We start from the raw sequence: 71124 nt of genomic DNA on the forward strand, positions 1-71124 counted from the left end.
ATTAAACAGAGGGCCTTGCACATGCTAAGCACACAGTGTGCCATTGAGCTATACCCCACAGTGTTTTAAAGTACAGAATGACTACTCTTATTTTGGGGAGGACTAGGGATTAAACCCAGAGGTTATGACTGAGTCACATCCCCAGCTTTTTTTTTTTTTTTTTTTGAGACAGAGTCTCACCAACTTGCTGAGCATCTCACCAAGTTGCTGAGGCTGGCCTTGAGCTTGGGATCCTCCTGCCTCAGCCTCCCAGGCATGCACTGTCGTGTCCAGCCCAGAATGATTACTCTTGTGTATTGGAGTCAGCTTTGGAATTGAGTTCCCTCTTCTCTCCCTTTTCCAACCCAGAGCCAGCCGAGCTCCGTCCAGCCACACTACCCTGAAGTTAACTAACCCCTTACTTCACCAGGTAGGCTGTGACCGTGGATGTCCAAGGGCCAGCTTTGCCTCTGAAGTAGAGGGGTGGGTACCCATGACAAGCAAGAAAGGAGTTATTTCCTGAGGATCTGCTCTGTGCTGGGTGTATTATCAATTCTACCTTGTATAATCTGCCCTCAAGTTTTTGGGGATTGACATTATTATGATCATTTTTCTAGAGAAAGATACTAAAGTTCAAAGAGATTTTTCCACATGGCTGCTAGGGAAAAAAGTCCAATGATTAGGATTTGAACCTGTAGCTCAAACACTATGCAAAGACTGAGACAGACATTCAGGCTGCAGTGTCCAGACAAAAAGGGACAGTTCCCTCACCTTAGCACTTCTGGGTTGAAGACAGACAAGGACAGCCATTGCCTCATTTCTCTATTAGGAAGAAGTTTGGAACTTCAAGATTTTGGAGAACACTGGTAGGTTATGAAGGATTTAAACTCTGATTTAATAAATAGCAAAAGAAAAAAAAAAGAATATATTGCAAAAGTTTTACTGTTTCCAAATTGCTTTCATTTGAGATTTCATTGAACATCTCAGGACCTCCCAAAGCTCACCTGCTTTGTGATCAAGTTATACTTGTCCCTCTGGTCTCCGTGTCTCTCACAGTACGTGCTACAGACTGGCCATTTAGTAAAGATGGACTGATTTAAGTTCCATTGCAGTAATCACTTCTGGGATGTCACCACTTAGGGGATTTAAAATACAGATGTAGGGCTGGGGTTGAGTGCTTGCCTCTCAGGGGCAAGGCCCTGGGTTTGGGCCCCAGTATTGAAAAAGTAAATAAAAATTAAAATAGGCGTGGTGGTGCATGCCTCTAATATCAGCTACTCTGAAGGCTGAGGCAGAAGGAACGAAAGTTTGGGGCCAGCCTGGGCAACTTAGCAAGACCTTGTTTCCAAATAAAAAATAAAAAGGGCTAGGGATGTAGCTCAGTGGTTCTTTGCCCTGGGTTCAATCCATAGTGCTGGGGGGAGAGGGGGCACTGAATAAAAGTAAAAAATCCAAATGCAGGTCGTGCTGAAAACTCTGTGACCCTGGGTACCATGTGCTTTCTTACAGACAGATGCCCACAGCTGGATCAGTGCCCCCTCAGATGGGAGTTCAGGAAAGGCCTTGGAGAGATGATGGGGTTCAAGGGCAGAAACGATGGAAGGCCAAAAAAGGCCTTGAAGAGTCGTGTCCACTCTGCCCAAATATTGTCTTGTCTTGGCCTGGATCCCAGCAGCAGTTCACATGCTGCCAAGGGAGTAAGGCTGGGAGGGGAGAGGGGTGATTGGCCTGGGGAGTGAGCTGGAGTTGCCAGAGAGGAGAGCTCTCCTAACCCCAAAAAGGCCAGAGCTCTGCAGCAAGCTGGAAATGCAGGGGTGCCAGAAGGCAGAGGCAGGGACACAGCGCCCTGGGAGCCTCCTGCTGGATAGAATTGTCCCTGAGCTTGATCACTACAGAGGCCCGAGTGTCAGCAGGCCCATGCAGGATAACTTTACTGAGTGCTAACCATGAACGGGGCATTTTACATGTAATTATTTCTCTCAATCCTCATATTGACTGATACTCAGAGAGGTTGAGGTAACTTGCCCAAGGTCACACAGCTGTTTGGAGGCAGGACAGGGGTGTCAACTAGAGGGAGGAAAGGTCTTCACACATCGCGGGTGGAGGAGACAGGAAACTCATTTGGAATTCATCGTGCTTCACAGAACCTTGCGGTGTCAGGCAGCGTGTGTGCGTTTTCTTCAGCTCTGTGGCGTGGGACCCTCCTTGAGAGCAGTGTGCCTCGCTCCCGGGGGGCTGCAGCCCGCTTCACTGTGCGCTGTCTCGGGTGCGGTGAGCGCCACCGCGTCACAGGGCCGCTCCTGGGCGTGCGGCCTTCTCGCTCCGCGCCCACCTCGTTATAAGCCCGTCTTCCCGCAGCCTCCGGGCCAGGTGCAGGACAGGGCCGAGAACAATGGTCTGGAGCGCCGGGTGGCCTTTCCGCCTCACCCGCGACCCTCCCCGCCGGCACCCCGCGCCCCGGCTGCCCCCACTCTGGCCGCCCGACCTCCCGCCCTCGCGCCACCGACCTTTGCGGTGGCGGGCGGCGCCCCGGCGGCCCCACCTCGGCCGGCCCGAGCCCCCGCCCGCCCGCCGGCCACCCCCGCCCGGCGGTCCCCGCGGTCCCCGGCGGTCCCCGGCGCGCAGCTGCGGGACACAATCGCCGGCCCCGCCCCGCCCCCCGCGCAGCCCCTCGCTCCACAAAAGCCGCTTTCTTTCCCCGCCGCAGATTAAAGACCCAGAGGGGGTGAAAAATAGCTTCTCCAGCCGCCGGCGGGGGAGGGGCGGGAAAGCCGGGGCTTTGGGGACGCTTTGATGGCGACTGTGTGGGAAACCCGGAGGAATGTGGCCGCGCCGACGGCCCCGGCGGCCGGGCGCCGGGAGGAGGGTCGGTCCCCGGGGAGCCCCGGACCGCGCGCCCCCTGCGGTCCCCGCGGGCCGAGGGTCTCCGCCCCTGGCCTCGGCCCCTCCTGCTCCTCGGCCGGTTTCCCGAATCCCCGTTTCTCCGTCTGCCTCCGGCTCTCCCTCGGGATCCTCGGCGGCTGCGCGAGCCCCCTCTTCTCCTCCATCTCCCTTTCCCACGTCGGCGCCCGTCCTTGCTCTCCTTGGGTCTCGATCTGGCTGTCTACGTCCCTTTCTCTTTGTCGGACGGTCTCTGTGGCTCTTTGTTTCCTGCCTCTTTCTTGGTGGCCCCTTCTCAGTCTCCTCCTGTGGCTTCCTGGGTCGCTTCAGAGGGATAATGGATTTAGCACCGACTCTCCTGCCTCCTTGGAGAGGGCTGGGAAGAGGGGACCCCGGGTCAGGGCAGTTTGCTCACACCCCCCCACACACACCCCACGTGTGAGCACAGATGTGAGCCCAGCACGAAGTTCTAGCACCCAGGACCACGGCGGGGAGACTTGGGGAGACCTGGTCAGCTAGGTCGAAATAGCATGGGATAGGGACTCTTGAAGGCCTCCAAGGGTTGAGAATTACTTTCAGATCAGTTTAAGTCTCTGAAAGGAATTCCTGGCCCAGGACCGGATGGTGGCCTTGGGACCCTGATGGGAAATGGGTAGGCCCCCTCCCCTCTAGTCCTTGGAACCGGCGTGGGGGAGGAAGGGGTTGTCAAGACAAAGGGCTTCCAGGTGGCCAAGGGCGGAGATCTTCCACGTAAAGACCGGGAGGTACTGGGGGAAGGCTGAACCTGGAATCCCGGAAACCCAGCTTTTTGCACTTGGCTCTGCCACTTGGTGACACACCAGTGCAAATTCCCTCTCCTTGCCGAGCATCATTTTCCCCACCTGTAAAATGAGATGTTTGTTTACATCAGTGGTCCTCCGCCTTTAATTCCACCCACAGATCCCAAGGTCCGGTTTATTCCAAATGTAGTGCTTATATTAATCAATCTGCTTTCTCATTTTGTTATTCATGAAAGACAAGCATTCAGTCGGGGTTTCTGATTAGCATGGTTCCTTACCCTGCAAAGCTGGTCTGATTCAAAGAGCTAAGACACCCCAGACAGACCAGAGATATCCCAACCCTGGCTGATGACACCCCCAAAGCTTTTGAGGTTTTCCTAGTCTGGGCAGCAAGATCCCATGGGAAAACACAGGTTTTTGGGAGTTAGACAAGTTGGGTTTAGGTCCTGAGTCGACCAATGTCCAGCTCTGACCTTGGGGAGGTGACAACCTCCTTCCTTTTCCTTATCTGTAAAGAGGAGATATTCATAATGTCCATCCCCCAGGATTATGGTGAGCACTGAATCAGATAACAGAAATGTAAGCATACGAGCAACAACAGGTGTTGGCGAGGATGTGGGGAGAAAGGTACACTCTTACATTGCTGGTGGGGCTGCAAATTAGTGCAGCCACTCTGGAAAGCAGTGTGGAGATTCCTTAGAAAACTCGGAATGGACCCTCCATTTGACCCAACTATCCCACTCCTTGGCCTATACCCAAAGGACTTAAAATCAGCATACTACAGAGACACAGCCACATCAATGTTCATAGCTGCTCAATTCACAATAGCCAGACTGTGGAACCAACCTAGATGCCCTTCAATTGATGAGTGGATAAAGAAACTGTGGTATATATATACAATGGAATATTACTCAGCCATAAAGAATGATAAAATTATGGCATTTGCAGGCAAATGGATGAAATTGGAGAATATCATGCTAAGTGAGATAAGCCAATCTCAAAAAGCCAAGGGACGAATGATATCGCTAATAAGTGGAGGATGACACATAATGGGGGGGAGGGAAGGGTTAGTGTTAGGGTTAGAGTTAGGGTTAGGGAGGGGGGCAAGTATGGAGGAAGGAAGGACTGTATAGAGGGTAAAGAGGGGTGGGAGGGGTGGGGGGAAGGGAAAAAATAACAGAATGAATCAAACAACATTACTCTATGTAAATTTATGATTACACAAATGGTATGCCTTTGTGCCATGTACAAACAGAGAAACAACATGAATCCCATTTGTTTACAATAAAAAAAAATAAATTAAAAAAAAAAAAAAAAAAAGAAATGTAAGCAACAGGTGCTCAGTAAATAGTAACTTATGATTCCCAGGCTCTTACACCAAAGCTGCCCAATGCAAGCTGGATGGGCAGAAGCAAGGGGGTGGGATGGACACTCGCCAAGACTGGATAAGTAGGTGGAGGTGGGATGTCTGGAGAATTTTGAATGCTGGACTAAAGAGCGTAAAGCCTGTGAGTATGTAGGGTAGGAGGGAGAAGGTGGTCATATAAGTCATTCTGGGTCTAAAACTTACCTGACACTATTGAAACCTCCATTAGTACTAGCTGTGATTCACTGAGGATATACTGTGACCAGACACTGTGCTGAACACTTTAATTTTCTCATTTATTTCTCTCAATAACCTTCACACGTGGCTGATAGGAATGTAAAACTTTGGAGAACATTTTGGCAATGTTTTAAAAAGTGAAATCTAACCGGGCATGGTGGTGCACACTTGTAATCTCAGTGACTGAGACAGAAGGTTTGCAAGTTTCAGGCCTACCTCGGTGACTTAGTGAGAACCTCAGCAATTTAGAGGGACCCTATATCAAAATAAAAAAATAAAAAGGGTTGGGGATGTGACTCAGTGGTAAAGCACCCCTGGGTTCAATCCCCAGTATCCTCTCAAAAATAAATAAATAATAAAAGTTTAAACATAAGATTGACATACCATCCAGCAATCTTCCTGCCAGGCATTTACCCAAGAGAAAGGAAAACCTGTCTACCCAAAGACTGGAACAGGGAAGTTCATAGCAGCATTGTTTGTAATGACTAAAAAGTGGAAATGGCTCAAATGATCATCAGTGGATGACTGGATCAACAAACTATGGGCTAGACAATGGAACAGTATTCAGCCATTAAAAGGAATGACTGCTAAAATATGTCATGGCGGGTGGGTGGACTTCACAAATACGCAAAGTGGAAGGAGCGAGACACAAAGGACCTCGTAATATACAGTTCCATTTATGTGAAATTCCCATAAAAGGCAAAACCTAGAGAGACAGGAAGTGGATTGGTGGTTGCCTAGTGCTGGCAGGACAGCGGCGTGATTGCTAATGGGTACAGGGTTTGTGTGGGGATGATGAAAATATCCTCAAATTGATGTGGCAATGGTTGCATAACTCTGCAAATATGCTAAAAATCATTGAATTGTGTACTTATAGTGTGTATGTTTTATGGTATGTAAATTATACTCATTAAAACTCTTAAAAAGAAAGAAAGAGGGGCTGGATTGTGGCTCAGTGGTGGAGCACTTGCCTAGCATGTGTGAGGCACTGGGTTCGATTCTCAGCACCACATATAAATAAATAAAATAAAGATCCACTGACAACTAAAAAAAATTTATAAAAAAAGGAAGGAAGAAAAGGTCAGGCACAGTGACCTGTCTGAAGTCCCAGCTACGTGGTAGACTGAGGCAGGAGGATGGCTTGGGCCTAGGAGTTTGTGCCCAGCGAGAGCCTGTCTCCAGAAAAAAAGAATTCTCCCAACAATTTTCAAGAGAGACACCATCACCACTGAGATGCTGTGGGCATTTCCGCAAGGTGACACCACTGGCCTCAAACCTGCAAACGTGCCCCTGACCTCGGTTCTCCTTCCGGGGCATCGCTAGGCCATGTCCTCTGTCTCTCACCTCACCAGTTTGGTGCCATCCATGTTTTCAGGTCACATCACCTGCTTCTTAGAGGTGAGGGTCAGTCAGGGGAGGCGGCAGAGGACCTGGGCTAGAGTCGGGAGGCTGGGAAAGCCTCATGGGAAAGCTCAGGCCACAGCTGGGCCATGGTCATCTGCGGCAAGCTCTAGGCTGACACCCCCTCCCCAACACTGTCTCTCTCCCAAGGGAGAGAGGAAATTGGCTCCAAAACTGAGGCCAGAATGTAAACCAGAGTCTTGACCTGACCCCCACCCTGCAATCCTCTGAATCTGGGACTGTGAAGGGGAGGGGCTGATCCCAAGCCAAACTAACCAAGGAGAACCAGCTGCCCTGTTACTTATCATGATTCCATAGGACAGGGCAAGTTGAAAACCCTGGGATTTGGAGTCTTGAACACCTAGTTCAAGCCCTGCTTTCTGTCTCCAAACTCAAGCACCATCTCCAAGCCTGGATTTCCTTTTCTTTGAAATGGAGGCAATGACTCTCCCCTTAGAGGGTGCATGCAAGGATTTGAGGGGCCAGAAGTTAAATTTACTTAATCTTAGATCACCTTTATTATGCCTTCAGTCATTAGGGTTTTAATAATTTCCCCACTCAAAATAAGAAAATAGTTAATATGAAGAGTTGGTATTGATGGGCACTCATCTTGTACTATTTCAAGATTTTTACACACATTAACTCATTAATCTTAATAACAACCCTATGGAGTAAGTGTTATTATTTCTCCCATTTTACAGCTGAGGAAACTGAGACTCAATCTTTAATGTGTTGCTCAACGCCAAGGTCAAATTACATAGAAAGCACAGGTTCACTGACTCCAGAGCCTTAGCCTTGTACCATTCAAAATGAATGAGAGGGCTGGGATTGTGGCTCAGTGGTAGAGCGCTTGCCTAGTGAGGCCCTGGGTTCGATTCTCAGCACCGCATATACATAAAATAAAGGTCCATTGACAACTAAAAAAATATTTCTTAAAAAAAAAATGAATATGAACAGAACTCAAGTAAACATGAGCCTGGCTTATTCAAGTTCTGCTGTTTGAGGACAAGGAGAAACAGCCATGGTTTAGCTGACAGGTGACTGGTCCAGAGTAACTGGCCAAAACTGTGAACATTTCAGCATTTCTAAGATCATCCTGCAATGAGGGCACACAGGTACCCTGTTCATGGAGGTGTGGCAGAGTCACCATGACAACTGCATTCATTTTCCCCTCTAATGTAAACTACTGTATGTTAAAATATTTTAAATGAATAAAAATATTTCAATTACATATTTTACTTCTTTCTTTTTCTCTTTTCTTCTTTTTTGCAGTGCTGAGAATCAAACCCAAGGCCTATCACATGCCAGGCAAATGCTCTACCCAACCCCAATTTAATGCTTAAATACATTATACTTTCATTTGGCTCAAAATTAAAACAAAACAAAACATAAAAAGACATATGGTAAAAAACCTCCTTCACAAGCCCCTCCACCCCCAGCTGCCAATCCTCTCCTCAAAGCCCCTCTTGCTCCTTTGAGGGGAGGGAGAGAAGTTACCAAGGATGTGCTTGGTTTGTTCTGAAGGCACAGGACATAAAGCCCACCTCACTCTGGTCTGTTTCTTCAGGTTGACCTCAGTCTGATTTCCTGCACCCTTTGATGCACGGCTGCTTCCTACAGGTGATGGTTGGTCCCTCAGGGAGATGGTTGGTCCCTTCTCCCTGGTAACTTTCCCCTGAGGCACCCCTGCCGTGCTCCTGGCCAGCTCCCTCCCACCTGCAGGCCCTGCTGGTTCCTCCTCCCCCCAGAGCCTGCGGAGCCTGTAAATGCCAGAGAATCTCCTTACTTCACCTGGCTGATGGGGTGGAGGGGACCCAGAGGTCACACCTGAGTGACTTCAGGTCACATCTAACCCATAAGGGTTCTCTCCCTTCCTTTCTCTTCTTCTTCCTGTTCCCTTCCCCTCCCTTTCTGTCTCTCTTTTTTTCTTTCTTCTTGTCTGCATAGTGATTTCAAAATTGGAAAGTTCACCTGAAATTCAGATTGCTCAGGTTCATCTGACATACTGCACACCAGATCTCATGAACCCACGTTCATGCACAGCAACATCAGCCTGAGCTGAGCAGCCGCTGGCCCTGCACAGGAGCCCGCACTCTCTGGGTTGACAGGGTCCCCGTGGCTCCCTGTGGGTTCATGTGTAGCAGCATAGTAACCCCCCCAACTGTCTTCACCCTGGCCTTGGAAACTGCACGTTATGTTACATGGCAAGTGGGAACTGAGGTTGCAGGTGGGGTTAGGTTTGCTAACCATCTGACCTTAATATAGTGAGTTTACCCAGAGTTTTCTGCATGGGTCTAATGTGATCACAATCCTTAAAGGCAGAAGAAGAGAGTTTGAGAAATAGGGGAAACTGGGAAACAGAGTCAGAGCAATGCCACTTTGCTGGTTTTCAAATGGAATAAGGATCCAAGGAACATGGGAGCCCCTAGAAGCTGGGAAAGGCAGGAAACAGATTCTAACCAGAGCTCCCAGCAAGGAACACGGCCCTGGACACCTGAATTTCAGCCCAGGAAGAACAGCTTGGACTCCTAGTCCACAGGATTTGGTTTGTGGACATTTGTGAGCGCCAATGGAAAACGGATGCCATGGATAGAGGTCTCCTAGGTCTTCAGGTGGGGTTAGGGTACATCCGGGTACATGTTTGGCATTGAGTGCTCCGGAAATGCACAGAACGCTTTCATGAATAGCGTCCAAGGTGGGTCCCAGGCAAAGTGGAGTTGGGGCGGCTCTGGCTTTGGCTCTTCCTCCCCTGCCCTCCTCACAGTGCTCTGCCTGGGCTCCTTCAGGAGGCCCTGGTGCTGGCCAAGAGAACCGTGCAGGGGTACTAGGACCTCAGGGCCGCAACCGGGATCGCTCAGAAAATTGGCTGTTCTAGTCGCCAGTGGAGGACTCTGACCTCTGGCCACCATGGTCACGATTAGAGGATGGAAGTAGAAAAGCAGGGAATTGGCCCAGTCTGGGTAAAAGGCCATCAGAACGGAAGGTGAGAGGGTCCAATGCAGGTCAGAGGTGGGTACAAGGCCAGGCAGGGCAGGGGTTGGTCCAGACTGGAGGCCTGCTAGAGGTGGTGCTGGCTGGTGTAGGCGTGACTGATGATCTGGGATGGTTGAGGGCCACTGTGTACCTACGGGTGCTGCTCTAAGCCTGCCTCTGGACAACAGCTAAGCCTGACAGCTCGGACTCAACTTCCACCCATTACAACCCGCAGTCAGCCTCTGAGGAAGCCGGAAACGAATCCATCCTGAGCTGTTACTAAGGACTGACAGGGGCTTGCCAAGGAGGGCCATGTATCTGGGGAGCCATCCTTATCTAGCAGAATCAGACGTGGCTGAGCCATGGGACACTGAGGCCTGACTCCCAGGAACTGGCAGCCGTGGAGGCCTGTCCCAGATCTCCAGGGAGTATGTGGTGCTGTGTGGGAGTGGTTCCCTGTTTGGTTATGTGATAGTTTCCCTGAGCAAATTGACTCCCCTTACTCCCCCCCATTCTGTTCATCACAGATGAAGCCCCTCCCGGTCCGGCCCCTTTTCCCGTGTGGCTATAAATAAAGGAGATTTGGGCTGCTCCATGTTGTTAGAAGCCAGATCTGGTGTGTCCCGACCCATCACGCCCCCTCTCTTTTGAAGAGTATGGGCTCTTGTTGTTTGTTGATTAGATAAATTTATGGGTAATTGGTTGATTTATAGCCAACAGCATCTTCTGGCAGTCAACCCTTTTCTCATCCATGTGGGACATGGCGAAACCCCCACAGTATAATAGTTTATGTCACTTTCACCTAAAAAGATGAGGTCACCTTTAAGGTCACAGGGTCTTAGGTCAAGGGACATGGGATGCCATGTGGATGTGTCTTACTTGCTCACAGGTCCCTATGTCCCTAGAAGGTCTGCTGGTTCCCAGACCCTGTGCCCTCAGATGTCCTTAGAATGTTTTCTTGGACTTTCATGACAGTTCTTCCATTTATTTTCGTTGTATCCTGGGTTGGCTTTATTTTTTATTTTTATTTCTGTTATTTTTCAGATTTATTGAATACTCACTATGTACCAGGCACTGTTTTAAGTGTTTTATAGGGATTAACTTATTGAATGATTATAAAAAGTACTGAAAGAAGTACTGAAAGCTCCATTTTGTAGATGAGGAAACCGAGACACGGAGAGATTAACTTGCTCCTGACCACTTAGCTAGTGAATGGCATTTTCTGAACTGAGGTTTCCTTGATATTTAAATTGAGATGTGGATTAGTGCCCTCCACGCAGGGCTTCTCAGCCCTGGCTCTGCTGACACTCTTCGAGTGGGGGGGTCGTCCTGTGCCATCTGATGTTTTGCAGTGTTCTTGATCTCTGTCCACAAGGTGTCAGTTAGCGTCGAAGCCATGATAAACTAAAATATCTCCAGACCTTGCCATATGTCCTGTGGGGGCAACATCAAACCTGTTTGAAAACTGCTGGGGAGGATTAAATGAGCTAATACATGTTAAATGCCCAGTGCATTTCCTGCCCACCTTCTAGACCTATCCTCCCATCCCTTTTCTTCCTGTGCCCCCAGAGCAACTCTTTCTGTTCCTCTGCTAATTTTCAAAATGTGCTCCCCTAAATCGAGGTGGGGGCTTGGGAGTTTCCTGCACACCCAAAGCTGGCTTCTGGAGTCAACCCTGATTCTAGTCCTATCACTCCCCCTGACGGGCTGCAGGACCCCTGTCCCTTCTTGAGACTTAGTTTCCCCATGTGTACAATGAGGGGGGTGAGCTAGAAGTTTTCCAAAAGGTTTCTCCTTGCTGCAGAAATCTGTGATTCTGTGATTGGGTGATTCATACCAAATACAAACAAATTCCCCTCACAAAGTCCAAATTCTTCCAGCGACTTAGTCATTCCAGGGTTTGAACTTTCTCGCAAAAACCATTTGAAAAATTCTTCCAGCTTTAAAAAAAAAAAAAAAAGCTATTAAAAGAAAGTAAAAGTTTCAAAACCAAATCCTAAGCAAACAAACCTGAAAACAATACACACACACACACACACACACACACACACACACACACACCACACAAGGTAGCGCTGAGAACAGGATATGAAACCTTGCAGGCCAGAGCAGAGAAATGATTCACAGCCTTTTCGAGATGCTTCTATTTCAAGATGCGATCCACCCACTGGATCTGGCGGTTCCAGAAACAAAATAAACCTTCAAGAAATTACCATTTCTTATCACAACCTAGAGTTAGCCTCACCAGCATCCATGGGTCTCCAGGCTTCAAAGAAAGGACAAAGTGGAGTCCTGTGAATTCCCTTTCTGTGCCCTGTGTCACCTCCAGCAGCTGGGCAGTTTGAAGAAAGTCTTTTGCATCCACCTTTGGTTGGCTGAGCTGAGTTTTAAGCAACACAGCCCAGTGGGTTCATAGCACAGCCTACAGTTTTGCAAGCCTAGGTTCCCGAGGCTTCTGTATGGCTCTGTCCCACCAGACAAACAGGCTGGTCATTGCAGTTACTGTCTCCACTTAAACACAATCTGCCCCCTAACTTCGGTTGTGCATACCAATATTATACTTGACTGAGGCAGGAAGCATGAATATCAGCACTCAAGATTGCATGCTCTTATATAAAACGGAAACATAAAAGTAATTTATTTGTTCAATGAAATGTTTATTGAGTGCTTACTGTATGGCTAAGCACCAGGGATGTACTCATGATAACCTAGAGTCCCTGCCTTCGAAGAGCCATGTGATTAGGAAAAGCAGACGTAGTACACATATATGGAACTAAAAAGAAGAGAAATATATGGAACTATCCCCCATAGGAAATTCCCTGCATGAAGGGTGATACCACAGTTGGAGCAAAACTGAAAGAAATGCAAATGTTCGTGATACGGTTAAGAACATTCTCATCTGTACTTACCCTTCATTTTTTTTTTTTTGGTTTTGATTTAGAAAACTTCTAACTTTCACTGATGCTTCATTTGCTCTTCACAGAGCCAGAATCTTTCAGAAAGGGTCACCATCCAGCCCAAAACCTATTTTTTCTTATCTTCTTGTCTCTCCACCCCCAGACTTTGGTTAATGCCACTACTGTCCCATAGAGTTTTCCCTTCCCTCCTTCTTATGGGTCCTCCGGGGCCTGAGCCGAAGCCTACTTCAACTGGAAGCATTCCTAGATCCATCCAGCCACAGCCTTGCTGTTCTGCAAGCACACAGGTCTTTTTTTTTCCTTTCTTTTTTTCTTTTTTCATTTTAGATATTGATGGACCTTTATTTTATTCATTCATTTATATGCGGTGCTGAGAATCAAACCCAGTGCCTCACACATGCTAGGCACAACCACTGAGCCACAACCCCAAGCACACAGATCTTGTCTTCTCTGGCCTTTATTCTCTCTGGCCTTGTGACCTTCAGGTTTGCTCTTCCACACTATTGCTTTTTCTCAAATACGTAATTTTCCCCTAACGTGTCTTGCACATAGTAAGTGATTAATAAATACTATTGATAGGTGGGTGGGATACACGCCAGGCTCCCTGCTTTCCTTCATCCCAAGCATCATTGCTTGGTCTCCTTTGTGAGTTCACCGTCTTTATTTTTACATTTAGTTTAAAAACCGCTTCGCTGCTGAGTACCGTGGCTCAGGCCACTAAATTCCAGCTACTTGGGAGGCTGAGGCAGGAGAATCACATGTTTGAGGCCAGCCCAGGCATTTTAGCAAAATCTTATCTCAAAATAAAATAAAGTAGGGCTGGGGAGATAGCTCAGCTGGTAGAGTGCTTGCCTTGAAAGCCCAAGGTCCTGAGTTCGATCCCCAGTACTGAAAAAAAAAAAAAAAAAAAAAAAAAAAGTGCTGTTTAATATTTTTTAAAAAATTTTAAAAAATAAAATAATACTAACTTAAAAAGGGGGCTGGGGGTGTCGTTCAGAGCACCTGCCCAGCATGTGTGAGGCCCTATGTTCAATCCCCAGTAAAGCAAAACTATACTAAACCGAACTAAACACCATCCCACCTTCCTGGTGGGATCCCAAGTGGGACTTAGGATAGGTTTAAATCCAAGGACTGGTGTCCTTACAAGCCACAGAGAGATGATGTACGAGTGGAGACAGGGAGCCTGGGGTCATGAAGCCCCAAGCCAAGGGCTGCTGAGGGCTGCTGGTGGTCACTAGAAGCTAGGAGAGGGACTTGGAAACAGTTTTTCCCAAGACTGCCAGAGGGAACCACAGTGCCAACACCTTGATCTTGGACTGCAGCCTCTGGAACTGAGAAAAGAACTGTCTGTTGTTGAAACCAAGTTCAAGGTAATTTGCTGCTGCATCCTTAGGAGACTAACAGGGGTGAGTGGGAGGAGAACCCTGGCTGAGACATTCAGGAATGAAGGGAAACAGCTTCCACGCTGGGGTCCTACAGACCCGCTTTGTCCTGGTCTTGAGAAATTGACTTTGCTCCCGAGTCTCGGCTTGCTCCTTTGTGAATGGGGACAGTCACAGGAAAAGCTACCATTTGTAGAGGGCCAGACAACATGCTAAGCCCTTTACCACATCCTAAGGTGGCCTGGACCACAGGCCAGGAACATCATTAATAAACTAAATTTGCAATTTATAATCCCACATTGCCGTATCTGAAGTAATCTCCACTTGGCCTTGCTGAGTATCAAATGTGACAACGTGGTGATTCATGAAAAGATCAAGGACGCTGAAGTCACACAGAACCTGGTTCAGATCCTGACCTGGATTTACCAGCTGAATGGGCTCGCGCCCTGGGGAAGCCAGGCTTCCCCAGGGCGGTCCTGACCCTCCTTCGCGTGCGTGTGATGAGAATGCATGCAATTATGGGTTGTACTGGGGGGAATGCAGTCCTGGCACATAGTAGGTTGCCAGAAAGAGGAAGTGGCCGCTCCCGCCGAAGATGATGGCTTGTGAGGGGACGCCTTGTCCAGGAAGAGCAAGCAAGTACGAGGACCGCAACAGCTGGTGGCTGATTTTCCCAGAGGAGGAACGAGGGACAGCGAGGGCCTCTTGGGCAGCTGTTTCCTGGGGTTGTGATGTCACCGGCTCATCCAGGAGGCCACGGTACCAGCGCCTGTCACTGCCTCCCAGCTGGCCGGCTCCACTTCCTGCGCCCTGAGCCTGCCCTTGCTTTCTTTCTCATGACCCTCAGGAGGCAGCTGGGCTGTGACTCAAAGAACATGCTCATCTGCAAGTTGGGAGAGCAGGGGCCTTGCTGTCCCTGGGCTCCTGCACCTTGGGAGGGATCGTGAGGAGTGAGTCTTATCCAGTGGTTTTCAAACTGGGTTCCACTAAGCTCTGGGGTTCTGTGGAAGAGCCTTAGGGGTCAGGGAGGGTGGAGCACTGGGGAGGCAGCGGTTCCCCTATGCAGGATAGTTCTAAGGTCACTCCCTCTGCTCCTTAGAACACCCCGCTTGCATCTCGTTTAGGTTTTGGGCACTCTGACAGAGTTTAATTTGGGGATAATATATTCTATGTTGAAAGAATGCTCTAATACTTCTGATCTTACAAGTGTGCAAATTAAAAGCTTTTTACAATTTTTTGGTTTGTTTCGGTACTGGGGATTGAACCCAGGGTCACTTACCTGCTCAGCCACATCCCCAGTCCTCTTGCTTTATTTTGAGACAGGGTCTCACTAAGTCTTTAAGGCCTCACAGCGCCTGTTACTGAAATTGGTCCCCAACTTGAAATCCTCCTGCCTCAGCCTCTGGAGTTGCTGAGATTACACACCAGTGCCACCATCCATGCCTGGGTAAATCTCAGTTTTTAAAAAAATCCCCAAGAGAAGTCGGGTATGGTGGCCCATGCAGGTAATCCCAGTGGCTCAGAAGTCTGAGGCAGAATTGCAAGTTCAAGAGTCCAGTCTCAGCAATTTGAGGCCTTCATCAACTTAGTGAGACTCTGTCTCAAAAAAAAAAAAAAAAAAAAAAAAGAAGGGGGTGGGTGGTAGGGATGTGACTCAGTGCTAAAGTACCCCTCTGTTAATTCCCTAGTACTAATAAATAAATAAATAAGTCCCTAAGAAATAGAAATGGAGGTATTGAGCTTCCCAATGCAAAGAAAGATAAATGGTTAAAAAGAGGGAAAGGTGAATTACCTAGATTTGATCATTACACATGGTACACATGTTCCAAATGATCACACTATAACTATGGATGGTTATAATGTCTCTTTTAAAAAATGGTAATTTAAAAGAGCTGGGCACAGTGGTGCGCGCCTATCAATCAGTGACTCAGGAAGCTGAGGCAGGAGAATCACAAGTTCAAGACCAGTCTCAGCAATTTAGCAAGGCCACAGCGACTTAACAAAATCTTGTCTCAAAACAAAAAATAAGGGTCTGGGTCTGTAGGTCAGTGGCAGAGGGCTTGCCTGGCACCATCCTCAGCACCACAATAAAAATAAACAAATAAAGGTATTGTGTCCATCTACAACCAAAAAGAAATATAAAAAAATAAAAAGTAAAATGGATTTGGGATGTGATTCAGAGGTAAAGCACCCCTGGATTCAATTCCTAGTACCTAATAATAATAGCAATGATTTAAAGGAATATAAATACAATCAGTGAATTAAAAAAAATTTTAGTTGTAGGTGGACACAATACCTTTATTTATTTATTTATATGTGGTGCTGAGGATCGAGCCCAGTGCCTCACGCGTGCCAGGCAAGCGCTCTACCACTGAGCCACAACCCAGCCCCAGTGATTTGCAATAATAAGAAGAAGAAGGCAAAGGAGAAGGAAAAGAAGAGGAGGAATCCTTCAATATTTTCTACCCCTTTCATTTTCCCAGGGTGGATCCAACTTAATACCTAAGAGAGGTAGGCCCAGGGCTACAGTCCATCACCTCCTCTCGCCTCAGGTGCCTTCCTGTGACACGAGAGGATCCCATTTATTGGTTGGGTTTCAGATACTTTGAAAAGCACCTGCTCTGTGCCAGGCACAGCGCTCAGCTTTGAGATCTCGGGAGCCAGGCCCCCGGCCTCAAGGAAACCTGTGTCTTTAAGCACATGGCTAATAATAAACTAGTAACCAAATAAGTCCATGAGGAAATGTCAGAGAATGATCCTTTCAGTGACAAAATTCAAAGGGTGATGAAACGGAGCATGTTTCTGATTAGAATGGGCGGTGGGGGAGGATCCTGTACAGAGAGGGCATTTGCTAAGTAAGGGTCAGCGGGTGCTGGAGAGCCGCTTGTGAGGGCGCCAACCACTGTCCTGATACTCGTTTGTGCCACAGTTGAATTATTATAGGAAATACACACAGGCGGCGTGACGGGTCACATGTCCCTTTCTCCGCTTGTGTTGGATGTTCATTGTATCGTTAAGGATTTTTGCACACCTGCAGAGTACTGTGTCCTCTTCCACACTCTGCAGCGTGTGGCCTCATTTATCCCCCGTAGCAACCAGGCACTAACCAGGCATCTTAAAAAAAAAATTTTTTTTTTTAAACTAGGGATTGAACCCGGGGCACTTAACCACTGAGCCACATCCCCATCCCTTTTTATTTTTGTTTTAAGACAGGGTCTTGCTAAGTTGCTTAGGGCCTCACTAAATTCTGAGGCTGGTTTTGAACTTGCGATCCTCCTGTCTCAGCCTCCTGAGTCACTGGAATTACAGGGGTGTGCCATCGCACCCAGCCTATCCAACCATTTTTTTAAACATTATTTATCATTTTGAAAATAAGGGCATTGAGGTTCAGAAAGGTAAATTGCCTTGTGTGAGATCATGCAGCCAGAAAGTGACTGAGCTGGACCTTGAATTCAGTTGATCCAGAAGCCATGATTTTAATCATTGCCCAACTTTGCCAGGTCCACTATCGGCCCACAGTAGTTGCTCAATGAAATAGACATCTGCTTGTGTTGGGAAGAAGGGCTCCAATTAGAGGGTCAAAGGCATTCCAGACCCTTGGCACGACTACCCCTTGAGTGCTCACCTTTCCCTGCTCTGTCCCTCCAACCTTCTGAAATAAATCCCTGATGTCCCCGAGGGGAGGGAGGCAGAGAAAGGGAATCTTGACTGTCAGAGAACGTGCTGGCAGGGGACAGGATCCCGTCTGCAATCTTCCATGTGGATTGCGAAATCTAGACAAGTTCTGAGACTGTGACTCACAAAGTTTACGTCAAGAAGCCAATGACAAACGAGGAATGACCAAGAGCATCGTTTCGCAGAGTGTCCTTCCCTGGCTGTGTCTCCCTGAGCCCCTGACCCTCTCCCTTTAGTCACTGCAGGCATCTGGAATGCAGAGGAGAACCTCAGGCCCCTCCCCCACGCTCCAGGACCCCTCTTTCCAGGATCTCTTTTTTCTTTTCAGTCCTGGGAATTGAACCCAGGGGCTCTCTACCCCTGAGCTACATCCCCTCTCTATTTATTTATTTTAATTTTTTTATTAGCACATTATAGTTATGCGTTAATAACCAGCCCTTTTTATTTTGAGACAGGGCCTTCTGAAATTGCCCAAGCTGGCTTCCAAATTGGAATCCTCCTGCCTCAGCCTTCCACGTTGCTGGGATTACAGGTGTGCACCCTGCTCCAGATCCTCCCTCTTGACTGGCCTTGGCTCTTCCCAGGCTGCCTCCTACTTTCCTGTAGTTTCCTACGTTGCTGGTTCCAGCTGAGACTCCTGGCAGGTCTGGGTTCAAGTCCTGGCTCAGCTACTCCACCCGCTGGTGCCTTTGGCAAGTTTCTGGATCTCAGTGTCCTTATTCCAGGACTAACTAGGGTAGCAGATGCCTACCCCTGGGGCTCTGCATGGAGCATCCAAGAGGAGAGTGTCCTTATCTTTTGTGTTCATTGTTATATCCCAGGGCCTAGAATGGGAACTGCATGTAAGAGACCCTAAATGTTGGCGAATGAATGAATGGAAGTTCTGGGACAGTGCCTGGCACGTGGTAGGTGCTCAGTGTCTGGTTAGGGTCATTATTATTACAACTGATTCTGGAAAGGACACCTCCTGAGTGGCTGATCTCAGAACTGCTGCTGCTTAACTTCCTTGCATAAGCATCCTCCCTCCCTCCCTCTCTCTCTCGCTCTCTCTTACAGATCAGTGAACATGCTGGCTTCTGCCATACTGGTTGGTCTAGATGCATTTCCTTGTGTGAGTCAGAGGCCTACAGCCTGGACACCTGGCCTGGTGGAGAGAGGCGGGGCGGAGGAGACCTTGATTTTGCAAAGTTCAGATGGGCGGCTGCAGCACCAGGGTCTCTCCAAGGGCTGCTGCCCATGGGGCCCACTGGGGCAGGCGGCTCTGCCAGGACTCCTCTCCTGGGCCTCACCTCCCAAGTGGGCTCTCACGCCACAGCTCTCGAGATGTTCCCCAAGACTGGTTTATTCATGCAGGGACCTTCTTTCTGCAGCTGTGTGAGGGACAGACAGAGAAAGCACCTTGATAAAAATAGGGGCCTGCAGGAAACAGATGGTTTACCTGAAGGCGCACCTGGAGAGAAAGTTCAATGAAGAGTCTGAACCTCCAAAGAGGTTGTCCGGGTTGGGGGACGGAGGGGACCCAGGGGCTGGCAGCAGCAGCAAGGACTGATGGAAGCTGGAGAGGCAAGACAGGACTGTGCTGGTCCACAGAGGGAGCAGCGCCACCAGCCCCACAGAGAGCTGGGGTCAGGGCAGTGTGAACCCACCCCTCTGGCTTCCTGACTCAGCCTCTTGGCAGGCTTCCACTGCTAAACCCAAGTGGGGCCAGAGGTCAGAGAAGCCCAGGTGCTTCCCCAGGTGGAGAAGGAGGGTCAGTCAGGAGCGGCAAATGGAAAATTTACATCATGCTTTGTTTGGAGTTTCGAGCACCTCTGAGTGAAGGGTTTTAGAAGCACGATCAGATTATTTTATTTATTAATATACATGGATAAATATATAAATATATATATATTCTGACAGGTGCTCTGGGAAGTGAGAAAATCAAGGCTCAGAGAGGTGAAGTCACTTGCCCCAGGTCACACAGACAGTTCTTCTGGCTCCCACCCACATTCCTTGCGTGCAATATCACCCAGACAAGCTCACGGTGACTGTCTGGCTGATGTGTCCTACCGTCCAGGGGCAATGGCGCTTACCAGGGCTCACGTGCGAGGAAATTCAGGGATCAAGGCTGATGGATGATGAGGAAGGTGTTTTGCACAGTGGAACCTCTTCGGTGTTTTTCAAATCAGACGCCGCCCTGTGGATGATTAGTTCATTCTGGGATTCGATGACTGAGAAACTGAGAAGGGGAGAGGGGCAGGGGCTGGGCTTGGGGGGCATCCCCCCATTTAGATCAGTGCACATTTAAGAAGTTACTCCCGGCAGCTCACATGGTAACAGCGAGCGGTCCTACACCTCTGTGCGTCCGTCCATCGCTCCGTGTTGGCTTCGGAGGGGGTGTTTCCTTTATTTGTTTACGGTACCAGGATCTCATCCAGGGCCTTGCCCCTGCTAGATAGGTGCCCTGACGCTGAGCGCCACCCCCAGCCCCAACTCTCCGTGTTTTAATTGTGCCTGGGATTTATTTTATAGAGGTGATGACATACTGAGGTCATGCTATTAAAAACAAGTGTTAGTACTGACACGGAGAGGGCACCAGGTGCCCTGTGGGGAGGTAGCGGCGAGGGCCAGCAGAGCCCAGGAGTCTGACCGAGGCCTCATGGACAGGAACGGGCAGGCCAAGGCAACAAGTCTGAGCAGGTGAGGGTTGGAGCATTGGACTCTGGGCTGTACCGGTGGCCTCCAGTTGTCTAGTACCTAGCCTGGGGTGACTCAGGGCAGGGGAAATATTGGGTTGGTGTGCGAGTTAGACCAAGAGGCTGGTTGGAGTTGAGAGCTTGGACAGTGGGTTAGCATATGAAAGGCGTGATCACAGTCAAATTGTTGCCTATCTTTTTTTGTGTGGGGAGAGGGAATATGGGAAATCAAACCCAAGGACCCTTCTTTACCAGTGAGCTATATCCATATCTCTTATTTTATTTTGAGAAAGGACTTACTAACTTGACCAGGCTGGCCTTGAATTTGCCTGCCTCAGCCTCCTGCCTCAGCCTCCTGAAGGAGCTGGGATTATAGGCATCCGGCACTACCACGCCCAGCAAATTGTTTCCTATCTCTAGGAATTTGCCAGCTGGGAGGGGAGGTCCTTCCAGGATCAGCCAGGCCCCAGGATGTCCACGCATCATAAAATACATGATAAAAAAGCATGATTAATTCATTTAGGGCATGACTACAAAACAACAGAACATTTGTACCTTAAGAGGTCGTTAAAACACAGTGAGGTGAATCTTCATGTTCTGGCACGGATGACCTTGAAGACACAAAGTCAAAAACAAACAAGTCTTGGAAGAATACTTGTCCATACGATTCCCATTGCAAACATATTTGCAATGTGTCAAAAAATGTATGAATGGAGAGACAGCAAACTAGCCTCAAGGGTTATGTTTGGAAAGGGCAGTGGGGTTAGAGAAGGATCGGGTGGACTTTTACTATACCTGTACTATTTTTTTTTGGGGGGGGGTACCAGGGATTGAACCCAGGGGCTCTCAACCACTGAGCCACATCCCCAGCCCCCTTTATTTTCTATTTTGAATCAGGGTCTTGCTAAGTTGCTTAGGACCTTATTAAGTTGCTGAGGCTGGCCTTGAACCTGTGAATCTCCTGTCTCAGCCTCCTGAATTGCTGGGATTACAGGTGTGTGCCACCATGCCTGGCTGTACTGTATTTCTTATAATAAAACCAAGTTCAGGGGCTGGGGAGATAGCTCAGTAGGTAGAGTGCTTGCCTTGTAAGCACAAGGCCCTGGGTTCGATCCCCAGCACCCAAAAAAAAAAAAAAAACAAACATATATAGATATAGATATATAAAATTTGTAGATCAGACCCAGGGCTCCCACATGCTAGGCAAGTGCTCTACCGCTGAGCTTCGCCTTCAGCCCCCAAAGATGAATGTTTAGGGCCCTCTCCTTCCCCCCAACAATGCCAAACTCCATGTCGAATGCTGTGTCAGGAACAGCGCGGGGCGGGCGGGCGTGGGAGCAGAGGAGTCTGACTCTGGCCCTGCGCGGACCATCAGGGAGGGATTCCTGGAGGTGAATCCTGGGTTGTGTTTTGAAGGATGGCTGAAAATAAGCCCAAATGAAGATGCTGAGGAAGAGTATTCTGGACAAAGGGAAGAGTGTGGGAGGCGCAGAGGGACAGTAGGAAGTAGGAGTGTGAGATTTGAGAGGGAGGAGGAGAAAGGAGGCTGGGGAGGCTGGTGGAAGCGGGTCTCCAGAGGCTTCCTAAGCCCGACAGAGGAATCTGGAGAGCCTCGGAAAGCTGGGCAACTTTGAGTGGCCGGGAGGGTGAGGCAGGGCCTCGAAGGACGGTCTGCAGTGAGGCTGAAGATCCTGCGGCGCCTCCCACACTATTCCACGTGGCTCTGAGCCCTAACACAGTCATTTTAAACTTTAAGGTACACCAGAACCGCCTGGAGAGTCTGTTAAAAGCCCTGTTTGCTGACTCCCACCCACAAGAGTTTCCAGTAAGTTGGAGATGGCTCTGGAGAAGGTGCATCTCTGACAAGCACCCCACCATGATGCTGCTGGCTTCACTTTGAGAACCACACCTCTAACTTATTGGCCCATTCCCACCTCAGGGCCTTTGTACCTACTGTTCCCTCTCTTGAGTATGTTTCTCCCCAAATCTTTGTCCCTCCTCAGAGACCGCTCATTCTAGGGTTGCCCCTCAGTCACTATCTTCTTGCCATTTTCTTTTCTCTGGGGAACTGGCTGCCGTTAGAAAATTTCCTCCTGCTACTGTGCATATTGGCTAGTTTATTCTCTTTTTTCTTCCTGGCGGTGGTGCTGGGGATTGAACCCAGGGTCTAGCATATGCTAGGCAAATGTTCATCACTGTGCTGCATACCCATCACCCCGTTTTCTTTAATTAAAATGCAGGCTGTGGCGCTGGGGCTGTAGCTCAGAGCTAGAATGACTGCCCAGCTGTGCAGAGGCCCTGGGGCTGGGTCCCCAGTGCCTGAACACAAAACTTTATTTTAAATGTAAGCTCCAAGAAGGCGGGAACTTATCCCCAGTGCTCTAGGTTGGCGCTTGGCAGGCAGGGGGTGCTCGGAATATTGATTAAATGAAAAGCTGCTAGGCCAGGTGCACGGGCACATGCCCACCATCCCAGCTATTCAGGAAACTGAGGCAGGAGGATTGCAAGTTCAAGGCCAGCGTCGGCAACTGAGCAAGACGGTCTCAAAATATGAAATAGAAAGGACTGGGGACGTAGCTAGGGGTAGAAACGGGCTCCTGCAGCCTGGGGCCCTCCTGCCGGGCTGGGCTGGGTGGGAGAGCTGTCCTTCTAGGTTAGAAAAACTGAGTCTCTTTGGGGGATGAGGGCAGGGTGGGGTGAGAAAGAGTTTAAAATAGGTGACCTTTTCAAGCAGGAGGAAGGAAGGGCCCGCTGACATCACAGCTGCGGGGCCCAGCGCTCCTCTGTGGCCCAGGCACCAGGGCCACCCGCGCAGCTCCAGCCTGGCCACTCCCACCTGCACCGCAGGCCGGGCTGGCCACGGCATGGTGTCCACCTGAGCCTGCCTCCATCCCTCAGTCCTCCTCCAGACCTTTGCTGCCCTCTGCATTTTGGGGTGAGGCGTGGGTCCTCAGTTTCCCTGGGACCTGAAGGTCCCTGAGGGTCGAGGCCAGGCTTCTCTGCTCACCGTGGAGGACCTCAACCCAACTACCCACTGCCCCCTGCTTCACCTGCCTCTGCCGGAGTTCTGGAACCACCTGCTGCCGAGCCTCCATCAAGCTGTCCTCCCCCTCTTTCCCTGTCCACCAGTCCCTCGTCTCCTTGGCAGATCCTCCCTGTCCTCCAGGCTTGTGGGCACTGCTGCAGGAGAGGAAGAAGAATGGCTGCCAGTTCCAGACCGGGTCCCGACCCTGATGCCATTGTTGAACCTCTACCCTCCGGCCTCAGTTTTCCTTTCTATGTAGGGGGTATATCTACCTTCTAGACTGGGGTTAGGGTAAGAAGTGGCCCTATTGTAAAAGCTGGTTCCATTTTCTCTACCCACCAACCCAGTCCTAGTTCCAGCTACCATTACCCTGAAGCTTTTCACAATTTTTTTCTTTATTTCTGGTACCAAGAATGGAACGAAGGGACACTACATCCCCAGCCCCTTTTATTTTTTATTTTGAGACAGGGCCTCACCAAGTTGCTGAGGCTGGCCTCTAACTTCAAAATCCTCTGCCTCAGCCTTGTGAGTCACTGGGATTCCAGGGGCACTGGGCCTGAATTTCTTGAAATGTTGATTTCAGTAACACTAAGAGTCCCTGGGCCCACCCAGCAGGAAGGCTTGGTCCCAGCTGGGCCGAAGGCAGAGACTGTGTTGCACATTGTGACTCTACGCCCGCCTGTGCTCAGCTGGTCGGAGGGCAGGACAGTTTCCCGAGCGCCCACCAGCGCCAAGTGCCTGCTGGGTACTCCAGGGGCATGAGCCTCCTCCCAGCTCATCCCTGTGTGAGGCGTCATCCCCACCAGGAAAGCGAGGCCTGGGAGGTGCCCTAACGTGTGCAAGCAGAGATTGGTGAGTGACATGACTGGACAAGTGGGCAGGTCCCAGTTCACGAAGGGCCTTGAAGACAGTCTTTTGAGGATGATGGGGAGCCACTGCCGGTTTTAGACAGAGAGAGAACCCGATCCAACTTCGACTGAAGGTTGGGGCAGGGTTGAGTGGGGCAGGGAGGAAAGGAGGAGAGTGGTTTGATTTCTGCTCCCCAGATGGTACGGAGGGAGGTGTCCTTGCCAAAGACGGGCAGTGCTATGGGTGGGGAAGATGGGAACGCAGCTGGTTCCTGTGACCTGGAATGAGCCATTCGAGCAGGGCGGGGGGTGGAGCCTGGGGAAGGCCCACGTTGCCTAACACAGGGGTGTAGCCGGTTGCTCGCCTCCCTGAGTGTGCAGTTCCTCATCTGCGAAGTGGGCTTCATCACAGGAGGGCTCCCTGGGGAGCCAAGAGATTCAGTGTGATGACATGCAAAGCGTCTCCAGCCTGGGGCCTGGCACCCCGCAAGTGCTCAAGCACCGCCAGGCATTGTGGGACTCTCACGGTGACCCTCCCGGCTCCTGGGCAGCCTCCCTGCAGGCCCGGCCTGGGTTTCCAGGCGCATTCCCAAGCCCGGCAACTCAGGTGGCACTGGAGGGATGACCTTGCTCTGCTTCCTGGCCAGGAGGGTGGGAACTGCAGCCAAGAGTGCAGGTGCCACCTCCTGTCCCTCCCTGTGGCTGCCTGAGGCCACTGCCAGGTGTGGGCGATGAGTCAGAGTCAGGCTGGGAGGACAAGGCAGCCCGGGGGGCCTGAGGCTGTCACAGCCTCGCTCCCTCAGCCTCTTCCAAGAGTACTTGAGGGGGGAGGGTTGGAGCAGTGCCAAAGCCCCTGCCCAGTGTCACCAAGAGGACATGGAGCAGAGCCCCCAAGGACCCCAGATCTACCTCTTCGCTGGCTAGAGGCAGGGGCAGACGTTACGTCCCGTTCATCTCCACTCCTGGCACGTGCAGGACAGGGCCTGGCACACAGTCGGGGTGCAATAAATGTGCACCGATGGAATGCAATGAAATTTGCACAGGACTCTGAGAAACAGGACTCGTTCAGGCGGACAGAGCATGGACGATTTATTCACCCTCTCTGAGTCTCAGTTTTTTTGTTAAACAGGAGTGATGATTGTACAGTCCATGGTGAATGTTAAAGGAGGCGGGTTGAGCTGGGCATGACGGTGTAAGCCTATAATCCCAGCTAATCAAGAGGCAGAAGCAGGAAGATCATAAGTTCAAGGCCAGGCTGGGCAATTTGGTGAGACCCTGTCTCAAAATAAGATAAAAAGGGCTGGGGATGTAACTCAGTGGTGGAGCAGCCCTGGGTTCAATCCCCGATACTGTGAAGCAGCTATGCAATCATGGAAGAACAGACTTGTAAGGAATCAGCAAGGACCAGCCACATGCCTGAGCCAAATGGAAAGAGCTGGCTGGGAATAGAGACTTGGCTCTGGAACTGACTTTGAAGTCACTTGGCCGAGCCCTGGACAAATCCTTCAGCCTCTCTGGGCTTAGCTTCCCATCTATGAAAGGAAGGACTTGGACCCAATGGCCCAGGTGTCTTTCTGGCTGGGCCTCCTCCAAGCCTGGGCCAAGTCGGGCGCGGTGCCCAGACCCCTGTGAGCTGACCTCTCGGTGGGAAGCAGAACATGGGTGATCAGGTGCATCCTGGCTTGGCCCCAGCAAGCCAGGGGGTTGAACCTGGGGCTTCTGTAGGCAGAGGATGCGCCTGCGGCACACGGCTCCTCAGTGATCAGGAGCCCAGGAGGGCTCACCTGGCCGGCCGAGGTCTGCGCTCACCCGCGGCTCTCCCCTGGCGCTGCTGCCTCACGTGGCCCCTCATGCACCTGTCAGCTGATCTGTCCTCAGGCAGAAACCAGCCCAGAGAGATGGAGGCGCTCTCCCTGGAGCCCTGGGCTGCAGAGCAGAGGATCGACCGGGTTCTCCTGCCCAGGGCCTTCCCTGCTCCACGGGGGCCTGTCACAGGCGCTTTCTCCACCTGGACCCCGGCTCTGGCGAGGGCCCTCCCACCCCACCCAACATACCCAACATCCTCCCAAGTCCCTGGCTCACCTCCCTCCAGGCCATCGGTACCCTGGCCGAGCCTCCTGAAGGGGCTCTGACCACCTGGCTGTTCCCACTGGCTCTTCTTTTCTTCCTTCAACAAATATCCTCTATGGTGCCCGGCTCGGTTCTGTTGGCAGGTGCCAGGGTTACAGACCCACGAAGAGAGCAAAGTCCCTGCCCTTTGGGGATTTGCATCCTAGTGCTGCATAATTAAAAAAGATAAGGCGGGATCAGAGGATGCAGCCATCAGGTGCTCACTTGAGATGGGAGGTCAGGCACAAGCTCCGTGTGTGTGTGTGTGTGTGTGTGTGTGTGTGTGTGTGTGTGTGTGTGGTGGGGGTACTGGGGACTGAACCTAGCGGCTCTACCACTGAGCTATATTCCCAACCACTCCCCAGCCTTTAAAAAAATTTTGAGACAGAGTTTCACTAAAGTTGCCCAGGCTGTCCGTGGACTTGGGATCCTCCTGCCTTAGCCTCCTGAGCCTTTGGGATGACAGATGTGCACCACTGCACCCGCCATAAGCACCTAACTAGAATGCAGGTCCCCGGTGCTGATTCTGAGTTGGGTGCAAAGTGCACTGGAAGTTGACACCCAGGGCAGCGCAGGCCTCCTGGGAGGATGCTCAGGGGCTGTTGAGAGTCATCGGGGAAAGTGTCACAGAGACGCTGCCGTAGGAGCTAAGCTGTGTAGGAGAGCATACTGGCCAGAAACTGGGAGAACAGCATGAGGAAAGGCAGGCAGGTGTGACGTTCCTGGGGGCAGAAGCAGGGCAGTGTGAGGGAGAGGTCCAGCTAACACAGCTGCCACATGGTAAAGGGTGATGGAATGTCAAGCACAGAAGTTTGAACTTGATCCCAAGGGTGATAGGGAGCTCTGGAAGGTTGTTAAGCAGGAGAGTAACCTGAGCAGATGGGTTTTAGAGCTTGCGCCCTATGGCCGTGCAAGGGATTGGAGGGTCAAGGCGAGAGAGGGTAGGTGTGGAGAGGTCAGTGCAGGCTGACCCTGGGGCATCAGAGGTTGGAAATTTCCGTAGCTCAGTGCAGTCATGGCCTATGAGCAGCCAGAACTGGATCTGGCAGGCTGAAGGCCTGATTGAAAGCGGGAGGCAGCCGGGGAGAAGGGAGAGCTCTCAGCTAGATCGGGCAGGTGCAGGCCTTGGGCTGAGCAGGAACGGAAGTTAAACGAATCAGCCTTGGAAAAGCCAGCGTGAGGAATCTGCCGGCGGCAGCCCAGTCTGCGACCAAGTGGAAACTCATCACTGAGCTGCACACAGTTCCTATCCTATAGAGAAGCCGAGGGCTGGCCTAGCATTTCTTAAGCACCTACTGTATACCAAGAGCTCAGCAACTTTCTGCATCAGGTCCTCATGCACCCCACGGGCAGCTCCTCCTTGTTTGCAGTTTGACAGAGAACTGAGGTTCAGAGACCTTAAGTGACTTGCTAAAGGTTCCATGTCGATCCTGAGGTGGAGCTGGGATCAGAACCCGGTGTGTCCCTGGAGCGAGGTGTAGACAGAAGAGGAAGGCAGGGGCCTCCCTCTGACCTCCGCTGCCTCCTGGTGTTCAGGACTCAGGGCTGTGACGGCCTGTAGTCTGTGTGCCCACCAGACTTCTAGGGAAGGGACTGCGGTGGTTTAGACGTGTCCCCTCCAGGACTCGTGTTGAAACCTAACCCCCAGCACACGGGGCCTGGCCCACAAAAGCCACTCTGCTCAAGCAAGTCTCCCGAGGGACTGAGTGGCCTTCAGCCTTCTCTGTTGACTGGGTCCCCCGCCGTTGAGGTGACACAAAGTACCCCAACTGAAGACACTGGACACGCCAACCCAGGCTGGCGACGGCAGGCCCGGAACAAGGCCACTGGACTCAGCTGAGCTGGCTTCTTGACTTCCCCAGATAAAATCAGCCCTTCCCTCTCTGTCTCCCTGCCTTCAAGATTCTGGGCCGCTCCTTCCCCCACCTGGGCCTACTCTCACCTGTGGCAAAGCGGGGACTTGCCATGGCTGTCACGGCCACCAGAGAAGCTCCATCAGATGGGCTGGGCCTCGGACTGAACTCCTTTGAATCTCGGCGCCTTTGGCTACTGGAGTCTGCAGTTTCCAGCGCAGCACCAGTCACAGAACGGGCGCTCAGTGTGTTAACAGAATGGACAGGATGGACAGCTGGGTGAAGGACGCAGGAGCCTGCTGCCCGCTGCACTCTCCGCTGGGGAGCTCTGGGTTGGTATGTCTTGGCCTTGCTTCTCCCACCTTGCAAATGAACAGGTGTGAGTAACTAGCCTAGCCACCCCCCGCGTCCATAGTGGCTGGCTGGACAGCGGACAGTCACATGCACGGCCTCCTCCCCTGTACACATTCAGGTTTTTTTTTTGTACCAGGGATTGAACCCGGGGGCGCTGAACCACTGAGCCACATCTCCAGGCCTTTTTTATACTTTATTTGGAGACAGGGCCTCACTACGTTGCTGAGGCTAGACATGGACCTGCGAGTCTCCTGCCTCAGCCTCCTGAGCTGCTGAGATGACAGGCGCGCCTTCAGATTTTGGTGAAACTCAATCACTATTGTGAGGGAATCAGAGCCCTGGCTGGTGACCGTCACTGTCACTGACCCCGGGGAGAGCTGCTCACTGTGGCTGGGTGGGGGCTTTGCAGTCTTCAGCGCAGGAACAAGACGCCCATTTGTTCTCTTCCGGGAAGCAGCTTGCAGAGAGAGACACCCTAACAGAGATTCATTTGCTCATCTTGTTATCTAGTTAACTATTTATGGGGCATCATGGAAGTCCCTGGCCCTGGGGACAGGATAAGGAGCTGAAGCCCTTTAGTGCTCACATTCCGGTGGCGGAGAGGGGAAATCAAAACCCAAGGGTACATACCACACCATCTTGAAAAGTGCCATGGAGGAAATCAAGAGCACTGGCCTCAGGGGGCAAGGGAAGAGGGTTCCCTTTGCTGGGGGTCAGAGTAGCTCCAAAGCTTGCTTTATTATTTATTCATTTGTTTTGGTACTGGGGGTGGAACTCAGGGCTGCTCTTCCTCTGAGCTACATCCCTAGCCCTTTATATTTTATTTTAGAGGCAGGGTCTTGCTAAATTGCTGAGGCTGGCCTCAAACTTGCCGTCCTTCTTTCTCGGCCTCCCAAGTTTCTAGGATCGCAGGCGTGTGCCACCATGCTTGGTCCCAAGGCTTTACTGAAGACCTTTATGTGAGCTGCAACTGGAGGATGAGAAGGAGCTGACCTTGCAAAATGTTAGAGGGCCCAGCGAGTGTGGCAGGCCGAAGGAGCAGCGTGTGTGAAAAGCTCGAGAGGAAAGGAATCATCTGGAAAACTTTTTACTGTTTTCAACAAGCAAATCCGCGTAAGACTGTAATTCTTTAGTTATTAGTAGTGCCAGACTGATTTCTGCATTCAACAAGCCCCGCCCCTGCTGTGGCGCCGGCCCTGCCGCTGGGCCCTGGGGACTGGCCATGAATGAAAGTGACATCCTGGTCACACAGGTCCCAAGCTGGGCACCCCACGGAGAAGAGAGGGCCTGGTGTTTGCAGAGGGCTCCCCAGCTCGGATCCCTGGGGAATCCAAATAAACCCCGCGGTTTCTGGCATCCCAGGCCTCCCTCCAGAGGAGGCCTCCAGAGGGAGGCGGCTCCGGCTTCCTGCCGCCCCTCCCCCACCCACCTGGGCACAGAGGGTCTTTCATCCATTGTTACTGCTTCCTGCACATCCATCTCAGCTGCTGGGCTGAGCCCCACGGATCCTCACTGACAGGCGGATGCTCTGACCAGGACCCTCCAGGGGGAGGGGAGGGGCGTGGCCTGGGGCCTGGGGGTGGGGGTGGGGGCGCTGGGGCTTTGTGACAAGGAAGTTTCCTGCCCTAAGGAGTGTTAGACCCGGGAGGGCCCATAAGATGGGAAGCAGGCCCCTGTCCCCAAGGCTCCCCCGACCGGGAGGAGTGACGAATGACCCTTGACCCGGCAGGGCCTCCTGTGCCCTGGGATTGAGTTTGGGCTTGGCAACATCTTCCCTGGCCTTGGAAGGAGCTCGGGACTTGGAGTTAGGAGACCTGTTGTAGGAATCATCTCCACCAGCTGTGGGCTGGGTGACTTGGGCAAGTTTCTTGGCCTCTCTGGGTCTGAGTTTCCTGCAGCAGGGTTATTGAGAAAACCAATGAGAACGGGTAGGCAAGATGCTGCGGGACGCCGTGCAGTGGAAAGCTTTCCCACCCACCAAGGTTTTTCTAGCCAAAGTGCTTCCTGTTGAGGGAGGCTTGATTGAGCACCTACTGCGTGCCAGCTGCTGTGCCAGGTGTGAGGGGCGAGGGTCTGCAGATGCAGCTCTTGTCCTTAAGGGGACAGACAAGCAAGCAGACCCGTGCCATGTGATGGGTGGAGGCTTTCAAACATATCAGCCAAGACGCAGCTCTGGAGCCAGCCTGCCGCCATTCAAACCTGGCTCTGTGGCCTGCTGGCTGTGTGGCCACAGACAAGTCACTTAACCTCTCTGTGCCTCAGATTCCTGTTATCTGTAAAATAGCAATAATGACCTTATAAGGTCATCATGAGAATTAAACAATGACTTGTCATGTCGTAAAGGCTCAGTCAATGCAGTTCTTCTCCTGAGTGCTGACGAAGTCCAGGTGGAGTCCAGAGGTGGCCTGGAGGGCTGCAGAGCCCGCCGGGACCGCAGTGGAGCTGGATTGTTAATGGCAGGTGTGACTGAACAGACCAGGAGCAGGAAGGGCAGTCCCGGCAGAGGGGCCAGCCCGAGGCAGAGCCCTGGATGCTCCTGGAGCTGCGGTGAAGATTTCAGAGGAGGCACCGGGGAGTCGAGGCTGCCGCTGGAACTCGGGGGTCAGGGGCAAGTGCAGGCGTGGCTGTGACCTCTGTCCTGATGCTGCAGCCAAGGGTGGGGGAGGGACAGGTCAGATTTTGACTTTTCTCCAGCCACCCTGGTTATGGAGGGTGGAGGCGGAGGAGGAGGCAGGGAGGTCAGCGGGAGGCCCTTGCAGTGGGGTCCTGGGTAGCGGGGGAGAGGCTGTCTGCCCCATTGCGTTGCTTGCCACCAACTCTTGGTTGAGCACCTATTACATGCAAGGTGTCTTCACAGGTGGCGGGGACAGAGCAGGCGAGTCCCTGTTTCTGGGAGTCACAGCGTGGACTGGGTTCATGGTGGGAGAAGCCACCACACATTTGGACTGCCGGCCGCGGAGCTGTGTCTGGGCCGGTTCTGGGCAGTCTGCCGGCTGCTTAAATCTTACAGAGGTCATTGCCCCAAACCCCATTCCCACACCTGGCCCTCTGGCCTCCGGTCCCTGGCCCTCAACCCACAGCAGGTGCTCAGGCCAGAAACCTGTGTGTCCCCCAGCCTAGCCTGTCTGCAACTCCTGGTAGCGTCCTCTCCAGAGCGAATTCTGAAGCTCTTGGTGTGTCGAGGTCACCGTTACCCCTTCACTTCTGCCTGGATGCCATATCCTCTGCCTAATTGTGGCTTTTTATTTGTTTGGGTTTTTGGGTTTTTTTCAGTACTGGGGATTGAACCACATCCCCAACCCATTTTATTTTTCATTTTGAGACAGGGTCTCGCTAAGTTGCTGAAGCTGGCCTCTGACTTGAGGTCCTCCAGCTTCAGCCTCCCGAGTTGCTGGGCTCACCGGTGTGCACCGCCACACCTGACCTGACCGGTCTTCTAGATCAGTTAGTCCTTGTCACCAGCAGGTGAGAGCAAGCTTCCTCAGAGGCAGGGCCCCGCTCCCCTGCTGAAAGTCTGGCTTCACAGCTTCCTGTGGCTCTGGAATCAGCCCGAGCCTGAGCAGGCCCTCTGAGCACACAGGTCTGACTCTGCCCCCTTCTGACCTCTTCGGGCAAGTCCACACCCTGTCCCCACGCCGGCCTCTTAGTTCCCAGAGCCTCTTCTGGAGATGCTCCTCCCTCCCTTCTCTGCAGCCTCAGCTCCTTTATCTGCTCCTTCCAGGGGCTCCCTGCCGTCCTGGCTGGGGGGCTCCCGACCGTCTTTGTCTCTGTGCTGTTTTCCTCACAAAGCTCGCCTGGCTTCACCAGCCATCCATCGGCTGAATTCGTCATGTCTTCCCTCTGCCGGAGACCAGTTCTCCGAAGAGCAGGGCCCCCGTCTGGCCTGTGCCTGGGGGGATCCTGCAGCCAAGCCAGCGTCTGCCCCAGAGCCCCTCTCGCCCCTCTGTGAACAGGGGCTGCTGATTTAGTGTCCTGGGCCCGGCCTTCGCCCCTCCACCCGTCGCCTGCACTGGCTCCCAGCTGTCCTCTTGCTCAAATGGAGTCCGTTCCCTCCTCTACCCTCAGCGGAATAACCTGTGGGTCACATCTGTCATCTGTGGCTCTCTAATAGCTCGTTATTTTTAGAACAGGTGAAAGCAACGCTCAGCCACCTCTGAGAGGCTTTCCACCCCCACCTGCCTCCCTACACCAGTCTGGTTTCCTGTGCTGGTTGTGGAGGCTGCCACTTAGCCAGCTTTGTTATTCTGAGGAGCAGAGAAAAACCTCAAAATAAAGCCAAGTCCCCCTCTGTTCAGCCTGCATGGAGAGAGAGACAAGGGAGTGAGTAGCAGCCCTTGACAGGCAGTGGGAAGCCCAGGACAGAACCTTATGCATCTCACTTGCTGTGTGACCTCAGGCTCCTCACTTTCCCTCTCTGAACTTCAGTTACCCATCTGTAAAAGGAGGGGATTGGACCGTTAATGAGTAAGGGCCTCTGTCAGGTAAAATTTGCGTGGAACCATGAGCCCTTGGGTCTTTTCCATCCCTGGGCATCAATTAGATGACAGCCACAGTTCTTTCTATGAATGAAGTGTAGTTGGTGCCTCTTCTAGTGCATATACAAATACATGCAAATTAATTCAAAATCAAGGACTCCAGTAGCCCTTGATTACATCCAAGGTCTGGCCAGACCTGGGATGGGTGGAGGAGTTTTGCTCATGCCTTCATACCTGCCTGGATATCTTTCCCTACATTCCACTCTGAAAGGCCCAGAGAGGAAAAGTGACTTGCCCAAGGTCACACAGCAAGACAGACAAAGTGCAGTTAGAAGCTGCCTCTCCATTCTGGCACTTTTCTCACCTGCTGTTCGTGACATCTAGCCACAGACCTGGGGTAGAACCTGACTCTAAGGTAAGGGAAACAGATTTCTAGTACACAGTGCAATGGAAAAGCTTCATGAATAAGTGCAACCAAACAACCAAAGCCAGGCGCCAAGACGCACGCCTGTCATCTCAGCGACTCAGGAGGCTGAAGCAGGAGGATCGCAAGTTTGAGACCAACCTCTCAATGTAGTGAGGCCCTGTCTCAAAATAAAAAAGTATAAAAGTCTGGGGATGTGGCTTAGTGGTAAAGTGTCCCTGGGTTCAACCCCTGGTACCAAAGGGAAAAAATTCAACCAAAATACTACAGTCTGTATGTAGAGGAGGGAGAGGGGCTTGTCATGTGACCAGGGTGAAGGTGTCTTTTCAATAGATGGCGGGAGGGAGTTCTCTGGAGAGATCAGCGCAAAGGTGTCCCTTAGAAAGAGCTTCAGAGTGAGGCTCCCCACGGCGCGCTTCCAGCCACGTTGCCTGCCCCCGTCTTTTAAATGGAGATTCTGTGACCTCCACTGCTTGGAAGATAGAGGAAGCCCAGCTAGATTCCTGGGGACCAACTTCTACAAACCCTGAAATGGCGAGTGTAGGATGCAGAGCTTTATTCCCAGAACAGGAGAGGGCCGTGGAGGGTTTGTGGCAGAGAAGGAAGTGATTAGATTCACATTAGGATAAACTGATTTCCTGCTGGTGGCAAGGGGCAATAGTTTCATGGTAAAGATGAAGAACCAGGGCTATCTAGGTGGTAAGGACAGGGCAGGGATGGGTATTTGTCTGAAAGGAGCATCTGAGCCTAGTCAATGGGGAAGCAAGGGAGAGGATTGAGAAGGAGGTTCTACTTAATCCAGTCAGGAAGGGAACCGAGGCCTCTCCCTTTTGTCCTTCTCAGAACTGGCTCGTTCCCCAAGCTGATGCCCACACAGAAGAGAAAGCTAAGGTCAGGGCAACAGCTGCCTGTCTGGAATCCAGGGCATAGGGCAGCTGCACTTTGTTCTCTGGGGACTTTTATTTTATCCTTCTAACTTATTAAAGAAAGATCTGCAGGTCTTAAGGGACCACAAGTCAAGTATTTCTCAAACATTTATTTAGTACCCATTAGGGCAAAGTACTTTAATATTTATGTAGCAGACAGATATAGTAAGTTCATACTTCTTTTCTTTTTCTTTCTTTTTTGAGCTGGGGATTGAACTCAGCACATACCTACTACTGAGCTAGCCCCAAGGCCACCATATTTTCTGAATCTCAAACTGGGACACATGACCTGCATAGTTTTTTTTTTTTTTTTTTTTTTTTTTTTTCAGATCCAAATTTCTTTATATGAAAAATCCTTTAATGACATCTGTTATGGGTTGAGGTGTGTCTCCCAGAAAGACTCGTTGAAGTCCTACCGCACATACCTCAGGATGTAGCTACTTGGACATAAGGTTGCCATAGACATCCTCGGTTAAGTGGAGGCCGCGCTGGAGTCGGGGGCCCTGGATCCCATATGGTGGCGTGCCATGTGAAGAGGAGGGAGATGCACAGGGAGAGGCCCACGTGGTGATGGGCAGTGACTGCAGTGATGTGGCTGGACACCCAGGAAGGCCCCAGACGGATGGCGGCCAGCAGCAGCTGGGAAGGGGTGAGGACTTGGCTCTCAGAGGGGACATGGCCGAGGACCTTGATTTCAGTCTGTGGGTCTTCGGAGCTGGGGAGGATGCAGCTCTGCGGGTGAAGGCACTCCATTTGCGCTACTTGGTCGCAGAATCTTTTTTTTTTTTTATTTTGGTCCTGGGGATTGAACCCAGGGGTGCTCAACCACTGAGCCACATCCCAGCCCTTTTTTAAAAAATATTTTATCAGACACAGGGTCTCAGTGAGTGGCTCAGAGACCTCACTAAGTTGTAGAGGCTGGCTTTGAACTCACGATCCGCCTCCCAAGTGGCTGGGATTACAGGCCTGCGCCACTGTGCCCAGCCGACTTTGTCACAGAAGTTCTGAAAAACCAACAGAACCCTGGAGTCCCATCACGCTGGGTTTTTGCCCGTTTAGACCCGCGTCCTCACTTCTAAGGGAGGGACTCTCTCTAGAGGGATGTGGAGTGGCTCAGCTTCAGGGGCTTCGCTGGGCGGCCAGCCCTTTGGCTCCCGGCCCTGCCTCCGATGGCTCCCTCACCCCTGCCCAGCACCTGTTCCCACTTCCACTTCCTCAGTGGAGCCGGGCAGGGCAGGTGGCCTGGTTTCAAATCCTGCCTCTGCTGCTTCCTGGCATCTGGAAACAAGCCCTCGGGCAGCTTCTCGTCTCTGAGGCCTCCATGTCCTCACCTGGGAAGCCGCACACCCTGGGAAGGGGCAGATGGCCTTTCAAGGGCTGGTGGGTAGTCGCCTCCCTGGTGGCCCCCAGTCCCTAGTGGATGGTGCCACCCGTGACGTCCCACCTGGCTCCACCTGTGCACCTCCCCTGGCAGGGAAGGGGCGACCCCCACCTCTGAGCACACAGCAGGTGCTTCGTAAATGCTTACTGCACCAACAGTGGAGCAGAATATTGGCAGTGGCCATGGGGACAGCTTTCTGGGGACTGCCCATCCTTCTGGCAGTGGAAGATCCTGCAGTCAGTTCTGAGAAGGGGAGAGAGTGAGCCCAGGGAGAAGAGGGGCAGGGGCGGAGCCCTGACCCCAGACCCGCTCCAGCCGCAGGCCTTGCTCCCCGCTCCACACATCCTGCCTCCGGTGGTGCCCCCCACACGCTGTCGCCCACGCACGCCTCCCGGGTCCCCAGGCAGCAGCTTCCTCTGACACACACTTTCCATTGCTGGGTGGGGCAGAACAGGTTGCAGGTGACAACGATCTCCAAGGTCCCTTCCCTGGTCTAACCTGTGTCTATAGCCCCTTGACTTCAATGGCTCAGTGTCAACTGGAGGGCTAGACAGCTATGTGAGGTGTCACCAAATGTCGTGGATCAGGGACAGGCTGGGACCGTGGTCACTCATGTGACTCTGGACAAGCCCCCGCCTCTTCTGTGAAAAGGGACTGTGATTCTGGTCCCCCGGGCTTGCCGGGGTGAAAGGGGTGATCATCCAGGGAGTGTGAATGGACCCTGCTGATCTGAGCACGTGTGGGACAGCACGGGACCCGGCGGGTGGAGGGACGGTCCCCTTCTCTGGGCCCAGCACTGGGTCCGGTGCTGGGGGTTTCGAGAGAGTTCTGACATCGGCTGAGGCTGGGCAGGCTGGAGGGGCAAGGACGTCAGACCCCTTAACTCTCCAGGTGACCTTCTCCAACCTACGATGAAGGGCCCAACCCTGATGCCCTCCAAGGGACACTCGAGACGCTGGGCCGTGCCACGAGAGGCCAGGCTGGTGCACGCTTCCAGGTGGACACCACTTTTTTTTTTTTTTTTTTTTGCGGTGCTGGGGATCGAACCCAGGGCCTTGTGCTTGCGAGGCGAGCGCTCTACCAGCTGAGCTGTATCCCCAGTCCAGACACCACTTCTAAGACTCTCCTGGGAATCCAGGGAAGTCTTGACTGGAGGCCAGTCCTCCTTGGTGGCCTCCCATCCGCTTCCGCTGCAGGTCTGTGGTGTCCCTGCCCACCCAACTCACTGCCCACCTCCTCTTCCTTCCCCTGGCCTCACGAGCCAGCCTAGTGTCCCTTGCTCTGGGGACCCTCCTCCCACTCTCTGGGGCACAATTAGGCATTTGCTCCTTGGAGCACCCGCGGCACTGGGGACCCTCCATTCCCACGCGGCCGCCTTTGCTCAACCTGAGGGTCTGTCTGACTCTCCTGGTTTGAAGGCAAGATCTGGGCGGTACTTGTGGCTGCAGGCCCACATCGGGCGCAGGACCACGTGCAGGGCAGAGTGGACGGTGTATCAGGCTGGGTGACAGGAGCCGGGACGAGAAGGGAGCAGGGCTGAAGCAACGAAGGACCTGGCCAGGCAGGCTCTCGCGGATGTGGATGGACATTTTATGGGGCAGATGTGGAGCTGATGAACAGGAAGGGCGAGTGGCGAAGCAGCTACTGATCAGTGTTTGTAGTGCCAAACAACAACCCCGGAGTCACCAGATGCACAGTCTGGCTTCCAGAACTCCATGGCTCTGGTGTCCCTCCACAGCACCGGCATGGACGAGCCTGGGAATCCTCCCGGGACTCTCTCCAGGGTAGATCTGGGGTAAGCTGCCCATCAGAACATCTTGACTTTATTGTCCCATTTTAATTTCCCCAGTCCTGGTTTGAAAACACCAGTGCCTAATTCCCTGCAAACTCTCTGCACCCCACTGAATTCAGGCAGCGAGCGTCTCTGGATGTTTGGGCTGGGAAGGAATCGCTGACTGTGAGGCGGCAAAGCTGACCCACTGGCTACGTTTTTGGCACTAGAGCTTGAACCCAGAGGCACTCTCCCACAGAGCCACATCCCCAGCCCTTTTTATTTTGAGACAGGGTCTTGCTAAGTTGCTGAGGCTGGCCTTGAGCTTGGGATCCTCCTGCCTCAGCCTCCTGAGTCATTGGGATTACAGGAGTGCGCCATGGTGCCAGGCTCTGGCTGGCTACTTTGACGGCCTCATCTAGCTGCCTTATCTCTTCCTCCTCCCCATCCAGGGCAGCCTGCGCCTCTCACCCAGTAACAACCCTCCCCTGCCAGACCGCAGGCTTCAACTGGCCAGCAATCTCCCTCTCTCTTCTGCCGCCCTGCTCCAGGGCATCTCGGGGATTTCAGAACAGGGATCAGAACCCATTTTGGAGAGTTGCTGCCTTCCTCCCAAGTCAGTCTCCTAGTCAGTTGACAGGAGAAACATTCCAGGACTGGAGTCAGAGGACCTCGGTTCCATCCGGGCTTTTCAGTCTGCCAACGGCTACACTCTGGGGGCAAGAACCTGTCCAGAGCACAGGCTGCAGGAAGAGACAGATTTCGGAGTGGCCCAGATCTGGGTTCAGTGAATGCAGGTGAGCCACTCAACTCCTCTGAGTCTCTGCTTCCCCACCTGTACAGTGGAAGGAGAGCACCACCGACCTCCCAGAGCGCACGCAAGGACTGGGTCCCGTGCTGCCCAGCTGCCTGTCTCAGTAAAATGCTGTCAGTCTGAGCCAAGATGTGCTGGGTGTCAAATGCACACCAGAGCTTGAGGACTTGGGGAGAAATGTAAAAATCCCAAGATTTCATGTGTGGATTATAGTTGACAATATTACAATATTACGTATTGATACTATTTTGAAATATTTGAAATATATATATATATATTTTTTTTTTTTTTGCAGTGCTGGGGATTGAACCCAGGGTGGCCTTGGGCTTGACAGGCAAGCACTCAACGAACTGAGCTATATCCCCCGCCATAAAATATAAAATATATTTTTAAAATAGAAAAAAGAAAAGATGCTGCTCAAAACTCCTCTGGCTCTGTAGCCTTTGCAGCCTCTCCTGGGGTTGGTGGCTTCTCTTCTGCCTCGTCAGGGGGCCCGCACGTGTCTCTATAATGGCTTTTAGCAATTCATATTGTAGTTGGCCATTTAGGTGTCTATCCCCCACAACTAGCCCAGGAGCTCTTGAGGACAGACACTGTCCCTTGGTCATTTGTACTCCTGGCTCTCTGCAAGGAGCCCGGCACATGGCAAATACTTAGCAAAAGTTAATACAGTGGGTAAACAGTACATGTGAAAGCTGTGTGGACTTTCATTATTTGACCATCCCTGGAGTCCCAGCTGAACACAACAGACCAAAGGGCCCAGGCAGGAAAGAGATGTGTGCCCAAACTGGTTGATTTTTTTTTTTTCTTGTACTGGGGATTAAATCCAGGGGTGCCCAACCACCAAGTCACATACCCGGCCCTTTTTAAATTTTTTAAAATTTTGAGACAGGGTTGCTTAGGGCCTTGCTAAATTGCCAAGGCTGGCTTTGAACTTACGATCCTCCTGCCTCAGCCTCCTGAGTTGTTGGGATTATAGATGTGAGCCACCACGCCCGTTACAAACTGACTAATTTGAAAAGAATTTAATCAAGGACAATTAGCCAAGGCGTGGACAGGGTTTCGGGATAGCAGAAAGGAAGGTGCAGTGTCCTACGGCTGGCACCATGGGACATGGTGGCCTAGAGGATGGGAGGGAGAGGCTACGTGGACCTGGGGCAAGATGCTTGCCCAGGCCACCCCATAGGAGCTGTAGGGGGTGGGACACAGCACCGTGGGGCAACCATGCAGGAAGGAAATGGGGGAGTAAATAGCAGTGCCTTTCGCCACCTGTCCTCCTCCCAGCCTCCCCATTCAACCAGAATGCAGAGGATAAAGGGGGTTGAGGTCACCCACTGGGGCACAGAATACGTTGACAAGGGCAGAGGGAAGCTCTGGAGGGGCAGAGAGGTCCTGCCTAAGAGAGAGCACAGGAGCATCTCTGAGACTCTCTGCAAACTGTTCTCAAGCACAGTAAACGGTCGCACCAACCAGCTATGAGCCCTGAGGCACCTGCTGTGTCTCAGGGGGTGGAAACTGAGGCTCAGAGGGTCCAGGTAACCTTCCAACATCACACAACAGGAAGTGGCAGAACGAGGTCTGAAACACAGGTGGGCCCGGCCACCCAGGTCCTAGTGGTCTCTTTGCAATGTTGTATTGCCAGGCATTGTCTCTACTCTGGAAAGCTCTGCAAAGGCAGTGTCTTCAACCTGAGGAGTTTCAGAGGGGTCGAGGGATTTCTCCAGGGCCACCCAGCTCAGGGGCTGCAGCGGAGGCAGAGAAGCAGGGTTGGAGAGCTTGCCATTAATTAGAGCAGGTGACTGGCAGGTTGCACAGTGGCAGACTCCGGGATTGTTTTTAGCCCCAATGGGTGGAGCCACCTCTCACCAGGTGCCTCCCGGAATCGCTCCCCAGCTGCAACCACAGGATTTAGATGTTCAGAGCTGGGCAGGCCCTCAGCATCCTCTCAGCTGGGCTCTCACCTGTGACGTTAAAATTAATACTAATTATAGCACTGACGGCCCTGGTTTCCCGAGTCCCTGGCTCCCTTAGGATTGTACAGTTCTGCAGGCAGTAGCATGGGCTGCTCATTTCATAGGCAAGTGACTTGTCCAAGGTTACAAAGCAAAGCAGCCCCTCAGAGATACCCCGATGCCAGGGCAGCTCTGTGGACCTAGGCAGGCGGGGCGCACAGCCCAGATGGGCACCCGCCAGCTCTGCTGGCCTTGGACAGGTCTCTTGTCTGCGTCTTTGTTTCCTCTGCTATAGAATCAGGATGGCAGTCACATCTGCTTCCTTTGGTTGAGGTGCAGATGGAATGTGTTAAAACAGCGGACAGAAGCACAAAGGCCCACAGTGATTCTGCCTCTGAGTCCACTAAGCTTCCAACACATCCAGGGAGGCTGGGGGATTCTGTCCCTGGGTGACCCTGTCTTTCGCAGGGATCAAGACAGCAGCTGTCACCGCCGCTGTGCTCTGTCCTTTCTATGCCAACCCAGCCTCTGGCAACCCTCCTTTTGCAGACAAGGAAACTGAGGCCCAGAGAGAAGGGGCCTGCTCAGACCGCCAGACCTCAGACTTCGCAGAGCCAAGAAAGCTGAGCCCACGCCGAGCTGGTAACCCCCTCTCCCAACTGCAGGAAACGGGAGTGGGATGATCATGGGTATTGTTGTCTGAAACAATGCTCCAGACAATCCCAGAGCAGCAAGAATCCTGCTGCTTCTCCCCACGGGCTCAGCAATCATCCATCTCCTGCGGGGAGGGCCCTGGGGCTTTAAGAAGAGGCTCCTCCGGCAGGATGAGCAAACAAGCAGTGAAAACCAGCAGCTGGGCCCCAGGTGCTGGGAGAGAGTGGGGCAGGAAGCGGGCAGGCCGCTTCTTTCTTTCCTCTTCTTTCTTATTTGTTTGAGAAGCAACTTTACTTTCTAAATCGGTCATTGTCATCCGTTGGCCCCCACCCCACCTGGGCCAGGGCTTCTGGTAACAAGGGCTCAAGAGGAAGCTCAAGGGGACAGAAGGGATGAGGTCCTAGATGTGCCAGGGCCCCAGCCCAGCTCTATTTGGGGTTTCTGCCCCCTGGGGGCCTCGGGGTCCACCTTGGGGAGCCAGCCCTTGCCAAAAGTACCTGGCTGTGCTGTGACCTGAGACTCCAGGTCCGGCTGCCAGGGGGTGGGGCGGGGCCTCATGAACAGGGAGGAAGTCCTGTCGCCTTGGGCAAGTCTCTTCACCTATCTGAGCCTCTGTGTTCTCACCTGTGAAATGGGAGGAGTTGTGAAAGTTAAACCTAATCATCATGACAAATGTAACACATGTAGCACATTTACTAGCACGGTAAACATATTTACTAGCTGGAATTTATTTAAGAAGCCAATGGTCACTAGGCATTTATTGTGGTACTGGGTTTTTTTTTTTTTTTTTGGTACTGGGGGTTGAACCCAGGGGCCCCTTGTCACTGAGCCACATCCCCAGCCCTTTTTATTTTTTATTTTGAGACAAGATCTTGCTAAATTGTTGACGGTCTCACTGAGTTGCTGAAATTGTCCTTGAACTTGAGATCTTCCTGCCTCAGCCTCCCCAGTCACTGGAATTACAGGCCTGGGCATTGCATCCAGTATGCCAGGTGCTTTTAAAGAATTGTACACATGTTAACTTAATCAGAGCAATTAACGCTCCCCACTTAGAAAACTGGAGGTGCATGGGGGCCAAGTGAGTGGCCCCCACAGCAGCAGGTCCAGGTTATTCAGGGTGTCAGCACAGCTTGTATAATATTGGGTGTTCTTTAAAAAAAAATTCAGAATTATGAACACAAAATGGGACACCAGGCCATGCAAATGAGGGACCCAAGACTTCAACTTCTTAGGCTTCACCTCAAGTCTCCCTCTAAGCTCTAGACTACCTTGCTGGCCAGTGGCAGACGCTGGGGGCAGCTCCAGGACCCACAAGCATTCAAAACAGTACTCAGGGACACACAGGCAGTCCATGCAAAATGCCACACTAAGCCAGGCACTGTGGAACACACTTGTAATCTCAGCGACTCAGGAGGCTGAGATAGGAGGATCGCAAGTTTGAGGTCAACCTTAGCAACTTAGCAAGACCCTGTCTTTAAAAAAAGAAAAAAAGCTAGCTGGGGATGTAGCTCAGTGATAAAAGCACTCCTGGGTTTAAAATTCTGGCACTAAACAAAAAAGCCACACAAAAGAGGTTTCACTGTGCTTATGCAATGAATGATGGCAAGGTGCCTCAGTGGCACAGAATGTACAAGTCACCCTTTCCGCCCTGTCATGCACATGCCTGTTTAACCCTCCCAGACACCCAGTGAGGTCAGTGTGTTATCAGCATCCCCATTGTACAGATGAGGAAGTTGAGGCCTCAGAAAATACAAGTCACTTGCCTGAGGACACAGAGTTAGAATTGTCAGAGCAGAATTTGAACCCAGAAGCCTGACCCCAGGGGCCATAGGTTTAGCCGCTACAGTAAGTGTCATCTCCCTGTGAGTGGGGGCCCAGGACACGCTGCCATCACTCCTCACCCCTTCCCTGATAGCTTGGAGCAGGGACAAGATACTGCCCCCACCCCGACTTTGGAGTCACCCCAGCCTAGGTACTAATCCAAATCCTGCTGCTTCCCAGCCCTGAGCCCCTGCAGCAGTCTTTTTGCATCTCTGAACTTCAGCTTGTCATTCATAAGGTGGTCAGTCACAGAGTCTCCAGGCATCAAGCATGGTTTTACGTGTTTCCAAACATGCTGTCAGTTAACCATGCAGTTAACCTGCAGCTGAACCTCTGGCTGCCCTGAGTCCACACGCTTCCTGGGGTGACTTGCAGGATCAGAGTTTAAGGAAGGTGAAGCACCTGGCCCATACCAAATGCCCAGGGCCAGTAGCGGCGCTGCCCTGGTGGCAGGGGGCAGGTTGTGAGGAGTGAGTGTGGGTTGGAGTCTCCTGAACGGGACCAGGTGTCAGATGGCCTGCACTCTAGATGGGTTTCCACCACCAGCTCGCTTGTGACCTGGAACAAGCCACCCCCCACTTTCTGGACTCAGACTCTCCACTTACAAGTTGCATGAATTGCCCTTCCAAGGGATGACATTGTCTCTGAGGGATTTAGGATGGCGTTGTCTCAGGTCCCTAAGAGGCTGAATTTCTGGAGGAGGAGCCCAGGAGAGTCTCTGGGACCCTCCTAGGGTGGTCCCAAGAAACTGCTTCTTTTCTCTTCATGGACCCAACTCTTGAGTCAGACAGGAAGGTTTGCAGTGAACTTAATTTTTTTTCTCTTCAGTACAGGGTACTGGGGATTAAAACCGCTGAGTTACATCCCCAGACCTTTTTTTTTCCAGACAGTGTCTCACTAAGTTGCCAAAGGTGACCCTGAACTTGTGATCCTACTGCCTCAACCTTCCAGGTAGCCAGGATCACAGGTGTGCACCCACATGACCGGCGACAGTGAACTCGTCCATCTCACGTGCGCCTGCAGAACCAGTGCTGTGGGTGCGGGTTCTGCAGTCAGATGACCCTGATTTCATCTGTTTCCTCACCTGTAAAATGGGCATGAGTAGATGCCCTTTCACCTGTTTTCCCAGCCAAGGAAACCGAGGTTCCAGGAGGCACAGGGCTTGCTGAGGTCATGGCTCTCGCCTTGCCCTGGTCCCACCCGCCCCACTCTCCCCCACTGTGGCTTCTCCCGGTGGAACCCTGTCCTCCCCATGCTCGAGGACTGACTCACACCCCCTTTCCTTCTGCCGAGCATCCTATTTCTCCTCTCTTCTGCATCTGGTGAATTCACCCAGTGGATGGGGACCCCTAGGCCAGCACTGGGGACCCCAAGCAAGCTGTCCACCCCCTCTGGGCTCCATGCCCTCATCTAATGGAGACAACAATCCCTTCCTCAGGTGGACGCACTCAGCGCACCCAGGCCTGACCCATTGCCAGCAAGCACGAAGTGCCCAGCTTCCTTCCCACCCACCTCAAATGCTGCCTCCTTGGCAGGCTGCCCTGGTGCCTCCAGGTGGCCAAGTTTCTCTAGTCCAGTCTCCACAGCACTCATCACCGTGTGTCATACCCACTATCATCAGGTCTGTACCCAACGCAACTTAGTCTCCTGTGTCTTCTTTATACCTGCGGTGCCTAGCATAGGTACTGGCTGGAGACTGTTGGATGAATGAATGATACCTCCGAGGTGCGCGATCTGTGAGTTATCCTTCTGCCTGTCAGGGCAGCAGCGGGCTTCTGGGTGCTGCAAAGACCATCACCACTACTGCTATTTCTTCTGCCCAGCCTTATACATGGCTCTCATTTACTGAGCATCTACTATGTGCCTAGCACTATGGTAAGAGTTCCTTAGTGTCATCTCAATCGCTACCCTCAGTTGCCCTATGGGTTGGGTGTTCTGTTACCATCACACTTACCAGGTGAGCAGAAGTGCTTTGCTGGGGGAGGAGGTAGACTCTGTGTTGGTGAAACTATGTTTCACAGCCTTCCCACCCACTGGGAAGGGCAAGTGGGCCAATCACAGTGCTCTGTTTCCTTTATACAACGATTAGTTTGGACCTGAGCATGTGGTACAGGTAAAGCCAATCAGAGCCCTCCCTGTGACTTTTGCAGGAGTTAGTGGGAAAGATTGACTTTCCTTCTGAAGTGTGACCTTGCAGGCTATGAATTTTGAGCATGTTGTCTGGGACTGGAGAGGGACCATAGGAGGCAAGACCCATTCTTATTTTTGGCAATGCCAGGGATCAAACCCAGAGCCTTCAGCATGCTAGGGAAGCACTCTACTGCTCAGCTACACCCCCAGTCCCAAGGCTCATTCTCAAAGAAAGCAAAACAAACGGAACTGATGGGGTGGGGGGAAATAACCCAATGACATAACTGGAAACCTGGATCCAGCCATGCCTGAAGTTCGATTCATCCTTGAAACTGCAAGATAAGGGAGCCACTAAGATTCTGATCTTTTTTTTCCTTTTCAATTTTATTTTCCTTAGCCTAGTTTGAATTGGGTTTCTATCACTTCAAGATTGCTGATTAATATTCTCTTCCTGATCTCTAGCCTCTCCCTGGATAATTCAGGTCTTACCTACGCCCACAGGTAGGTGTCTAATGTAGCCTGTTCTTAAGGAAATGGATGTCTGACAGGTACCTCAAAGGATGTCTGGGTTTCCCATTACAGGTAAATGCTGTCACCATTTACCTGGAGACCCAGAGACAGAAAACTCAGACACTTTCATCTTCTCTCCCTCTAACTGTTCTCTTGAAAATCCTGCTGTTCTCTTTCAGAAGGTTCTCACCCATCTGTCTCCTTTTCCCTCTCCATTGTCATTCCTCAATTCAGGTCACCTTCAATTCACTGCCAGAACTGTCTGCCTTTTCCTCCTCCTGCCCTGTATCGGTCCTCCATGCCTATTACTGCAGTGATCTTTCTAGAAACCACACTGACCATGTCACTGCTCCCCATCGACCCCAGTACAGTCGGCGCCCCCTAGGCTGGCTCTGGAGGCCCTTCCTGATTTGGCTTCATCTTGAATTGTTTCTCTTGCTGCCTTGTGTTCGCCATGCTTCACATGCTGGCCCTGAGCATCCTGCACACTTTCTTGTTCCTGGACTTCCCCGCTGGGATGTGTTCCTGCTGGGCCCGTGCTTCACCGAGATTCCCACCAGAACCCCCACTGTTCTTCAAAGAGCCCCCAAAGCTGAGTCCTCCAGGCAGCTCTCCTCCCGAGGACCTCAGCCTTGCCCCAAGTCCGACAGTCCTTACCCCCTCTCCAAGGCATTGGGGCCTGTGCTTGCGTTCTTCACTGCACCATGATCCTCCAGGGTGGGACTTCTCTGACCTCCTTCCCCACCCCAGGGCTAGCACTCCGCCTGGCGGTGTGTTCCATAAGGGAAGGTGAATGCCAGGTGACCAGAGATCCTGGGGAGCTCACCCACTAAGATTTGGTTCTTGACCCTTTAGGGCACAGAAGCACTTGGAGGAAACAATTCCTTCTTTGCATGTGGACTGCACTTTACAGTTTACAAAACGTTTCTGGGGGCATTTTCTCATTTGGTCTTTACATCTTGATGGCACTGACCTGGAAGGTTTTAACAACCCTGGTTTGCAGATGAAAAACTTGGGTGGGAGCTGGGTTCTGATCCAGGCTCCCTATTTCTCAGATGTGGGCTGAGAAGTGAAAAGAACCGCCGGCCTGAGTAGGAGGAGGGAGTGCGGCGGGTCTGGAGGCTGTGGCATCAACAATCCCCATGCCCACAGTTCTGCACCGCTCTCCCTGCAGCGACCCAGGGCTTGGCATCATCAGCTAGCCAGAAGGGCGACTCATTCTCATTCTACAAATAAGGAAACTGAGGCAGGGGACAGTTAAGAGAGTGGTCTCTCGGGGCCAGGTTCCCCCGGACGCCTTGGTTATTGGGACAGTACTTTACAGTCCCTAAGCTAGGTCTCTACCCGCAGCTGGCCAGCTCCGACGTCAGTGGCAGAGGTGGGAGATGGCACCAGGCCTTCGGATCCCGCAGCTTGGGATGTAGGGGGCGTGCGGGTGGCAGCGCCGCGAGTGGGCGTCCGCGTCCTGTGCTCTGCTCGCCCTCCGCAGGCAGCCGCAGCGGCGGCAGCAGCCTCAGCCGAGCCCCGCGGCTGCGAGCGCGGCAGGTGCGCAGCGGTGGCGCCGCGCGGCTGGTGCGCCTGCGTGGGCGAGGGGCCCAGCGGGCGGGTCCCCACGCCCATCCTCCCTCTCGCCCGTGGCTGGTGGCAGGTGAGTGGGTGTCGAGGAACCGCCAGGCAGCGGAGAAAACAGGACGCCGCAGAAATCAGATTACTCACCTGCAGCTGCGACGACCCAGGGCTAATAAAAGCAGAGCTTCCTGTTGTTTTTATTACCGCCCTGTGCCTCCCCCAGCCCCAGTCGCTCCCAGCTGCAGCCAGGGCCCTCACAGGTCGCCAGAAACCAGTAGCTTCGGGGTCCAGACCATTGGAAGCCTGACATTCCATCTGCCCGGCGCAGGGCGGGGGCGACGTAGCCTCAGGGTGGCCCTGGATCACCTGCATGGGAATCACCGGGCTGACGGTGGCTTGGGAGTTAGGGCTAGAACTGAGGCTGTCTTGGGCAAACCTCTGACCTCAGACCTTCAGGTTGCCCATTTGTAAAATGGGGGTGAAAATAATACAGACCTCTTGGTTTGTATTCCAGGTGTGAGGTCCTGCCACGCAGAGCCCCAGGGGAGAGGCGGTTGTGGGGAAAGCAAGCCCCTGCGCTTCAAGCTGACCAGTTTGAGTCAGAAAGAAGGGTGCCGAGTTACACTCTTGGCATGCGAGTTTGCAGACCAAGCAGGAAGACACTGAAGGAGGATGACCAGCAGGCGGGAAGGGTGGCAGAAGTGACAGGGCCTTGGGACTAGCTGTAACTCCCTTCTGCACTTTGTGAAAGGCCCTTTACCACCCAGCTTCTCCAGAGATCAATTTCCGTGGCACCGGAAGAATGTTGTTGTCTAGGGCATTGACCCTGATGGCCAGCTCTAGTGGGCTCTTCTTAACTTTCTGTAACATCTGAGTCAGGGAAGCTCCCCCCCCCCACACACACTTACCAGTTTTTTTTTTTTTTTTTTTTTTTTTTTTGAGACAGGGTCTGGCTAAATTGCTGAGACTGCTCTCAAACTTGGATCCTCCTGCCTCAGCCTCCCAAGTTGCTGGGATTACAGGCACCACCCCTGCCTTGGCTTCTTCAAATTCTTGCCCCCAGCAGCATGAGGGGTGCTGCCCATCCCTCTTTTCCTCCTGCCTCCCTAGAACTCTTTTTCAGTCTCCTGGCTTTCCTTCCCCCATCCCTGAGGTCACAGGAGCCTTGGACTAGTGTCCTCCCTTGACCACCTCGCCTCTCCAAGCTGAGCTGTGCTCTGAGCTGCTGATGTGTGACACAGCACCTCCCAGGAACCTCCACTCGGTGACCCCCAAACACCCTGACTCAGCTGGACGGGCCCCAGCACATCAGCCTGCTCCCCCCTCGACCTACCTCTCCTGTGGTAGGCCTCTGTAGCAGGACATCACATCTAGACGTTGTTCCAGGTGGCTTCTCTCCTAAACCCCACCTGCAGTCTTCCAGTTCAATCCATTTCACCTCTGCAATTGCTCAGGAATCTGTCCTCTTTTTTCCAGTCTGTCTGTCCACACGCACAACAGGCCTCCAAGCCCAGGACTCCATTCTTTCCCACTGGGAATATTTAAACAGACCTCTTAAATGGCTTAATGGCTTTCCTGGGTCGTTTAAGAGGGGGCTCTTTCTTTCTTTTCTTTTTTTTGGAAGGGGGGGTTACCAGGGATTGAACCCAGGGGTGCTTAATCACTGAGCCATATCCCCAGCCCTTTTTTATTCTTTATTTTGTAACAAGATCTCGCTAAATTGTTTAGGGTCTTGCTAAGTTGCTGAGGCTGGCTTTGAAACTGTGATCCTCCTGCCTCAGCCTCCCAAACCACTGGGATTATGGGTATGCACCACTACACTGGGTAGCAAGAGGGGGCTCTTTCTGAGACTCAAGTCCTGTCCTTTGTAGCTTCAGACCATTGGTGGCTCCTCAGAGCCTTTAGCATACAATCCAAACCCCTCCTCTTCCCATTTAAAGCTCCCAGGGGCAGAGTGCCCCCCCCCCCTTAGTACCATGGAAACCAGTTATCTCTGTCACTTATCAGCCTCAGAGGGCTGGGTGTGGTGGTGCATGCCCGTAATCCCAGCGGCTCAGGAGGCTGAGGCAGGAGGATCATGAGTTCAAAGCCAGCCTCGGCAATTTAGTGAGGCCCTAAACAACTCAGTGAGACCCTGTCTCGGAATAAAACATAAAAAAGGAAATGGGGATGTGGCTCAGTAGCTAAGTGGCCCTGTGTTCAATCCCCAGCACCAAAAAAAACAAAACAACAACAACAACAAATAAAAACTTATCAACCTCGGAGCTTTCCCACAGTTATTAGTCTTAATTTACAGATAATGAAACTGAGGAAGAGGGAAATTAGATGAAGGGTCCACAGTCCCACAGCTAGTAAGTGGCAGAGCTGAATCGGTACCCAGGTCTCCCTGGTTCCAGAGCTGGTGCTCTTAACTGTTCTGATCTATTATTATTATTAGTAGTAGTAGTAGTAGTACTAGGGATTGAACTCAGGGCACTCCACTCCTGAGCCACATCCCCAGCCCTATTTTGTATTTTATTTAGAGACAGGGTCTCACTGAGTTGCTTGGCGCCTCGCTGTTGCTGAGGCTGACTTTGAACTTGTGATCCTCCTGCCTCAGCCTCCCGAGCTGCTGGGATTACAGGCGTGTGCCGCAGAGCCCAGCTTGTTCTGATCTTGATCCACCTTTCCCCTTGAGCTGGGTTGTGGTCTCCTTTTTGTGAGTTCCCTGGGGTCTAAGGATACCTGGCATGTGACGGACAATTGCTGAATGAATGAACAACTCTCTCTGCATTCCCATTTGGTTCTTTCGAAAACCCTGGGAACTACAACAGTTAAAATCTTTTTTTTTATTATGTATTTGGTGAATACAAAACAGTGTGGTTGAGACTGCCTTGTGAAGATGAATCCAGGAATCGAGGATCCCCAACCTCGGACTCAGACCCTCACCAGCAGCACTGCAGCTACCTGTGTGCCTTCCCATCAGGTCTCCTACCTTCCCCAAGAAGTGAACATTATCCTGAGTTTTGCACTCATCATTCCTTTGCTTTAGGGAAAAAAAAAGTTTCACTGTACAGGATGGATCCTCTATGACTTAGTTTTGTTTGCTTTTCGGCCTTTATATAAATAGCACAGCATATATAAAATTGATTTTTTTGCACGCATCACTGTTTCTAAAACACGGATGTGATTTTGCATTTTTAGCTGCCATTTATTCATTTTCTCTGCTGTCTGGTACTCCACTGTCTGAAGAGTTACTATATGCATTCTCTAGTCAAAGAACATGCAGGTGATTGCCAGTTGTTCTGCTTTCCCCAACAGGCTGCACAGCAATCTTACCCATGTCTCTTGGTCCATACATGTAGGTGTTTCTCTAAGCTCCATACCTAAGCCTGTCATTGTGGGTCATTAGTATGGACATATTTAGCTTTACAAGATGCTGCCCTATTGCTTTCCAAAGTTCTTACACCATTTAACTCTCCCCTTCCTTACCTCTCGGAAAAGCAACCCAGTAGCTCAGCACCCTGGCCAGCCCTCGGTATTATCGGGTTTCTTCTTTGTGCCCAGCGCGTTGGCCTTCACTGGCATTGGCCTGATAAGATGAAACATCTTTTTACATGCTTATTTTCAGTCTGATTTCTTGTTCTCTGACTTACCTATTTAAACTTTTTGTACACTTTTTTATTAAGTTGTTTAGTTTTTTCTTCTTATTATTGCTTTGAGGCATTCTCAGGGAAAGTTATTGCTTTAATTTTTTAACAGAGTTAGGATCTGAGATTCAAGTTCACAGGCCCCAAGCCCACATCTATCTGATTCCAGGTCCTTTGTACCAATCCTCTGCCTTTCATTCATTCATTCTTTAAATATCTACTGATGACTTTCTTAATAGATCCTGGAGAGGAATAGAAAGCTGAGTTTAAGAGCATAGACCCTGGAGCCCCCTACCTTAGTCATAAAAAAGAACTATTATTTTGCAGTGCTGTGGATCGAGCCCCAGCCTTGCACATATGAGGTAAGTGCTTTAGCACTGAGTTACTTCCCCAGCCCTCTGCCTAGATTTTAATCTCTTCTCTGCCATTCATGAGCTTGCATAGATTTTTATCCAATCTGTGTCTTTGTTCCCTTATCTATAAAATAAGAATGATAACACCAGTACCTTCTTTACAGTCTTGAGGCTCAAAGAATGAACGAGTTAATCCAGGTTAGAGAGCCTAGGACAGGATTCAGCACACAATCTGTGTTAAATAAATAACTAGCACACGTCAGGCACTGTATCTGGAGTGCCCTGTCCTGGGGACATGAGGATGAAGACAGATAAGGACTCTGAACTCACAGAATTCATTGTCCAGTGGAAGGACACAAACACAAAACAAGAAAAGAAATAAATAAAAGATTATGACTTGTGCTTGCCATGGTAGGGCATGCCCGGAATTCCAGAGGCTTGGGAGGCTGAGGCAGGAGGACTGCAAGTTTGAGCCTCAGCAACTTAGTGAGATCCTATCTCAAAATAAAAACTATGAGGACTTAGGATATGACTTAGGGTAAAGTGCCCTCAGTTACCCATCCGCCAATGTGGCCTGTGATAAGGACAAGGAAGAAAAGCACAAGGTGATAGAACAGAGTGACCAGATGCTGACTCAGCTGGGTGTTCATGCAGGGAAAATCCCCCCTGGAGAAAATGACATTTAGGTTTAGGTGCAGAGAATAAGAAAGAGCCACCCAGGAAAAGAGCAGACAGAAGCATGGTCTCGCAGATGAAAGGACACAGGCAAAGACCCAGTGGTAGGAAGAGCTTGGTCTTTTTTTTGGGTGCTAGGGATCGAACCCAGGGCCTTATGCTTACAAGGCAAGCACTCTACCGACTGAGCTATCTCCCCAGCCCCAGAGCTTGGTCTTTTAGGGGATTGCAGGGAGGCCAGTATGACCAGAGCCAAGTGAGCAAGGAGGAGAGGGCTGGAGAGAAGGCCAGGGAAGTGCCAGGGTCAAGGGTCTGCATTTTATTCTGATACAGCAGTTTTGTACAGCAAAGTGGTGTGATTTGTCTTTAAATGACCATTCTGACTGCTGTGTGATTGACTATCTATGAATTCATCTAAATACTTCTTGAAGCCATTGGTATTTTTAGCCAGTACCCCCTTTCTGTGAAACAAAACTTCCCTTTATTGGTCTTACGTTTACTGCTTTTGGGTTTTGAGGGGAGCCCCCTTCTGCCTTATAGCTGAGGGTTAGCAACCCAGTGAGTACTCAAGTTTTTTTTTTTTTTTTTCTTTTTTTTTTGCAGTATTGAGAATGGAGCCAGGTCCTCACACATGCTGGGCAAGTGCTCTGCTAGCGAGTTGCACCCCGAGCCCTTTTTATTTTATTTTCAAACAGGATCTTGCTAAGTTGCTGAGAGTCTCACCAAGTCACTGAGGCTGGCCTCCAACTTGTGATCCTCCTGATTCAGCTTCCTGAGTTGCTAGGATGGTAGGAAGGAGCTGCCACACCTGGCTTTACGTTCAAGATTTTACTAGAGGGGTGAGAGGAGGGTCTCCAGGATTGCACCTCACCTGCTCCAGGATGTTTTCCCACCTGTAAAGTGAAAATAATGAACGGCTCCTTGAGAGTGGCAGAGAGCATGAGATGGGACACAGCTTGGCGGCAGGCAGTGGTCGGTATTCGCTGGCTGCCAGGCAGATGGTGATCACATGGATGGGGTGATGGACAGTCTCCTGTGGGATAGGTGAGTCACTGAACCACGTTTTAGGTGTCTATAAAATTACAGTGTTGGAGCAGATAATTGGATGAGGGCTTACCCAGCCTGTTCTAGAATTCTCTAGGCCTGCTCTTCCTTCCTTTTGTTCTTTTCCCCTTGGTAATGGGGATTTAACCAAGGGGATCTTTACCAATAAGTCACATCCCCAACCCTTTTTATTTTTCATTGTGAGAAAGCGTTGCAGCATTCTTAAATTTCTGAAGCTGACCTTGAACTTGTGATCCTCCTGCTTCAGTCTCCCCAGTCACTGGGATTACTGGTGTGTGCCACTACTCCCGGCCCTATTTTTAACTTCAACCCAGGATCTCCTAAATTGCCACTGCTGGCCTTGAATTTGAGATTCTCCCGCCTGGACTCCCAAATCTCTGGGATTACAGGCCCGCCTCACTGTGCCCTGTCCTCATCCAGCAATTTTGATGCTCCTTTTTGACAATGATGAGAGACAACCTCTGGGTGCAATCAGAAGGCCAGAGGTGCTAGCTGTGGCCTTTGCAGTGGAGTGCCCACTACAGTGCATTTAACAGACACGCATTTGACACACACGTAGAGGAAGGGGAGAGGGCAGGGTATACCCCGAGTCACTACCATGGAGTCGCGTGTCCATCAGTCCCTAGAGCATCCACTCCTTGATGAGCATGTGACCCGCCCTGGTCCTCCAAAGGGTCCAAATTCCTGCACACACCGCAGGGTGTAGCGGTCACTATGGCGAGTATGACCCTGCTGTTCAAATGTTTTTGTGCAGTGTGGCCCTAAATACAAGCCAACCATTTCATTGGTGGTCGGCGGGGGCCTTACAATTACAACACCAGAGAAAGGACCTGTGTGCTTGCGGTCAGCTGATGGATGACCTTGCTTCCGGTTTCGGTTTCTCTGGGAAAACAGAAACGGTCAGGACTTCCCCAGGCTCCGCCCCTCTCCGCTCACCGGCGGACACCAGTACCTGTAAGCGCACCTGGTTGGTGGATGCCTGGCGCGCGTGCTCGTGCGCTCCCAAGACCGCGCCCTCCACGTGGGCACCGCGGGGTCTGCTCCGGCCGGGCGCGGCGGGTTGTCCAGTGGTCCCTCGGCCTCCCGGGCAGCCGCGGTGGTCCTCGCTGGCCGGTTCGCGTCGCACGCGGTCGCGCTGCGATCCTCCCCAGCTCACGCACACACCGCCTCCTTTCTTTCCAAACTTTCCCGAGCGTTTTCTGGATCGACTGTCTTGGTTCCTCTTTTTCTCTCGGCCACTTCCTCTCTCTGCTCCTCTGAAGTTGCTGTCATCAACTTCATCATGGGTGACATCCCGCAGCCAAATCCGAGGGCCTGCTCAGCCTCAGCGTCGCGGGTGTCCTCCCCGCTGGTACCCGCCCTCCCGTGGCTTCCCGGGCTCCCTGTCTCGCGGCTCTGCTCTCCCCTCGCGGGACCCTTGCCAGCGTCCTGGGCTGGCGATCCCTCCTCCAGCTCCTTCGCAGGTGTGTTCCGAGGCTGTGAATGCATCCTCCCCTGACCACTAGAGGTCCTGCGGGCCGGTAGCTCAGCCCCAGACCCCAGCCTCTCCACACAGAGGTCCAAGAGGAAACTCACACTTGATGTGTGCACAACTGAACTCGGTTTTTACCTCCCAACTCTGATCTTCCCTGGGTCTTTCCTGCTCAAATAAGCCCCCAACACACACACAATCACCTCCATACCTCTGTCTTTACCATAGAGTGGTCCACAGCTTGGGTCATCCCGATCTCTTCTGTCCTGTACCCCTATCTGACCCATCTCCAATACCTCCATCTTCCAAAGATGGCCACTCTCTGACCCACACCCTCTGTAAGGCTACTACCTATGAATGTGACAGGGCCACCGTTGTGTCTTGCTTGGGTTTGTGTGAAAATCTCCCAGTGGGGCTCCCTGCTGCCACCCTCACGGCCCTGCCCCATGTTTATTCTACATACAGGGGCCAGCATGATCTTTTTTTTTTTTTTTTTTTTTTTAGTTGTAGATGGACACAATATCTTTCTTTATTCATTTATTTTATGTGGTGCTGAGGATCCAACCCAGTGCCTCACCCTTGCGAGGCAAGCACTCTGCCACTGAGCCCCAGCCCCAACCCAGCATGATCTTTTAAAATCATGAATCAAGTCACTTCTTTCCTCTGTTCAAATCCTCCAATGACTCTCTGCTCACTCAGAAACAAATCTTACCATCTTTCCGTGGCCTTGAAGGTCTCGCATGAGCTGTGAGCACCCCTCGCTCCTTTCCTTCCTGCTGCGATGCCCTACCTGATCTCAGCCATGCTGGCCTCTCTGCTGTCCTTGGAGCAGCCCAACACATTGTGCCTCGGGGTCTTTGCACGGGCTCTTTCCTCTGCTTGGAGAAGATGGCTCTTGATTCCTGCCATTTAGTCATCCACAGGGCGCTCTCTCTCTCTCTCTCTCTCTCTCTCTCTCTGCCATGCTCAGGATCAATCCCAAGGTCTCACACGTGCTAGGCAGGCCCAGCACCAGAGTCACATGCCCAGCCAGTCCTGTAAGGCTCCCTTCTGCTCAGCACTGGAGCTTTCCCTGGCCCTTCCCCTTTCTCCCTCACTCCTCCTGCCTTCTCGTCCGTCCTCTCTCCTGTTTTGCTTTTTCTCCTAGCACCCCTCAGCAGTGAAGGGAAGGGTCACACTGGGCACCTTCTTGCTCCTTTGTTTATCATATGTCTTCCCCAGGGGCGGAGACTCTTCCCTCCTCTGCTCTATTATCCAGCATAGTGCCTGGCCCACCTGGCTCCTAGGAAGTGCTGGAGAAACATGCCGAATGAAGGAAGGGGTCAGAATCACCGAGAAGCTGCTTTTGGGGACCCCCTGTGGCATCCTCCTGAAAGATTTTCACGGATTTGCTCAGTCAACAAATAGTTTATGGCTATTTCATCATGTGCCAACTAAACCCCTGGGAAGATGAATTTCCAATTGTCTCTGTGCATGCCTGCCGGCATTGAGCTCTGTCTGCAGGACAGCAGCCATACACTCAGTGTCATTTACTGAGCCTCTACCACGTATCAATGACTGTGCAAGGGCCCGAAATTAATTTATTCATTCATCCATTTATTATTTTAATTTTTAATTTATATTTTTGGTGCTAAGGATGGAATCCAAGGCCTGATGCATTCTAAGTATGCTCTCTGCTGCCTAGTTACGCCCCGCCCCCCGAAATTTAAAAAGGAACCATCATAATGATACGTCAGGGCTGGGGTCATGGCTCAGTGGTGGAGCGCTTGCCTTACTCATGTGAGGCACTGTGTTCAATCCTGAGCACCACATACAAACAAATTAATAAAATGGGAGTATTGTGTCCATGTACAATTAAAAAAATAATTTTACAAAACCGTTCATCATATGAGAAAGGCATAGAGGAAGATAAGTAATCTCAAAATACAATTACCCTAAGATTAAAAATATCATCAAGAACTGGGCCCAGTGGCACATGCTTATAATCCAGCAGCTCAGGTGGCTGAGGTGTTATGGGGCGCAACTTAAGAACAGACCAATCATCACTGAGAAGTCCAAATTTGAGGGTCTTTATTAAGCCGGCCGGCTGACTGTCTCACACAATGCCCCAAAAAGGGCTATTGGGAGAACAGCCCCAACCATAGGGTTGCAGGGGTTTTTATATCATAAATCAGTACATCAATCATAAGTGTCTGTTGCTATGATTCAAAATTACAAACTAACATCATGGGATCTGAACTCATTAGCAGAGGGGGAAGTGGGTCAAAATGATCTTACTTAGGTACAAACTAAAGAATGGTCACAAACATCTAAACAATCACAGATGACATCACCATTAACATGGTACATTGTTTAGGAAACTAAGAACCAAAAAGAGAACAATTTTTCATTATACAAGAATTGTTATTTTGTCATTTTATGTTGCCAAACAAGTCAGGCCAAGCAACTGTCGATGGGCACAGAGGGGGTGTTCCCATGGGAGAAGTTTTTCCTACATAACATGGAGTCTCAAGGTAAAATGGAGTCTGTTTAGTCATTGACCATGTAGCCTGGCCTATAACATTTCCGTGGAGTCAAATATGTCAACCTGTCACAGAGGCAGGAGGATCACAAGTTCAAAGCCAGCCTCAGCAACTTATCGAGACCCTAAGCAACTTAGTGAGACCCTCAGCAACTTAGTGAGACCCTGTCTCTTAATGAAATATTTAATAAGGACTGGAGATGGGGCTTAGTGGTTAAGCACCCCTGAGCTTAATCCCAGTACTATATATACATATATATATGATAGATAGATTAGTGAGGATGTGGGTGACGAGAGATTGTCACACATTATCATGGACTTGTGAGTAGGAGGAGCTCTGTGAGGTATGTCCTTTGGCTCTTGAATTCCAGTCCAGTAACTTGCCCACAGGAGGTTATCACCCAATGCAGGAATGTTTATTAGACCTTTTTTTTTTTTTTTTCCTAATAGTGAAAAATTGGAAATAACAACAATGTCCAGCCATACAGAATCGGTTGTGAAAATTATGACAGATCATACCACACATCCCAAGAGATCATAAACATGATGGTGTGGAAGACTAGTAAGTGACCCTTGAGAAGATATTTGGAATATATCATTCAATGAAAAGCTCAAGAAGCCCACGGATTACAGACCAACACGCGGCGTGTGTGCCATTCTCATATACACGTATTTGGATGTGTTTAGGCCTAGGAAGATTCTAGAAAAAAGGCTCCAACATGTTTGAAACGTGGGGGATGCCTGGCACGGTGGTGCAGGCCTGTAACCCCGGCAGCTCAGGAGGCGGAGGCAGGAGGCTCACAAGTTCAAAGCCAGCCTCAGCAATCTAGTGAGTTGCTGGCAACCTAGCAACTCAGTGAGACCCTGTCTCAAAATGAAATATAAAAAGGGCTGGGGGTGGGGCTCAGTGATAAAGTGCCCCTGGTTCAATCTCTGGTACCAAAAAAAAAAAAAAAAAAAAATTAGAGGACAACCTAAATACCTGTAAACAGAGAGCTGGGTAAATAAAGGATGGTCGTCATACAAATACTATCTTACTGTTTAAAAAGGTGCCAAAGAAAATAAAACCACAGGGGCTGGGAACTTGACTCAGTGTGTTAGCATGTGTGAGGCATTCCTAACACCCCCCCAAAAAGAGGGGTGTGCGTATGTGTAATATATATGTGTGTGTGTATATGTATATATATATAAAACTTCGATAAGGGAAAAAACAGGCCGTAGAACAGTTTGTACAGTATTAATCCATGTTTGAAAAAAACAATATATAATGCCCACCCATAGAAAAAACTGGAAAGATCCACACCAAAATGTTAGCAGGAGTTTTCTTTGGGAAATGGAATTACAGGTGTTTTCCCCTTCCTCTTGTTTATTTGTATGTCATAAATCAGTTTTGTCCAGTAGAATGTTCTGCAGTGATGGAACTGTTCTCTATCTGCACTGACCAATATGGTAGCCACTAGCCACATGTAACTGAGCATTTTCAATGTGGCTGTGAAACTAGAAAATTGAATTTTTAATTCTATTTAATTTCAATTTAAGTGTAAACAGCTGCATGCAGCTAGTTAGTAGTGCACTGGACCACACAATTCTAAAGTCATTACAAAGAACACACACATCTGCTTTGCAAAGAAGGAAAATGCTTCTGGCCCAGGGGTGCACATCTGTAATCCCAGCAACTCAGGAGGCTGAGGCAGGAGGATTGAAAGTTTGAGGCCAGCCTCAGCAACTTAGCAAGACCCTGTCTCAAAATAAATCTTAAAGAGGTGAAGATGTAGCTCAGAGGTCAAGTGCCACCAGGTTGAATACTGGGGCAGTGGGGAGAGAAACTTTTTCTTTCTTTCTTTCTTTCTTTCTTTCTTTCTTTCTTTCTTTCTTTCTTTCTTTCTTTCTTTCTTTCTTTCTTTCTTTTTCTTCTCCTCCTTCTTCTTCTTTTTGTTTTTGTGTTTATATCAATTCTGCCTGCCTTCATACAGACTTTCTTTGAGATCCTATTAAGAGGCAGTGAATTCAAGGGCTTTGCAAACTGTAGAGGCCCGTTATCACTTCTCAGGAGGTGCTGCTATATGTGACTCTTTGCCCTCTTGCCTAGCACATTTTTCTTCCATGGGTGGGCTCCCAGCTGAGACAGAGCCCTGACCAGAGAGCACATGTTTGGGTGGTGTCTTGAAGGGGGAAGAAGGTGTCCTGGGTTATGACCCCTGCAGCTAAGGCTGCCTCCTGAAAAGTCTTTCCAGGAGGTTCTGCTTTGCTCAGTCATTTATTCCACCAAAATTACCAGTCCTCTGGCTCCCCGCCAGGCACTGCTGGGTCCTGGGTACAAGGGGGCAGCCATGTGTGCGTTCTGCCCACCTGGAACCGAAAGTCTGGGAGTTGTAGGGAGGGTAGTCACGGGGCTGGAACACAGAAGGCCTGGGCTTGAGCCTGTGGCAAACCTGGATTCTCCTTCTGTATCAGCAAGACAGTGGTGACCTGTGGACCCCACAGGGTGAAAGGGGCCAGGAAAGTGAATCACTAAGGCCTGTGGTTTGAGGTCAAAGCACGTGCTCCCCAAAAGCAATCATGAAATTCATCTGGAAGAGCAAAAGACCCAGAGTGGCCAAAGCAATCCTGGGCAGGAAGAGTGATGCAGGAGGTATCACAATACCAGACCTTAAACTCTACTACAGAGCAACAGTAACAAAAACGGCATGGCATTGGCACCAAGATAGACAGGTAGACCAATGGTGCAGGATAGAAGACAGAGACATACCCACATAAGTACAGTAACCTCATACTAGACAAAGGTGCCCAAAACTTACAATGGAGAAAAGATAGCCTCTTCAACAAATGGTGCTGGCAAAACTGGAAATCCATGTGCAGTAAAATGAAATTAAACCCCTAACTCTCACCCTGTACAAAACTCAACTTGAAATGGATCAAGGATCTAGGAATTAGAACTGAGACCCTTCACCAAATAGAAGAAAAAGTTGACCTAGGACCAAACTTCCTTAACAAGACCCCCATAGGCACAAGAAATAAAAGCAAGAATCAATAAATGGGACAGATTCAAACTAAAAAGCTTTTTCTCAACAAAGGCAGCAATCAATAATGTGAAAAGAGAGCCTACAGAGTGTAAGAAAATCTTTTCCACACACACTTCAGACAGAGCACTCATCTCCAAAATTTATAAAGAACTTAAAAAACTTTACACCAAAAATACAAAGAACCCAATCAATAAATGGGGTAAGGAACTGAGCAGACACTTCACAGAAGAAGATATACAGGTGATCAACACATATATGAAAAAGTGCTCATCAACCCTAGTAATTAGAGAAATGCAAATTAAAACCACCCTAAGATTTCATCTAACTCCAATTAGAATGACTACTTTCAAGAACACGAGCAATAATAAGTGTTGGCGTGGATGTAGGGAAGAAGGCACACTCATACATTGCTGGTGGAGTTGCAATTGATGCAGCCACTATGGAAAGCAGTATGGAGATTCCTCAGAAAACTTGGAATGGACCCACCATTTGACCTAGCTATCCCACTCCTTGGTTTATAACCAAAGGACTTAAAATCAGCATACTACAGTAGAGCAGCCACATCAATGTTTATAGCAGCTCAATTCACAATAGCTAGATTGTGGAACCAACCAGGATGCCCTTCAATTGATGAATGGATAAAAAAAACTGTGGTATATATATATACAATGGAATATTACTTGGCCATACAGAAGAATAAAATTATGCTGTTTGCTGGTAAATGGATGGAATTGGAAAATATGCTAAGTGAATAGGCCAAGTCCAAAAAACAAGAGGCCGAATGTTTTCTCTGATAAGTGAATGACAATACATAACAAGGGGGGGTTGGGGGAGAGAAGAATGGAGGAACTTTGGATGGTATAGAGGAAAATGAGGGGGTGGGGGAAGGAAAGATAGTAAACTGAGACAGACAGTATCACCCTATGTATATGAATGATTACACAAATGGTGTGAATATACATTGTGTACAACCATAGAAATGAAAATCACACCCCATTTGTGTATAATGAATCAAAATTCGGTCTGTAAAAATAAAAATTTAAACAAGAAAAAAAGAAACTGCTCCCCTGGAGGAATAATTGGGTAGTGACAGATCGCTCCAATGGCCACCATGGATGGTGAAGATGACGATGATGATCACTTTATCACAATACGTCAGTTTCTTTAAGAATAGTTAAAATGTCAGCTCCTAGGAAGACCAGGGAAAAGAAGTGATCGTTCATCTATGCCACATTTGTCGATCCCCTGTGAAGTTCCAGACCAAAGCAGGGTCGAGGTCAGTCTGGGAACACAGACCAGGATGGTGGCCTTTACCCTGGGGACCTGGCAAGGGAGCAGAAGGGTGAGAAGACGTAAGGAAACAGCCAAACTCTGCTCGGCCGTTCCAGTGGTTCACGTCAGGCCCCTAGGGACCCAAGGAACAGGCATCCACAACTTCTGCTCTCAGGAAGCTTTCAGAGGAAGTGGGAGGCAGCTATTCATCAAATAGCCTCTTGAACGTATAATTGGAAAGTGCGATAAGGGTTCAGAAAAGGAAGTACAGCGTACTGTAAAATGTATCACTGTGAGATTTAGTGCTGGCAGGAGGGTCAGAGGTGCATCTCTGAAGAGGCCAGGCTCTGAAAGAGTTTAGTGAGGAGTGACAGTGTGAGGAAGGAGGGCCCAGGTGCCAGGAATAGCATATGCAAAGGCCCTGTGGTGGAGGGGCAGCTGCTCCTGGAGTCAGTGTGGCTGGAAGCCAGTTGGTAGAGGGGACGGAATGAAGGCAGGCCTGGCCTGAGGGCAGATGGTGTACGGAGGAGGCCGCGGGATGGGGAGAAGGGGAGACAAGAGCAGCAGGCAAGGTAGGGTGTTGCACTGGCCCTGCGGGAGGAGACAGCAGGGGTCCTGGCGGACAAGCTCTGTGAGGGAGGAAGTCTGGTTCAAGCTGACTGGGGAGCTGGGGAGGCTCCTGCTTGGAGTGGATGCCCCTGGGCTTAGTGAAGTGGGCGGCAGGCCCTTGGTGAGAGGAAGGGGAAGGCATTCTACCAGCTGAACCGTGGACTGGGTGTGCGGGGGAGCTGTCAGCGACAGGCACTGGCTCTGAGCGCTTCCTATGTGCTTCCAATCACTTCTCCTTCAATGGTCACTGCAACCCGACAAGGTCAGCGCCATGACCACTCCCGTTTTACAGATGAGAAAACTGAGGCTCAGTCAGGCGCTGCTGCTGGGATGTGAACCCCAGCCAGGCTGACCCAGGCCTGCCTTTGGTTTAGGACCTGGGAAAGCTGGAGAGGCGATGGAGAGGGACAGGTCCAGACAGAAGGGCAGGGACCAAAGCCTAAGCGCTTCTCCTGTCAGCTTTGGGGGCCTGGACCCCGTTGCAGCAGAGTAGGAGAGGTGGATGAGCTCACCTGTGCGTTCTGAAAAGTCACTCTGGGACGGATCAGAGAGGAGAGAACCTAGAAGCGGGGAGACCGTGGTCGGCAGGGAGCCCAGGGAGGAGGCCGGGCCATGGCTGGTGGGGAGGACGGGCTGGCACCAGGGCTTGGGAAGGGCTGGACTCCAGGCAGAGTCCAAGGTGGCTGGCCAGTGGGTCGCGAGGGACGAGCACCTGACCTTCGTGACAGGATGAGCCTGCTCTTCACTCATTCCTCCAGCAAACTTTACTGAGCACCTACTATGGATCCGGTCCTGAAGGAAGGGCTGAGAGCTTAGGGGAAAAGGCTGGGCTTGCTGCCTGCCACCTGGAGGGAAGGGGAGAGGGGACTGGAGAAGGCCAACTGGGGATGTGCGGAGGTGGAAGAGCGGAGGGACAGAGGGTCGTCCAAGGCCAGTGGTCCTCTGGGATTTGGGAGAGGAGTTGAATTTGAAATTCAGGATTTTGAGCAGAGTTTGTTAAACTTACCAAAAATCATTGACTCATGCATAAAATGAGTGAATTTTATGATCTATAAATCATGCCTCATTAAGGTTTAAAAAATACAATTAGGGAGGTGGGCATGGTGGCCCACACCTGTAATCCCAGTGATTTGGGAGGCTGAGGCAGGAAGCTCATGAGTTCAAGGCCGGCCTGGACATCTTAGTGAGTCTCTCTCTCTCTCTGTCTCTCTCTCTCTCTGTCTCTGTCTCTCTCTGTCTCTGTCTCTCTCTCTCTCTCTCTCTCTCTCTCTCTCTGGTACCAGGGACTGAACTCAGGGACACTCCACCACTGAGCCACATCCCCAGCCCTATTTTGTATTTTTTTTAGAGACAGAGTCTCACTGAGTTGCTTAGCATTGCAGACATGGACCAATGAGCCCAGCGAGACCCTTTCTAAAAAATAAAAAAAAAATACAAAGGGCTGAGAATGTATCTTGGTGGTAGAGTGCCCCTGGGTTCAATCCCCAGGGAAAGGAGTAAGTCTCAATTTTTCTAGGAAGTCATGAATCAGGAAGGGGAAAATATTCCCGAGGACAGAGGGCACAAGAGAAACCAGGGCCCTGACTGGACGTGAGTAACAGCAGGCTGGGGTGGGGGCTGGTGGGCCCGGTGGAGGAGACCCGGCCTGCGCTCAGACCAGTCGCTCCAGTCACAGCACGCAGCTGACCCTCCGCATCCTAGACCACCTCTTCGGGAGAAGAGACGCCATTTTCACTCCATAGACAGGGAAGCTGAGGTTCAGAGCAGGTAAGCAGGTTTCCCAGCACAGTCATTACGAGGGTGGAATTGGAGGTCCCACCCAATCTGCACTTCCCACTCCTGACCCTTTTCCAAGAGTGGAACTCCAGTTCTGTCTGTCCAAAGTCTGGTTTTGTGAGTGACAGAGTGGCCTGTCTTGCCTCTGAGCAAACGTCTGGTCTCGGCGAGGCCCGCAGTGGGGCCGGCGGGGAGCCCACACACTGGCGCTTCGCTGGTGCCACCTGCTGGCCGAAATGTGGAGCTCGGGCTGGGATGGAGAGTGGTTCCCGCCGGCTTGCAGCGTTTCCTCCCAGGGCGCTGGGAGGCCTGGGCTTATGCTGGTGCATTTCTGGGGTGGGCTTTTGACTTCAGAGGTCCCTTCGGGGTCTGCATGGGGTCAGGCTGGGGTTCTCAAGGCTCAGCTGGGAATCCCCCTAGGTGACATTCCTTTTTGGGGATGCCTGCCCCTTCCCTTTTCCTGACCCCTCAGGTATTCTGGGTCTTGGGCCCAGGAAGGAGAGAGAGGAGAAAGGAGACCCAGGCAGGGGTGGCAGACGGCGGGCTGGAGAAGGAGCGGACATAAGGGTGGGGCCAGGGCAAGGAGCCGCAGCGCTCCCACCTCCAGGCCAGGAACTGAGAGGGGGCGTAGGGGATCCTCACCTTCACCTCCTCTGTGACCCTGAGAAGTGGGAGATCATGACCCTCATTTACAGTGCAGGAGCCACATCAGAGACTTTGAGCAGTGTGCCCAGGGTCACACAGCCCGGAAACTTGGAACTGGACTCTAACCCAGGAATTGTGACAGCGGTTGATGGAAGCAGAGAGGAGCAGAGGGCTCTTGGGGAGACCTCAGGCCAGCAAGCGAAGCAAAGAGTATGGATGTGTGTCCTGCATGCGACAGGGAGGAAGAGTGTCTGAGAGTGCCACGTCTTGGGGACAGCTTTGTGGCATGAGTTGTCTGACTGACTGAGCAAGTGGTCCAGCAGTTTGAGTGGATTTCTTTCTTCCGGTGGCTCTACCAACTGAGCTATAGCCCCAGTCCCTTGGGTCGATCTCTAATCATTCTTCCATCTCAACTTAAAAGTCACTTCCCCCGGGAAGTCCTCTGGGATTGCTAAAGCGGGATAAGATTCCCATGCACACTTGCAGCGCTTCTCCTGCCAAGAACTCATCCTGTGTGTAAGTGGTTAAGTATTTCTTTACTCATGGGAGGCCCTGTGTCTGACCCAGTTACAGCTAGTGGTAGGTAGGTCCAGAACGCTAGCTCAAACCAGGTGCCCCGGGGCAGAGGCAAGGGACCCACAGACCTGGACCGTTCAGCATTGCCTGGGCTCCAGGCTGTGGCTTCTTCTGGAGAACAGAGAATGGTGGTCACCCTGGAGGGAGTTTAGTCAGGCCAGCTTCTAATGTGTCTGCCAAACATCCATCTTTCCATCCTCCCCGCAGACTGCCGAGGCCCAGGCGCCTGTCTGGACCCCAGAATTTAACACAAAGCCTTGCACACACCTGTGATCCCAGCAACTCCAGAGGCTGAGGCAGGAGGATCTAAAGTCCGAGGCCAGCTTCAGAAACTTAATGAGACCCTGTCTCAAAATAGAATGTAAAAAGAGCTGGATGGAGCTCTGGGATTAGACCCTTCCCAGGCAAACCCTCGGTGCCCAGAAGGAAGAAGAATATTAACACAAAACCTCACGCTTGGCTCCTGCGCTCGCTGGTGAATTGAAGAATGAGTGGATGAGGCACAGGCCGGGGCCCAGGGTTGGGGAGGCCAGTTTGAGAGGGAGGGGATGAAGGGAAGGGGCCCAAGCAGGGCTGTCAGGAGCCGCCAGGACGTGCGTGGTCACCTATGTACCGACGCCCCCTAGAGTTGTTTGGAGCAGTGTGCACCAGGCAGAGCCACGCAGGGCCCCGATGTGCTTCTCTGGTTCCTTAGGGCTGTTGGGGGAGACCGGGCCTGGGGGTAGATTCTGGGGAGCCAGAAGGTGCCCTAGATGCCCCTCCCCACACCCTGCAGCCGCTCCCTGCTCCTCCATCCCTCCTGACTTCTCCCATCCCTTGCAGCTATGGTGCCCTGGACAGCAGGCCCGCTGCGAGGGGAAGCACGGTAGCAGGCCTCAGCTGACCAGGCAGAGGCCTCAGCTGACCCTGCTCTCTCTCCCACAGCCAGGAGTCTGGTTCTCTGACTTCCTGTTTGGAGGTGGGCACAGAGACCAGCCCCAAGGGGCAGGCAGGAAGGAGGCCAGAGATGGAGAAGGCAGGCAAGGTGTCCCTCCTTCTCCCTCCCCAGTCCCCAAAGCAGATGACTGATCTCTCTTCCTACCCTGCCCCCTCCCAGACACTCCTGCCTGGGCCTCCCAGGAAACCAAGCAAGCCGGGCAACCCAGCCTGGAGCAGTTGGGCAGGCCACCCCACCAGGAGCCTGACCAGGTGCTGCCAACAGACAGCCTCTGTGAGTCTGCCACCCTCCGCCTCCCTGGGAACAGTGCTAATGGAAATAGAAAGTTCCTTGACAGTCCCTCTCCACCCCCGGCCCTGATCCAGAGGCATGGCTGGCTTGGAGACAGGCACGGTGGAGGAGAGAGCATGTGGGCCAAGGAGACAGGGTCCAGCTTCCCTCTCGTCACCTAGAGTGGGGTAGGAATAGAACGTATGTCACAGTGCTGCCATGAAGGGCACAAAGTTTCTGGGACATAGGTGTTCAATTAATGACAGATGCTACCACCATTTATTACCAATGTAACAAAACTGTAAACAAAGAGACACGCTTTCACATTCTGTCCCTTGCTACCACTAATGCGTGACATTTATTCTGCACTTCCTGTGTACCACCACTCTGAGCCCTTTATCTGAACTAACTCATTCTGCTCCTGAAGGCCAGTTGGCCTCAGCCCCTCCCTGCTTAAACCTTCAGTGGCTCCTGCTGGGGACTGAATTGTGGTCCCCCAAAATCACATGTGGGAGCCTCGATTCCTATGTGCCTATTTGCAAATGCAGAGTGCCTTTAGGAGATAATTCTGGTGAGGTCATAGGGTGGGCCCTGTCCCACAGGACTTGTGTCCTCCTAAGGGACACTGGAGTCCCCACCCCCCGCAAGAAGGTGGCGGTCTGCAAGCCAAGAAGATCCACTGGCAACTCGAACATGGACTTCTGGCCTCCAGAACTGTGAGCGAAGAAATGTGTGTTGCTTATGCCCCGCATCCGTGGTGTCCTGGGGCGGCTCCCCAGCCCAGCTCCCGCTCACCGCCAGGGCTCTGTGGCCAACGGGGCCCAGCTGTGGGAAGGACATCGTTTTTCCCTTCCAACATTTGCTCTTCTCCACCTGGAAGAGCCTTCTCCGCCTCTTCGCCTGCCTCCTGCTCACATTCGGTCTCCAGCTTAGAGGCGAAGCTCCTGACCTCCCCTCCTGCCGGTGCACAGCCGGCTGGAGCCCTCGGCTCCTCCCTGCGCCTGTCCCTCTCCCGTACAGAACACCTGTCACTCAGGTCACTACATGCTTTGGTCCTCCAGTCCAATGGTTCAAGAGCCCCCTGAGAACAGGGGCCTTGTCTGTTCAATCCTCCTCAAGAACACTTGGAATTCTGAACTCCAGACCTTGTGCTTTCGACAACCTTCAACTGAGGAAGGCACATTAAAATGCTCAGGCCAGACACGTGGCGAACGCCTGTGACCCCAATCACTCCGGAGGCTGAGGCAGGAGGATGGCAAGTTCCAGGCCAGCCTCAGCAACCTAGCAAGGCCCTGTTTGAAAATAAAATAAAAGGATGTGGTGATGTAACTCAGGGGCAAAACACTCCTGGGTTCAATCCCAGTACTGCAAAGAAGGAGGAGGAGGAGGAGGAGGAGGAGGAGAAAAAGAAGAAGTAGCGCAGCAGACAGTTCCAGAAGGTGTTTAGCTGTTGAGTTCATGTGCCCCAGCTGGTTCCGTGCCTCTGCTGGGGGACGTGCGTGCTACGGTTTGGGAAGCACACGATGGAGGGACCTGCAGCCATGCTAACTCAGAGCGAACAGTGACGGGTCTCGTAGATGCAATCCTGGAGGAGGGATCCGGGTGCCAGCCTGGAGGTGGGGGGCTGCCTGGGTAGGCTGAGGTCTCCGAGCGTGACCCCAGTTCCAGGGCTGCCTCCACCTGGCCTGGTACTCATCATGCATGTCTTCCTCCTGGTCACCTCCAAGAGAACCTGACCCTGCGGCCATCGGAGAGATGGCGGAGACCTTCAGACAACACCTTCAGCCCAGTCCGGAGGCTCAGGCAAAGGGCCCTAAGGTGACGCGTCCCCCAGCACCAGGGCAGGTTCCCTCTTCCTAGTTTCTGTCCTGAATGGGGCTCTGGGAACCGCCTGATGTGGAGAGAAAGCTCTGGTGGTGGCATCTGGTGTCAGGGAGGAGGAAGTTGCCAGTCAGGCAGCCCCATTCAGGCAGGCACCCCTCACGGACCCATGACCATTTTTCCGTGTGCAATATCACTTAGCTCATCAGAGCCATCTCATTTAATCATTGCAAAAACCCCAAGGTGAATTCTATCATTCTCTCTAATTCACAGATGGGAGACTAAAGCTCAGAGAGGTGAAGTGACCTACCTGAGGTCACGCAGCTCAAACAGGGATTTGAAAGCAAAGCCCAACAACCACTTTACTATTCTAATTGCCCCCTCCGAGCCTCGAGCCTCTCTTTCCTCATCTGTAAAAGGGGAAACGGTGTCTCCAGTCCTGCTTCACAAGGTTGGTGATTAATAAGTTACCAAGTTAGGTTTGGTGAAAAGCCGGACACTCTGGACTCGGAGACCTGGGCTGGAAGCCCACCCCCGCGGAGCTGCCAGGCGGGTGACCTCAGGCACTAGCTTCCCCTCTGCAAGTGTGAGTCTTCCCTGTTGGAATGGGTAGGCCGTTGTGCCCCGCAGAAGGGCGGTTGGGAAGATGCATGTGTACGCCCGCCAGGCACGAAGCAGGACCGTGGAGGGCCCAGGAGCGAGGCCGCTGCAGGCAGAGGGGACGGCGGGGCGAAGGCGCGGAGGCGGTGCGTGTCTGGGGAGCCTCGCCCCAGCCGCGGGCGACGAGACGGCTCGACTCCACCGACGGCTCCCCTAGAGGGCGCCCGACCCGAGTCGGGAGGAGAGGTCCGCTCCGTCCACCCGCAAACGCGGCACGTGCCAGGCGGGCAGGGTGGCCAAGGCCTTAGCGGACGAGCGGCTTGCCTTCAATCCCAGCCGCGTGACTCACAGAAGTCGCAGCCGTTCTCCGCGCCTCAGTTTTCTCATCCGAAAATCGGGAGAACAGCAGCCGCCGCGCGGTGTCCTGGAGAGGGTGGAATGGCTTGGGTGGGCGCCCCTGCCTGGAGGCTCCCCTGCTCCCCACGTCGCAGGTGCCCGGGCCGAGCTGGAGCGCAGACACGCGTCGCCTTTTTGGCACCTTCTACAGCCTCCCTGTCACCCGGAGTCCCTGCGGCTGCCTCACAGGCGCCTTCACCTGGGAGCAAGTACTGGACACAGGGCTGCTGATCTTCCCTCTGCTTCCCGGTGCCGGTGGTGGATGTCCCGGCGCCTTGCAGCTTAGCGAGACCCGGTCTTAAAATAAAAAAAAAAACACAAAAAACAAAAGGGCTGTGTTGCTCAGTGGTTAAGCACTCCTTTGTTCGAACCCTGGTTTAAAAAAAAAAAAAAGACGGGATATAGCTCAGTGGTAGAGCATCCCTGAGTTCGATGCTCAGTGCCCCCCCACCACACACACACGATATCCCTGTGATATATTTGTTTTGATAAATACCTAGAATCAAAATGATTCACATTTTTAAGACATTGGGTTCATATTTCAAAATGCCCTACAGAGAGACAAAACTCCCTCCAACAAAGTATAAGAGTACCCACTTTACTACATCATCATCGATGATGGTTGTATAATTTTCCTATTGCTGGAAAACCTAAAAGTTTAACAAATGGAATGGTTGCTTTAATTTGCATTTCTTTGATTCCTAGAAATGTTAAATAGTCTCTTTTGGCATATTGGTTGCTTATTTGTGTATTGGTAGGGCCTCTCTCTCTCTCTCTCTCTCTCTCTCTCTCTCTTTTTTTTTTTTTTTTTTTAATGTGTGTGTGTGTGGTGCTAGGGATTGAACCCAGGGCCTCGTGCCTGACAGGAAAGCACTCTACCAACTGAGCTACACCCCAGCCCTTGGCAGGGCCTCTTATTGACTTGAAAGGGATCTTCGTATATTAAGGTGAGCAACTGCAAAGTAAACTTCCCTCCAGAACCAATTCTCATGTTGCCCCTCCCCCTCCCCCTCCAGGCTAGGAGAGGGATGATTAAAATTCACCCAGAAAGTTTTTATAGCAGGAATATTGAGAAGACAGAAAACAAGGGATGTGAGAGATTCCAAGGGCTTTTTATTTTGGAGGATTTTCTTTTCCAATCTACCCTTCCCACTTCAAACTCTTCTTTTGTAGCTGGAATAACCGAGTCACACCCTCATGACAGGGCGTGATCTTTCTGGCTTGCTGCACTGTCTGGGCCAAGTGGGTCCCCACCCAAGAAATCTCCTCCATCACGAGCTGCTCGGATGCCAACAAGACCCAGTGTATTGTCACCTCCCCAAGCCCTGACTCATGTTGTCCCTGCTGCTAACCAGCTGCGTGTCCTTGCACAAGTCCTTTGACCTCTTCTGCCTCGATTCCTTCTCCTCCACAGCGGGGAGTCGGGGGAGGGGGCACATAACCTGTCTTTCAAGGATCGTTGTAAAGATTGGACAAGGTGACTTCCTGGCACCAGGTGGTGCTCAAGAATCACTTGTTAAACGAGTAACTGAGGACTGTTTCCCCTCTGGTTCTTGGCACTCACGTGTGTGTCCTTTTTAGCTTTCATAGTTATTATTTTTCCCCAGTGGAAAACATTCTTGACCTTTCAGGAAAATAGTAAAGCTACACCTTTGGTGTTTTTAAATATTGTTGTTTCAGTTGTAGGTGGACACAATGCCTTTATTTTATTTTTACGTGGTGCTGAGGATGGAGCCCAGGGCCTCACGCGTGCTAGGCGAGCGCTCTACCACTGAGCCACGGCCCCTACCCAACACTTTTGCTCTAACCTGTGTGAGTGGCTGGGGGTGGAGCTCAGTGCTTGTGCAGCATGTGCCAGGCCCTGGGCTCCATCCCCGGCATCACAGAAGTAAATGATCTATGTCAGATAGACACCTTTGGCGGCAAGAAGCAACTAAACTGGAGTTGAATAGGGAAAAAAAGAGGTGGGGTGGGGAGAATTTCTTACAAAGACTCAGGATGTCTTTCACAGATTCCAAGAACCCGAAGTGTGGACTTCTCTGCTTCTCCCAGTAGCTCTGCGGTGCTTCTCTCCTGCTCCCTCCTTCCCTCTCCCCCATCTCCCAGATGGCTGGACACAGTCATCAACAGCTCCTGCTTCTCCCACTTAAAGTCTCAGCGACCTCCAGAGACTCACAGACCCTAAGTCCCTAAACCAGTCTCTGACTAGGGAGCTTTTGAAGTGACTCAGACTGGGCAGATCGGTCAGATATTGTCCCTTAAGAAATCCATCCCAAGCCACAGCTGAGGGCAAATGAGTTCATCGAATACCCTTGTTGCAGGCAGGGACAGAACGAGACAGCTGAGAAGCTTCAGTTCCCAGAGGGACTGGGGTGGAGGGAACTAGACGTTGAGTTCAGAGCTCGTGGAGTTGAGCCCAGAAGGCCTGCGCTTGGAGGAGGCTGTGTATTACCCCTGCCCATGTTTCAGGGGGGGAATGAGGTCCAGAGGTCCGTGCTTTATCCAAGGCTGCCCAGCCAATCAGGGGCAGGACTGGAGCCACAGCTGAGGTCTAGCAACCTGGTCCAGGCTGCAGTTTTCAGCCACTTAGACTGGATTTCTCTA

The 71124-nt window shown here is 51.5% G+C and overlaps 1 long non-coding RNA gene across 1 annotated transcript; it reads left to right on the forward strand.

Annotated features, from left to right (window-relative positions):
- Window positions 1–23941: 23941 nt before the first annotated feature.
- On the forward strand, window positions 23942–44649 carry LOC306660142. Its single transcript, XR_013763561.1, has 3 exons — window positions 23942–24142; window positions 40747–40839; window positions 43559–44649. It is a non-coding gene; the product is annotated as an uncharacterized lncRNA (long non-coding RNA).
- Window positions 44650–71124: the final 26475 nt, after the last annotated feature.

This window comes from Sciurus vulgaris (assembly GCF_902686455.1).
Source record: "Sciurus vulgaris genome assembly, chromosome: 1".
Lineage (NCBI taxonomy): Eukaryota > Metazoa > Chordata > Mammalia > Rodentia > Sciuridae > Sciurus > Sciurus vulgaris.